Source organism: Lemur catta, chromosome 25 (assembly GCF_020740605.2).
Source record: "Lemur catta isolate mLemCat1 chromosome 25, mLemCat1.pri, whole genome shotgun sequence".
NCBI lineage: Eukaryota > Metazoa > Chordata > Mammalia > Primates > Lemuridae > Lemur > Lemur catta.
The window spans coordinates 2,213,660-2,280,011 of NC_059152.1; the positions used below are offsets into that span (position 1 = coordinate 2,213,660).

The 66,352-nt window shown below is 42.1% G+C and overlaps 2 protein-coding genes across 2 annotated transcripts; one reads left to right on the top strand and one right to left on the bottom strand.

Annotated features, from left to right (window-relative positions):
- The first annotated feature begins 2,707 nt into the window (after positions 1 to 2,707).
- MIXL1 (Mix paired-like homeobox) lies at positions 2,708 to 4,546 on the top strand. Its single transcript, XM_045536952.1, has 2 exons — positions 2,708 to 3,064; positions 4,238 to 4,546. Exons 1-2 carry the CDS (start codon positions 2,708 to 2,710, stop codon positions 4,544 to 4,546), a joined length of 666 nt encoding a protein of 221 aa, XP_045392908.1.
- Positions 4,547 to 8,771: 4,225 nt separating this feature from the next.
- On the bottom strand, positions 8,772 to 46,931 carry LIN9 (lin-9 DREAM MuvB core complex component). The gene is made up of 15 exons (XM_045537150.1): positions 46,853 to 46,931; positions 40,581 to 40,613; positions 39,038 to 39,132; positions 37,414 to 37,518; positions 31,905 to 32,038; positions 30,186 to 30,311; positions 26,492 to 26,649; positions 23,012 to 23,145; positions 21,435 to 21,554; positions 21,047 to 21,148; positions 18,639 to 18,719; positions 14,485 to 14,610; positions 10,944 to 11,123; positions 10,694 to 10,791; positions 8,772 to 10,219 (listed from the first exon to the last, which is right to left on the bottom strand). The coding sequence occupies exons 1-15, from the start codon at positions 46,929 to 46,931 to the stop codon at positions 10,114 to 10,116; spliced, it is 1,677 nt and encodes a 558-aa protein (XP_045393106.1). The 3' UTR covers positions 8,772 to 10,113.
- Positions 46,932 to 66,352: the final 19,421 nt, after the last annotated feature.

Below are 66,352 nucleotides of genomic sequence, written 5' to 3' on the forward strand. Positions count from 1 at the left end.
GTCACGGAGTAAGGAATCTAGCACTTGCATTTCGTGAAAACTACTTATAATTTTGTAAGTGTCTGTCAAGGAAAAGACAAGTAGAAAATTGTTTTCATTTCAAGTGAACGTACATAGCAGAGCCTTTGCAGAAACCCGGCAATGGCTCCCATCTCCCCAGCCCTGGTCACCGAGAAGCCCCAGTGCCCTGGGAAGCTCGTTCCAGCAGTGTAGTAGCATCTCTTTCCAGATATGTTACATTGTATCCTCTCCAGTTTTGTAAAATTAGTTTTTTTTTTAAATGGAGATTTCACCATTTTTTCCACTAGTACCTTTTTTCTTTTCCAGGGTCCAATTCAGAATACCACATTACATTTAGTCATCAGAAATCTAGGGTTTAAAAATGTATTTATAATAATAATACACGCACATGATTAAAAACTAATAATAATGCAGTCCTGAAGGGGACAGACATCTCCCTTTTTAACCCTTCACTCCAGTTCCAACCCTGAGTTTCCACCGTGTCCTCACGGAGGTTATTTTTTAAGCACATACAAGTACCCTCAACAGAAACTGCGTTTAGAGCACAAGGAGGAGAGAATGGGAGAGGCTGAAATCTTATTTTAATATAGAGGATTAAAATCCAACACAAACTCTCAGGAAAACAGTCATATGAAAATGCCTGTTTAGTCCGTTTGGAGGATTATCAAACCACAAATTGAATGCTGGAATTTCTTACCATGTGTTTAAAAGACAGAGACAGGACTGCTTGACGGGGTCAGCCGGCTTCACGAAATCACCACCGCTTTGGTGAGGAGCAGGAACTTCACCAGTCTCCCCGGGGCCATTTCTCTGGCCTATTGCCAGGCAGGCTCAGGATCCCGGAACAGGTGAGCAGATGGCAGCAGAAGAACGAGGCTTGGGCAGAGGACCCAGGGGACTTCCACGCAACAGGCTGGATAATTCCCGTGACCCCTGACCCCTGGGCAGCGTTTCTGGGTTCCGGGCGGCCCAGGCCATCTCTGGCCGTTAGTTTCAGCAAACCCCTGGTGTCCTCCTGGGGCTGGCCTCATGGTGTCTGTGGCTACAGCAACGCATCCCTCACTGCAGCCTGCGACTAGGGACCTAAGGAGCCCAGTGTGCCCGAAAGACAACAACCTCCAAGACTGGAGAGGGGCCAGGGCTTCACTCTCCTCCTGAAGGTGGCAGGGGAGCTCAGCGTGACCATGGGGTTAATGTCTCCAGGCCAACTTGGCTCACTGGCTTTGAAGTTCTACGGGCCTCTGTCTGGATTGTGGTGTGTTTCCCGATCTGTCAAACTGGGATAGGAATAACATACATACATAGCATGGCCTAGGACAGTGACGCTTCATAATTTTTTTTTTTTGAAATAATGAATTAAAGAATGAATGAGCATAGAAAAATAGAAGGTCTAACATCCCATCCCATACCTCCCCAGCCGGAAAACCTCAATGACCTGGCAAAGGAATGAGAGATGAAGGGAAGAAGGGGAAAGGAGGAGAAGGGGGAGGGGAGGGGGAGACGGAAGAACAAGTCTTGGGGATGGTCAGGCCAGGAGAGGACGAAGCCCAGAACTCCTGTTCGCAGCAGCTCCCAGAGTGCTTTCTGCTTCGACACCTGGATGTCCACCAGGGATGAAAGGATCCAAGCTTTTCTGACTGTCCCTGAGCATTCCAGAATGGAAAGAGACAGGATTGTGCCCTGAAAGACCTTCCCAATAAGGAGCCCCTGTGAATGGTCCTGGCGACATCAGGGCTCAGGTGTTGGCAGCAAGAACACCTGGGCCTCTGTGCTCCTCTCCTGGGGACCTGGCGGGGCGGCTCTCACGGCGGGTGTCTCCTCGCCAAGGTGAGCTGGGTGACAACGCAATTCGGCAGACGCGGCGCCTCACCGGGAGCAGGCGCACACAGCTGACATTCAGTGGATGACTGAGGGGCAGGAGTGGGTCCCGCTCGCCCAGACTTTGCAATCTAGTGGGGGGCAGACATGCAAAGCACAGCCACAGCGCAAGGCAGAACCCCCAGGGGCCTTACATGAGCCCCAGGGGCAGGAGAGAGAACCATGACTTGTCCCTTCCACAGACAGGTCTGGAGCACGGCTGGTACCTTCGGAAAGGCCACATCAGGTGTCTGCTAAAGGGGGCACATTGTCAACCCCGCCCTGCCTAGGATGGCCTTGTGGGGGGCGCATGCGGATACCCCGGCAGCAGCTCCCCCACCGTCTTCTCGGGAGGACTGTGCTGCCGGTCTTGAGGTCCCCTTCTCTTTGTCGCCCTGGGACTCCGGATGTGTCAGGGAGGCTCGCAGCGGACGGGGGCTGGGCTGTCTGACCAACCTGGCACAGGGTCTGGCACATAGCGGGGGTGGTAAATCAATGCCTTTGATGAGGACGGGCGGGACAGGGGCCAGGCTGGTGCCCGGCTCATGCGAGACCCCGGCCGGACCCGGAGGGGGGTTCTGCCCGCGTCGGCCCCTCCCCGGCGACCCCCTTGGCGGATGTTGATTGCGGGCGGCGGCGGGCGGATGGGCGGGGGCGGCGACGCAGGGGGCCGGGGCCAAGGTCGCGCCTCGCTCCCCGCGACCCGCGGTCCGGCCGGCGGAAGCGACGAGCCCGGCGTCTGGCGGGGCCGGGGCGGGCGGGCACCCCGAGGCGCACGGGCCTCCCCGCGGGTATAACTGCGGCCTCGGGCGGCGCGGCGAGTGGAGCGATGGCCGCTGCAGGGACCCGCCCGCGCCAGCCCGCCGGGGGCGCCGCGTGCCCGGCCTACCCCGCCGCGCCCCTGCCGGCCCCCGGCCCCGGCCCCGAGCGCGGCGCCCCGGCCCCCGTCGCGGGACTCCCGGGCAGGGGCCCCGGGCCGGCCCCGCCGCCCCCCGCCGGCCCGGGCTCGCGGGCGCCCCGCAGACGCGCGGCCGCCCCGTCGGCGTCCCAGCGCCGCAGGCGCACGGCGTTCAGCGCGGAGCAGCGGCGGCTGCTGGAGCTCGTCTTCCGCCGGACCCGGTACCCCGACATCCACCTGCGCGAGCGCCTGGCCGCGCTCACGCGGCTGCCCGAGTCCAGGATCCAGGTGAGCGCCCGGGGGGGACCCTGGGGCTCCGAGCCCGGACTCCCCGCGCCTTAGGCCGCACCTGGCGCCGCCTCCTTGGGGGACGTGGGCAGGTTGCTTCCCTTGACCCCTGTCCTAGCCTGTGAAGTAAGGATGATGTCCCCAGGCTGAAGTGAAAGAATTCAGGCACGTAGGCAACGACTTGGGTCCCCCTGCTAAGTGTAAGCGCTCCTAGGAAGGCGGCCCGGTCCCTTGAAACGGTCAGCAAGCAATTCCCAGCGGGAAGGGGAAGGCGGCAGATGCGTTTGTGCACTTTTCCTAATCGAGGAAGAAGACGCAGATGAGCTGCAGCTGAGGTTTCCCGCTGGCTCTGAGTTTGAGAACCGTGGCTGAGAGAGGGCAGGGCTGACTCACCAAGTTGCTCCCAGCCCGCTGTCTTGGCAAGTGTTGGTTCTGGTATTTTGGTTTGAAAGGATGCAGCATCTTGGGGTAAAGCCTGAAGCCTCTGGAGCTTGTTGTCACAGTTTGAAAAATCTAGTACAAGGCGTGTTGATTGTCTAAAGTAATTTGGATCAGAATCTTGGAGTAGGGAGTGAGAAGCCCGTCTTTTTCCCCCCGGCTGTAGCACCTGGCTCTGTGTCCAAGAGCCCGCGTTCAAACACGGGGAAAGGGTAGACTTGTTTTTGTCTGCATCTCTGGTGGTCACAACAGCTGTCAGTTTCAACAGTTGGCACAGAGACTTCCTAATCAGCACACAGCATTTGCGGGGAAATAGCAGAAAGATTTATTCACAGAAGTCCACTGAGCAAAATACCTCCTTGATTAGTTTGACAAGGGAGTACAGACTTCCAAAAACTGATTTTCTAAATAACTCTAACGCCTATCATCTTTAAGGAGAGTAGCATCGTTTCCCGAGAATTCTAAATGCTGCTATTTGTAACCCTATTTTTTCATGAAATTGTCCCTAAATAAAGAAGAGATAGAACCAGGCATTATTTCAATTTTGCATCTGGGAATGGTGAGGCAGGGAGAGCTAGGTGCTCTGAGCTTCTAACCGTGAGTACTTTCTCAAAACCAAAGGCTTTGGAGCAGCGAGCTCAGGGATGTTAAGCTGGAATTTATGATTGTGAACCACAGACATAACAGTAGCACAAGAACTCCAACCCAAAGCAGCTTTTTCCTCCCCTCTTGCAGGTGTGGTTCCAGAATAGGCGTGCCAAGTCACGGCGTCAGAGCGGGAAACCCTTACAAGCCCCGGCCAGCCCGGAGGAGGTTTTCCTCAACCACTCCGCTCCTGGGACTGACATGAAATGTCTGAAGCCCCCGCTGCCTCTCGGGGTGGAGGTGAACTGCTTCCCAGATCCAAGCTGGGCTGGAGGGGGCATCTCTGACTCCAGCTCCCAGGGCCAGAGTTTTGAAACCTGTTCCCCCGTCTCTGGAGACACTGCCTCCAAGCTAGACGTGTGGGAGGAACACATCTTTTCTACCTTTGGTAACTTCTGAGGATTCTGGGAGAATTCAGGACAACCTTAGAGGAGCCATGAGTGACTTCCCGGGAGACACACATCCGAATACTGTCCCTTCTGACTTGCATGTTCAGGACATGTCCTTGCTAACCTCCATGATGGTTTTGACAGTCACCTTTCACCTTCGAAGGTTCCCCTCGCAGCATTTTGCCGGCGAACGTGCCCTGCCGCCAGGGATTGCGGGTTCATTTCTACCAGTGTATCTCGGGTCTGCACGATCCACTTAGCCTGCGTCCTGTGCCTTCTTGGCAGGTCTGTGCTTGCTGTTTGGACTGGTTGTGCAGAATGCAGTAACTTCTTCATAAGAACCCCTTGGCTTGACTCAGTTTCCCCTTGTGCTTGACAGCTGCCATCTTCTCACAGTCCCTCCAAAGCTCATAGCCTTAAACTCACTCTAACCCATCTCTTCAACCCTTATTCTATCACCAAAATGTATTACCTTTTTTATTTGGCCGGTCATCTTCCCATTCAATCCTACCTCCAGTGACTCCGCATCCAGATTATTCCAAGAGCCCCCTCGGCCTCTCGCTTCTCAACTACTTTTTAAAAATTACTCTCTAGAAGTCTGTAGTGGAGTCCAATTGCTACCACAGTATAAAAATCTTTCAGTTATCCTCCCAGATAACCGACATCATTTCTGGCCTACGGGACAGCTATGCAAATCTTACGGTCACCTACCCACAACACAGTCTCTGTTTCAAAGTCACTCCTTTTGGTTTGGGACCAAACTAATACCTTTCTCTTTCAAAACACTCAAGACTCGCCGCCACTAATCTTGGTTTTTTATGTCACTTCAATCACTCCGACATTACCCTTAGTGCTTGTTAATGTACTTCCTGTGCAACTTCAGTAGATTATTAAATGTGTTTCACAAATGTTCCCATGTAATTTCTATTGAAATGAATTCTGTGCCTTAGCTCTCAGTACAGTGCTTCACTCCACAATTGCTCAGTACATATTATGTGGCCACGAAAAACATTTCTATAAGAAGTTTATAGCCGGTAATCAATATTATATCAATCAGCAGGTTACTGTGCTGAGAAATTTAATTTGGTTAAAAGCATATCTTTGCTTGTTCAAAGTTTAGTTATATTTTGGTTTTGGAGGCCAGTCGTGGTGGCTCGTGCCTATAGTCCTAGCACTCTGAGAGGCTCAGACAGGAGGATCGCTTGAACCCAGGAGTTTAAGACCAGCCTGGGCAATGGCGAGACCCCTACTCTATAAAGGAGAAAATTAGCTGGGAACCAGCTACTCGGGAGGCTTAAGCTCAGGAGTTGGAGGTTGCAGTGAGCTATGATGACACCACTGCACTGCAGCCCAGGCAAAAGAGCAAGACCCCTGCCTCCAAAAAAAAAAAAAAAAATTGGTTTCAGATTGCTCTTTCACAATTTGTAATTTTTTTTTTTTTGAGATAGGGTCTGCCACCCAGGCTAGAGTGCAGTGGCATCATCATAACTCACTGCAACCTCAAACTCTTGGGCTCGAGCAATCCTCCTGCCTCAGCCTCCCAAATAGCTAGGACTATAGGCGTGCGCCAACGTGCCCGATTAATTTTTCATTTTTTGTAGAGACAGGGGTCTCACTATTGCCCAGGCTGGTCTTGAACTCCTGGCCTCAAGTGATCTTCCTGCCTTGGCCTCCCAAAGTGCTAGGATTACAGACATGAGCCACTGCACCCAGCCCCAATTTATCATTCTTAATGTATGTAAACGACTTTCTAAGTGAGCCTAGGATTAAATATTGTATTGATATTTTGAGGGTTTTCAAACTCCTTAGGGCCAAAGGACACTGTCTGTATATGAGGTAACCCTAGGTAAGGTTTCTCTGTACACTGGGCTTTAAAGTAGGCTTATGAGAAGCCAGGGCCTGGGCCGGGACATCTGATGCAATTTGATGGTTATTAGGAGAGCTCGAACGATGCTGAATGTCTTAGAGATTGTACAAGCTGGTTGCCCATTTTCACAGAGATGTTATTCAAGTGGTTTGTACTTTTCAGAGTGGCAAATCCACTATTAAAAGTAACTAAGAGAACATGGTTCAGGCTTTAGTAGCAAACGACTTCTGAACCCTTTGAAAACTGAAACCAGATGATAAACATTAGCTATTATTATTTTCAGTGCTTACTGTGTGCCAAACATTGTGCTCAGAGCCTGTCCTGGGGGTGGTCAGGAGGTCTCACGATCACAGAGTTCACATTTTCAACTTGGGACATGGCAGAATGAGATGACACAAATACATTCACAAGACTGAAAGACATAGATCATAACACTTTAAACTTATGGTCCACTAAGAATCACACTTAAAAATAAATCTTGTAATTAGCTTTTTAATTATATTCTTGCATTTATATTCTCTTATTTTCCCCAGTGAACAATTATAAAAACCTACAAATATTTAAATCCTGTTTTTATATTTTTAGTTTTTAAAACTTGTGGGATCGTCTGTGGACAGAAGTAGTCTGCACCTCTCTCAAACTCTTAAGGCCTTAACTGCTAAATGTGTAACGGGCTTTATGTATTTAATCCGTACACCTACCATGTAAGATAGGGACCATTCCTGTTTAAAGATGAAGAAACTTAATCTCAGTAGCGGCTCATAATCACAGAGCTTGTAAATGGCACGGCCAGGACTCAAACCCAGGACTACACGGCCCACCTGTTTGCCCACCACCATGGAGTGCCGCCTCTATTGCACTGGTCCTTTTAGTCAGGGCTAATGATAAAATAATGTGACAGGTTTAAAAGCAAGCTCCAAATCAGAATTTCTACATGCCAGTGAATATTGTCTCACCTTTCAAAGAAATCGTCATGGAAGACCACACTCTTATTCCAATGACACTAACGTTGCTCAGCGCTCTTTTGAAACTCGCATTTCTTTGTTCATTATACAAATATTATGTTTACTTGGTGCCTATGAACAGGCGCTTTAGCAGGACCTGGAAATAAAATGGTGAGCAAAACTGGAAACAGTCCCTCCCCTCGTGGAGCAGAGAGGCCGGTATGAAGACAAAAGCTCTCTAAGGAGTATAAAGTTGCAAATGTGACAGGTGCTGGAAGGAGGTACGTGATCTGGAGACACTATAATAGGAGATGCGTCGTGGTTGAGGAAAACTTCCTTTAGGTTTGCTGTGAAGGTAAGATCTGTGTGATGCTCGGGGAGTCACCCAGGAGGAGAGGAGAGGAAACGGAGGCACGGCACGTGCAAAGGCCCTGTGGAGCAAGGAGCAGAATGAAGACATCGGTAGGGGAGGCTAGACCATGCACGGCTTTTGTAGATCTTGTAAAAGAGTTCTGAATTTGTGCTGAAAGCCATACAAGGACTTTAAAGGCATTTATAGACAGAGGGATACCGTGAGCAATTCTGCATTTTAAGAATACCACTCTGGCTGCGTTTGAGGTGGGCCGAGGCAATGCTGGGAGGTCAGTTAGGAGGCAGCTGCAGTTTGCAGGTTAGTGATGACGGCAGCGGGGCTCTGGGTCGTGGTGGTAACGAAGATGGAGAAAGGTGCATGGATTCAAGAGAAAAACATGTAATGGGAAAATCTCTTTGTAGCTTCTCAGTGGTAAAAAGTGAACTAGCTTAAAGTAATTCAGAACCAAATCTATGTAAGTAAAAGCCATGTATGTGCTTGCGTGCTTGCACTATCTGGTTTTAATAGCTTTCTTTATACATGTATTAAGCAGTGGTACCTCATTCAAATCGATGTATGGCTGGCCCAAAATGACTACTCTGAATTTTATAGGTCTCTTCTTCCCTAAACAGAAATAGACTTCGCCTGTATTCTTAGGCATCCCCTGCTGTCAACACAGGATAGCACTGAAAGGCAAACGGTGCTTAATTAAATATGTACAAAATGGGGTGATATTTAAGTGTTAGGTTACTGTTCAAGTAAGCCTTAAGCAATACAAAAGAAAAAGTATAAAAAATGCTTACCCAATTCTAGGCAGGATGCATGAAAATCAGCTTTCACTAGGTCAAATAACCTTCTTGCTTCATTAGTGATTCCGCAGTGTTTACTCACAGATGGAAAAAAAACCCCTCCCTACTATAATATGGGATGGCGTTGTGCTACAAATGAACCTGACTATTCATCATACTGTTTCCCCTAAAAATACAGCTTAGTAGAAATTACAGTTCTGCAAGACTTTTAAAATAGAAGGAATACTTACCAATTTGTATTAATTAAATGAAAATGTAGACTATTAATTTTCATAGATCAATTTATTTAGAATTACAAATATTAAGAATAAAAGATTTGTGCATTTCTTAATTAACATAACAGTTTAGCTAAATATAAACTCTGCACTAAAGTTTTGCAGTGGCACAATACCAACAAAGAATGCAGAAGCATTTTTAAACTATACAAAAATTTCAAATGGAAAATAATCTTGTTTGAGTTTTATTATACATTAACATATAAAAAGTCTCATTTTATGAGACATCTAAAAGAATCAAAACCACCTCTACAGCTATATTTTAAACTCCAAATCTGAAAACAATTTATTATATTTTGACTTTATAATATTCTATATTAAAACAAAGAAAATTCCAAATGCACACTTTTTACAAGATTAATATTTTAGGCAGGGTTTTCCTTAAAAAAGAAAAACAAAAAACACAACAATCAAAAACCTTTCTTCTGCATTTCACAGCACTGGTTATTATATTGGTTTTCCTTATAAAATCTTTTTTACCTTATAAATTGTGTACTGTTGGATTTTAACCAGTAATCTGGTTTAAAATTTGTGCAAATAAACAAAAATATGAAAATAGTGTGTTATCAGTCTTTTTTTTTTAAATAAATCTCATAACAATAGCAATTTTGACCTGAATCGACGGGAAAAGACATGCCAAATCCACTTGCGGAAATTTAGCATTTTGTAGTAATGTTTTTTTCCTGCTCCTTCATTTTCTTTCAACAGACAAACAACAAAGGTTTCTTTCATATAAATTATGATAAATTAAAATATTATTATAAAATGATATATAGAACCATGTCACATTGCAAGTATATATCACATATACTTGTAAAGTTCATATTTCCCATCTATATTTCAGTGGCTTCCTTAACACTAGAACTTCCCGTACCTCATGATGTTATCCTTTGAAGGCTGAGATGGTGATCAACTGAATCAACTGCAGTTGTGATTTTCCAGATGAATTTCCACATTGCCACCGATATGCACAAAAGGACCATGTTTTTTCATGTTCTCCATTGCAGTGTTGGGTTGAATTCATGCAAGTTAAAAAAAATGGTCAATGTATTCTTCCATGAAATTATATTATGTTTAGACATTTTCAGTTTAAAAATACTTGCTAATGAACATATGTAACATAAGCAATGCTACTGCATCTGGATAATACGAGAGAAATAAATATGCTGGTCAGCAATGCTGGTTTAAGAAGCAGGACGGTATATCAAAATGTCTTATTTGGAGATAAAGTTCCCTTGTTTTCCACCAGTCAGGTTATTTGGTGTTGGAAGCCTGTATAAAGGAAAAGAACTTCTCACAGACAATGTCCTGTGCCTTTGGAGTAACGACATCAGTCTCTGTTGGTGTTATTGGCTGCAAAGGCGTGTAAGTTTCCCATCTGGCTCAGGCCACTTTGAATGTGTGCAACGTGGATTTCTACATTATTCTGAAAGCAACTAAAGAAAGAAGAAACATGATTAAGTACTTTACTTCAGAAATTTAAGAAAAACAATTTTTAAAAAAGGAAGTTAGGAAATAGCTAAGATAATAACCTTAGGGAAGGAATAAATCTCCTCTTCTACATTAGCCATAATTCTACTGCAGTAGTAGCTGAACAAGGAAGGGAGCCACAGGGTGCTGGAAAGAGAGGATGAACCTCTCTTTGATTGGGGAAGCTCTACTTCTAAGCTGAACCTCCACGCTAACCCAAAACCTCAATATTATATGTCTCCTGATTCCTTTATATAAAAAAATCCATGTGAAATTTCTGTTCTGTCAACAGACTGGATATAACAGAAAAGCTCTTTCAAAATATATTTAAAGGATAAAAATATATGAATACTTCACAAATATGAATAATTCTTAAAACTTATACTGAAAATCACTATGAACTTAACATTAAAATAATTAGGGTGCACCTAATGAGTTACCTGATATTAGAAGCATCTATTGTACTCTTGATATCATTTAGTGAATCTGTAAGTGATTTGAATTCAAAGGAATTCAGGTCTCCTCCTTCTGCTAGACACTAAGGGGGAAAAAATTCCAAAATTTAATTAAATTATAGCTCAAACAGAGACACGAAATGTCTGACATAATCTATGGATTATAATTTCTTAGCAACAAATCAGCATAGTTTGTTTAGTGTCAAATTAGGAAAATATTTTCTCTAAAATTTACCTTAATTTGTAACAAAATAGCGGTAAGCCTGGAGATTAAGTCTGTGAGATTTTCATTTTCGACACAGGGCTGTCCCGTTGAGGAGTTTGCGTGCCGGACTATCTCCTGCGCTTCCTCCTCACACCTCCGCCGCATGTCTGTCGGCTGATCGGCAGGCTGGAGCCCCTGGTCTGGAGCGAGCTGCACAGGGATGATTGAAATGTGAGATGCACACTCAAAAGGCCATGATTATTTTTGTGTGTTTGTGCCGTTCTTAGACTTTGATTTTTACAAAACTAGCATTTATAACTAAGATGATACTCACTCTTACCTTAGGATCTGTTTTTTCTCCTCCAACAGTTTCTTTTCTGATTTGTTTTCTATTCTTTGTAACTTTTAATTTTGATATAATTTCAAACTTTTAAAAAAGTTAAAGAATAGAACAAAGAACTCTTGATAACGCTTTACTCAGATTCGCTGTTGATGTCTTACTACGTTTGATTTTGCCAGTTGATCTCTCTCTGTGCATATATAATAATTTTTTCCCCTTAGTCATTTGAGAATAAGTAGCAAACACTGTGGCCTCTTTACCCCTAACTACTCCTTTCTACTTCCTTGATTATTTTTGAAGGGTACCAGCTAATTATTTTGTATACTATCCCTCAATGTGGGTTTATCTGTTTCCTTATGATTAGACTATAGTTGTGCATTTTTGGCAGGAATACTACAAAGTGAGGTTGAGTTCTTCTCTGTCCATCATTAGAAGGCCCATGATGTTGATCTGTCATTACTATGTTAACTTTGATCACGTGGTTAAGTAAAGTATCTGCCGGATTTCCCCACAGTAAAGCATTTCCCCTTTGTAATTACTAAATATCTGTGAAGAGATACTTTGAGGCTTTGTAAAGACACTATTTTCATCAAACTTTTACCTACCAGTTTTAGCATGACATTCTTGTCTATATTGATTATTACTATAATGGTTGCCAAATGGTGTTGTTCTCTCTTATCATTCCTTTTACGTTGATTAGTTGACATTTTACTATAAGGAAGAACTTTCCTTTAAAATTAATTAGTATCAATATAGAGTCATGGATTCTTATTTTATTCTATGGATTACAATCTCTTACTATATTAATTTACTCTGAAGCTCAAATTGTACAATTCTCCCAGATTTGGCCAGTGGGAACCCTGTCAAGCAGGCTCCTTTTGACATGTCCCCATCATTTTGGGGGCACATTTTATTTCCCTGGATAATAGGATGGTCCAGCCTCATCTTTCTCTGCCCTAGGTCTGGAATAAGTCTCTTTTTCAGGGGCCCTGCTTCCTTTTATTGGAGAACAGTGCTTAGAACCCAAGATCTGGGTACTAGGAGTGTTCTTTGCTATTAGGGTATCGCTGCTTCTGGGCTCTCTCAGCAGACATATACACTTACTTACGTTAATACGTATGTTATAAAAATAAAATAAACAGCGAATTCATACTGATTCTTCATGTTCCACTCTACCACCACAGGATTCATTCCAATCTCCCCCTCTTTATAACTCCCTTCTGCAACAGTGAGAACCTGGCTCCTGTTATTCTCAATATATTCAGCCCTAGAATACACAGGAGTTTCAGAATTGCTCATCCATGACATCACAAGAAAAAAAATCCCATGTCTTTAAGTTTGGTTTAGACTAAGGGTATATAGTCCAAATACAAGTTGAGTGTCCTTTATCTAAAATGCTTGGGACCAGAGTGTTTCATATTTTGGATTTTTTGGAATCTTGGAATATTTGCATTATACTTACCAGTTAGCATCCCAAATCCAAAATCTGCAACGCTCCAATGAGCATCTCCTTTTAGTGTCATGTTGGTGCTCAAAAAGTTTTGGATTTTGGAGTATTTTGGATTTGAGGTGCTCAACCTATACTATGTTCAAGCTATTTGGATTAGTTTTTGTCTCCTTCAGTGACAGTAACAGTTTATGTTACTCCTTTGAAATAGACTTAGGTTTGTTTATTTCTGTTTGTATTCCATTTCAAAATTTACTTGTATTTTGGAGGGAAACACACTCAGAGAAATGTCACTCCTTCTCACTCCCCAACCCCTTCCCAAATTAGTCTCTGGTTTACCCTTTCTGTGTTTCCTTTTGAAAAATTAAGCGTGTATATATATATATATATATATATATATACACACACACACACACACACACACACACACACACACACATATATGTATAATTTCCACTTATTCACTGATTTCCTACCCCAGAGGTAACATACTATATACATTTATTTGTACTTTGCCTTTTTTTTTTTTTTAAAGACAGAGTCTCACTCTGTTGCCCCGGATAGTGTGCATCACAGCTCACCGCAACCTCAAACTCCTGGACTCAAACGATCCTCTTGCCTTGGCCTCCCAGAGTGTTAGGATTACAGGTGTGAGCCACCATGTCTGGCCTGTGCTTTTTTTTCACTTAATAATATATCCTGAAAGTCACTCCATGTCAGTAAGTAGAGAGCTTCTTTGCTTTTTCTTATAGAATAATCTACCTTATCCTTTAACACTTTTTAAAAATTTTAATTGAAGCATGCATAAATACATAAAAGTACACAAACCATAAAGTGTACAGGTTAATTAGTTTTCACCAAACATGCCTGAGAAATCAGCGACTAGATTAAGAAACAGAAGGTTACCAGCACCCCAGATGCCCCCTAATGCCATCTGCCAGTACTGCTTCCCTAAGGGTAAGCCCCGTCCTGACTTGTAACATCACATGTCAGATTTTGATGGCTTTTGAGCGTTATAGAAATGGAAGCATACATTATACATTCTTTCATGTCTGATTTTATTTGTTTGACACTGTGAGATTAATCCATGGCATCGTGTTGTTTGTTCATTCTCATTGTTGGGTAGCAATTCCATTGTGTAATTGTACCATGTTTATCGATTCTTTCAAGTATTGTTGAATATTTGTGTAGTTTCTAATTTCTGGCTATGATGAACACTGATGCTATGAACACTATAGTGTATGTCTTTTAGTAAATACCCATTCACATACGTGTTTGACGTGTATTTAGAAGTAGAATTCCTTAGTCATAGTGTTCTCTCTGATATGGTCTTATTTTAAAATCAATATTGCACTTCCACAAGAGCTTTGTGAAAATTAAATCATTTGATATCATGAGGAAAGGAGTCTACTACAGAAAGATTGATAAACAACCTACTTCTGCATGTATCACCAGCTTTGTTATGTGTCATCTTGGATGCTTGGTCTGCATCTCTTGTGGACAGGGAAGAAAATCTATTTACTAGAACAATGTATATTATTATGTAGGTGACTGACAACTATTAGGAAAATAAAAAAACCAACTCAGAATTGATAGCTTGCTGTGTGTGTATAGAGCACTCTTCAACACTGATGATTTCAGGAGTAAAAATATATATAAAATATAGTTCTGCTAAACAACCTTATAAAGATATTGGCTTAGATTGCATTTTCTAAAATGTGCACAGGTAAAAGTATTAAGCTTTCAAATAAAAAAATGGAGAGAAATTCATATATCTGACCCACCTCATAGCAATACTGTTGAACTTTATGCAAAACTTTGTTTAGGTCCTTGTTCAGCTGTTCAAGCTCTAGAACAATGGTTGCATATCTCCGCTGAAATTCAATGCCGATGGGCATGGAATATGATTTCTGAGAAGAAAAAAATAAACAGATCTTGATAAGGGTTTTTGTTTTGTTTTTGCAATGCAATTTCAATGCTCTAAAATGAAACTTGACTTATCTAAAACTAAATATTAATATAATAATTAAAAATTAAAACAACCGAATACCAAAATCTGTATTAGTCAGGGTAATGGAAAAAAAAGAAAAGAAAGAAACAAACTATGGGTTATTAAACTTGTTTATATTCATTGTCATAGTTCTTGTGTGTGAAAATGGTATTATTTAGAAGATTGTTCTTGCTATTAGGAGCATCATGATGTCTGCCATTTACTTTTTTAAAAAGGAGATCTTATATAGAGAGAAATTAAACAAAGCAAAATGTTAAATAATAAATCTGTATCCTCATATTGGTCTTTCAACTTTTTCATAGGTTTGTCATTTTTCAGAATATAAAGTTGTTAAAAATTGTATGTACTCATTTGAAACATTCTAGTTATTTAAACTCAATTGGTTCTCCACCTAGAATCAAATGAATATAACATAATGGCTAAGAGCATGGGTGCTAGAATCAGATATCTGTTCAAATTTCAACTCTATCACCTACTAGCTGTGTGACATTAAGTTCTTTAATCTCTCTGTGCCTCCATTTCCTCATCTGCCAAATGGGGATAATGCGAATATCTACCGGGCTGGGCGCGGTGGCTCACGCCTGTTATCCTACCACTCTGGGAGACCGAGGCAGGCAGGAGGATCACTTGAGCCCAGGAGTTTGAGGTTGCTGTGAGCTAGGCTGATGCCACAGCATTCTAGCCTGGGCGACAGTGTGAGACTCTGTCTCTAAAAAAAAAAAAGAGAATATCTACCTAATGGGGTTATTGCAAAGATTAAATGAGATACTTGCCACATAGAAAATGCTCAATAAATACTTTTTGTTATTACCATCATTCCATATTTGCTCCCTATCAACAAGTGTTAGTGGACTTTGATACCATTTCCTTTCCTCTCTTCACAATACCTCCAATAAATTACACTCTTCATTTCGCTCCAGGTACAAATGCCAGCAATGAAACCTCTCTACTCAAGAAAAATTTAACCACATTTTTTTTTTCAGAGGATTTCTGAGAAAGCAGATCATAATGTACTGGGGGAGCAAAACGGCTCCTTCTACTAATAGTTCGGGAAAGAAAGCATTCCTAGACAGCACAGGGAAGAATTACTTACACGAGCCCCAAATCACAGAATGATAGATTGTTTGAGCTAACAGAAACCTTAGAGATCATCTGGTTAAGCCACATCACTTTACAGATAAGAAAACTGAGGTCTAGAAAAGTTAAATGTCTTGTTCAATAGCACATGGTATTATTGGTAATAATGTGTTGATGACTTGGTGATGATAATGACAACAGCTAACGTGTATTGTATAGAGCTGGCTAATATGCCAGGCACTGTCCTAAGTGTTTTTAAGGCATTTCATTGAATCTTCACAATAGCCCCATGAGAAGGGCACTATTGTTGGTTGTCTCCATTTTACAGGAGGCCCATGTACTACAGCCAATGAGTGGCCAGGCTATGGGGTCCAAGGCCAGTTTGCATCAGTTAGAATCCCTCTGCCCCTGGGACCTGAAGCGGTGAAAGAGGAGGACGGGTCAGAACAGCCCAGAGAGAAACAGGGAAGGGACAGGTCCCTCACAGGCCTGGAAACACGCCCAGGACATCCTACTTTCAGTTCACCACTGGTGCCTCCCGCATTGCTTCCCCTGCAAAAGCCTCAGTTTTTGTGACCACTGGACCATCCAAAAGATTTTTATTTTACAAATATACAAGGATAACGCGAGACCTGTTTTCAATTACTCGTTCTCCCTTCTGCTGTTTCTGATCTGCTGTGGGTATACCCACCAACTGAGTGCTTAATTTTGGTTGCTGTGGTTTCCACTGGGTCCCTTTTATTGCTCTTTCCAGTTCTCCTAAAATTCTCAGTTTTGTCTCACCTCTCTGAACAAATTGAGCATTTAAAATCTATGTCTAAAAGCCATTATCTGGAGTCTGCCTACTGTCCATGGTTTCTCTTCTTTTTTTTTTAGGGTTATCTTGTCTCCTATTATAGCTGGGATTAAAATTGTTAGATACTGTATATAAAAATTTGTAGAAATAATTTGAGGCCTAGAAAAATGCTATATATTCCTCCAAAGAGGACTTAAGGTTTGCCAACTTCCCCCAACTCTTTGTGGGTCTCTGGACTCTAATTTTGGCCACCTGACCCCTGTAACCTTAGCAAGAAGATGCCACTCAGCTTCTCAGCTACCTTTTCTAGAACTTGCAGAAGTCTCCAAGGAAAAAGCAACCCTAAACACCAGGTTCCCTCTTCTGAGTTTTCTTCTTTTTTCAGATCCTACACCTATAATTTTTTAATGCCTTGTTAATGCTCCAGTATCTTCAAGCAGGTTATTTTAATATTTTATTCTACAGGCAATAGTTGTTCTCAGTAGGAGGGTTAATCCAAATTACCTAGTCTACCATTACCAAAAGCAGAAAGAAAGCTTAACTTTTCCCATACAGTATATTCAAATTCTTCAGAGGAATGTCTGTTTCTTTCTCTCCTTTTAATTTGAGTAAATGCCACATCTGAGTTCTGCCACTGGGATGAAGAAGCGGGATGAGTAAAAAGACTTTGAATTAATCTCCTTTGAAAACAGTCATCTCACTTCTGTACTTCATCGTATTTGCCAACTCTGGGCCTAGGGCCTCTGCAGGGTTCCAATACGCAGCCTCCTTCGAGCCACAGTTTCTGTTCCATCTAGTAAGGCAAGCCCCACAGTTTAAAGCATGAGACTTACAGACACAAGAGAAAGTCCTAGCTAGTGATATTAAAAGGAAATGATTCAATTATGCATAAAGATGGAAGATATGATAAAATTATCAGAGGAAACAGAAGTGGGGGGAGCACTGACAAGGCAGAGAATAAAGGGCAGAAGTAGAACTGATGGAAACCAAGAAGAGAACTGGCGTGCAGCAGGGACGAAGCAGCATACACGTGTTTACGTTTAAGATATGCAACAGCAACGTTATGGCTGATCTTTCTCAATCTTTGGTGGCCTGTGTATCTGACAGTAATAATTTTGTATTATGCTTAAATGAGTTAAACTGGAACCAGGAAGCTTAAATTGTAGTATGGTATCTGTACTGCTACACAGTAATATGATCTTACACTGAAATCACTTGACATCTTTGGTCTTGGATGATACAGATAGTTTCAGATTAAAAATTCTATAATCCTAAAAGGGGACTGTTCTTCATGCAGTTAGGTATCTGCTTGTGCAGCTGTTTATCCACACCTGTCCCCTCACAGCAAGTCCTTCCAGAGATGCCTGGTGCCCCTACCCCGCACTCCCACGCCCTGACAGATACCGGTGACCAGTCCGCACTTCCTCCTCTCTCCGCCCCCAGCCCAGGCACGGAGCCCTCCCTTATTTTCACACTTCTGCGTGGCCATTTTCAATTAATTGGAGATGATACTTGAGATGAAACCTTTCTGCCATCCTACAAATCCTTAAGCAAGATGTGAACTTCATTACAATTCAGACTTTCTTAGTATTTTCTACATAGTTTTAAAACACTCTGGTAATTCTCTTATGAATACATTTTTTAAACCCATTAGATTAATAAGATATAAACTGTCAAGATAACCTGAAGATGACAAGTTATGTATTTCCTGATTTACTTATTATGAAGCACTTTTCATAACCTCTGACATTATCACTTCCTTAGCCAGAGGCGCCAGGCCCAGGTTCTCCACACTCGCGCGAACTGTTCAGAGCCTAATACGCCCATTAATCCTGCTTAGCTGTACTGTCAATGCCACAATGAGGCCTGGGGTAGCGCACTGCATTGCTTTGCCAGTTTACTCAGCGTATGTTCTATATAATAAGAGACAGTAATAATAAATGAAGACTTAAAAATAACATTTACCTCCAGGTTTTCTTCCATAAGACATTTTAAAATCATTAGTTATGGAGGGCCTCACCATTTTAAAATTAGACAAGCAAACAAATCCTTACCAGTTTTTCTGCTTCTGTGTTCATTTCCCTTAATTTCTTGATATGTTCCTTTTTAATCATGAGAATTTTTGATAATTTGGTCTACAGACAAAAAAGAAGAAATGTTTTGGAATAAATAGAAGCATTTAGGCATTATCAGACATTAAATTTAAAATTTTTCACTAAGATATTTTAGCAATAGATTTTAGTGTTTCAACATAAATATAGTATAGCATTTTATTTTACATATCTGATTAGCTGACAAGAAAATACTGTTTTAAAATCCATTGCAACTAGGACATGTCAAAAGGACTCAACCTCAACAAGCTTTTGCTGGCCCAAAATAGGACAATTTGTGGACCAATAACAACTGCAAAGAACCAAAGTGCAAATGTTAAAATCCATGAGTTCACAGTGATACTTTAAAAAAACTGACCATTGTTGGAGAACACTAGTGACCAAACTCATTATTTTATAAACTGGAAAATAGAAAGAATCAAGCATTTATCCTGCCCTTTCCTATACAAACTATACCATTACGTAACCAAATAATAGATTAGGGGAAGTCTTCTTTCTGTTGGGGGTGGGGGGGGTGGGGGTGTTGTTTTGTTTTTTAAGAGACAAAGTCTTGCTCGGCTGCCCCAGCTAGAGGGCAGTGGCGTGATCACAGCTCATTGCAACCTCCAACTCCTGGGCTCAAGCGATCCTCCTGCCTCAGCCTCCCGAGTAGCTGAGACTACAGGCGTGCGCCACAATGCCTGGCTAATTTTTCTATTTTTAGTAGAGACGGGGTCTCGCTCTTGCCTAGGGTGGTCTGGAACTCCTGAGCTCAAGCAATCCTCCTGTCTCGGCCTCCCATAATGCTAGGATTATAGGCGTGAGCCACCACGCCCCACCAGGGAAGTTTTTCTTTATAGAACTATTTCAGGTAATAAAGAATGAGTGATAGAATGAAAAGGGCATCATTTTGCCAGTCTAATGAATGACTGGATGGAGGCATTGATAATCAATGACAGCTAACATTAAAAAAGAGAGAGAAAATATAAGCCTCCTATCAAAAGAACATTTTCAAAACTCTTAAATGTTCTATATCCTTAAAAATCCTAATGTCAATTATGGTCTTCAGATAATAAATGACCTAGGTCTTTGGGTGTCAGTGTAGGTTCATCGACCATTCCGGTGGGCATACTGATAATGGGTGGAGACTATGCATGTGCAGGGGCAGGGGGCATATGGGAAATATACCTTCCTCTCAATTTTGCTGCGAACCTAAAACTGCTCTAAAAAAAATAAAGTGTATTAAATTTTTAAAAATCAAGCATACAAGCATCAATAATGCTTTAGACATAATGCAGTAGTACTTAGCTTCTGGCTCCCTCTGCTTGTGGATCTCTCTCTTTCTCTCTCTCTCTCTCCCTCCCTCTCTCTCTCTGAAACACACACACACACCTGTCCAAATATAACATATTAGCTTTGTTTTCACTTTCAGTATTTGAAAGAAAGAATTAAAAACAGCAGGTGTCTTCTTTGTGAAAAGAGTAAGTCCTAACTCTTTTCATATTTTCAATCTTTCATATACAAATATCTATCAACCTTTGGAAGCCAAAAGGCCTAAGAAATTTTATATTGCAATGATAATTAACAATATGTGATTGAGGAATGCAGAATGCTATCACACACACAAATGACAAGACTTTTCCTTAAAATAATATCAACTGCGAGAGGTAAACATTGTGAGTATCTTAATGGATTATGTTATAAACATTTTTATTTATGAAGATTGTATCTATCCCAAGCCAAAGTAGTTTTTATTTTCAAAAAAGGAAAAGAAATAAAACATTATTAGACTACGATTCAAACTAAAAAACTTATCTATAGTCTAATTTTCAAAACAAACTACTCATATTTTTAAGAGCTAGGCTATTCAGGAGAATTTTTCTATATGTCTACACTTACTTCAAATTGCTAAGTATTTAGCAAGTAAATATTAATTGTTGTTTCTAGTCTCTGAAAATAAATAAAATTTCTCTTAACCATACAGCTAGCCAAGACATTATAACTGTTGAGTTAACTGATAATGGCAGGAGATGCTGAGGCTACTCAGTAAAAGCCTCCGTACTCACCCAAGTTATTAATAGACAACCATTTAGCATTTCACAGAGCATAATGCTAGAATGTCTGAGTTCTGAAAAATAGCAGAATAAGAACCAAAACCTAAGAAAAGCCCCAAAAGGAAGGCCTCTAAGGCTTTTTTGGCTTTTATAACTTTTATTTTCAAGCTTTGTTGAAAACAGTAGTTCCTAATATCTATACTATGCTAAAAGAACAATATGTAAAAATATTCGGCCTTAGAAAAATTTTCAACTTTAATAACACAAAAGATACTGAGTTTTTAAAGAAATAGCCCAGATATTCAGAGTCATACTTACCACTTGGATAAGAAATTCTACTGGAAAACCACCTAACGTTTCAGTGTCAGAGCCGGAAATTTTACTTCTCCAAGGTGACTGTCCTAATAAAGGATCATTATCCTATGGAAATAAAAGGGAACCATTTAATCACTGACTGTTCAAAAGGAAACATCTTACTTTTTGATAAAGAGAAAATTCTATTATAATTAATATTATACTAAGATCCAATAAAAAGGAAGCTACTTCTGGAGTTGAAGCAACTATGTACTTTTTTTTAAATATTTTAAAACTCACAAATAATGTGCGTACCTCCTGAAGTTGCTGGAATAGATGTGTTTTCATAGGAACAGTTTCCATCCATAATAGTCAGTTAAGTTACTGAAGACATTTCTAAAATATTACTTACTGTAATCGGTGACTGGAGAGGAGGAGCATAATGTAACCGTGGTGGGGTCATGAAAAATCGAGAAGGCCGCTGTTTTTGTCCAAAGGCAGCAATTGGCATCGTCTCATGAGGTTCATTACTCTTTGGGAAAACAGAATATCCGCAAAACTTAAAGAAATTTACCAATCGTTTAAGCTTCATAAACATTATATTTCAGCTGGAGATATATATTCACTCATATGATTTATCGTAGAATAATTTATCTTACAAAGATCAAAAGCTAGAATTTAAATCAGAATATGAAAACAGTACTTGCTGCCAAAAGGTTGAAAAGAGAAGAATTAAGGGGGAAAAAAAGGCCACAGTCTCAAACAGTTCAGATAATCACAGATTAATACAAAGTGTTCTATGGTCATCTTTGGTTATCTGCATTTAGATAATCTGAATACATCCTACTGTAATTAAAGTCAATTCTTATTTAGCCATGGAAAAAATTTGTATGATCTTATAATGAAAATTAAGTTAATTAAACAGAAAAGCAATTTTCCTTTTTTAAAAGGGGAAGCTTAAATATTTCAGCCCTTAACATAAAAACTTAAGGGTGGCGTACTTTGCCTACATTGAGTCCAAATTTTCTTTCTCCTTTATTTCTCGTCTATGTAAGAGATGTTTGATCTAAAAACCATCACAATAAACAGAGTCATAGTTTTTAAAAGGCAAATATCAGAAAAGAAAAATTCTTCTATTGTAATTTTCATTATAATAAAGTATCAAGTAACATTTTATTTTTGCACTTAAATTTTAAATTATAGATAATCCTTCCAAATCAAGTTTATAACAAAGAAATGAAAAAAAGGAGGCTAAAAGTGAACAATTTAATTTCTATAACGCTTGGAGGAAAACCATTTTGTTATAAAAGTTCATTATTCATTTTTGAAAGACTTTATCAGATTACAGTTATATTAGTTCTTAAAGTTATTTTAACTTATTAGAAAGGGGTGTAATTTCCATAACATTGCTAAATCAAGCATGATCATGAAAGGATGGTCTAACAGTTTAATGGAATCTACCAGAAATTCAAAAGATCTGGATTCTAGTCCCAGCCTGACAGGAAACCGGCTCTAGAGCCTTGAATAAATTAATTTACTTATGTCTCAGTTTCATCATCCAAAAAGTGAAGATAATTAACACTCACTCTGCATACCACTGAGGATAAAACAAGAGAACAAATCTTAAAATATAAGATGTTACTTCATACTTTTAAAATAATTTTGCAAGAGAACTACATTTTACCCTAACAGCTGGAATAAAAATGTTGTGTAGCTTCTTCCCCCAGTTTCTGCAGTCCAGAGTGATCAGTTCTGTGACACTAAAGTGCTTTGTGGGTAAGGTACAACAGAGGGATCCTAGCTTCTGAAAAATGGAAGATGTAAGTATAGTTCTGCCCCAAAGGTCTAGCAGACAGGGCTGGGAACCCCCAAGGATCTCTTCCTCTGTGAGCTAAAGTCGTGATTCTATCATAAAATAAAATTTCTTAGAAAGCTCTATGTAACATATTTAGTAGGCATAAAACACACATATTATGAAATACTACTTACGAGAACTTCATAGTCAGGGATAGTGTGGGTTCCAAGCCCTGCCCGATCAAAAGTTACTCTATAAGTAGCATTAAGAGTATCCACAGCATCTATTTGTCCAGTGAACAGACCATCATGAACACCACGTAACCGTGCTGAAAAAAGAACAAAGGCATTATGGTGTTTGAGAGACAGAATTACCAAATATAAAACTACTCCAAGCATGTAATTTGAACCATAGAAAGTACAGTATTATCATCCGTTAGAGTTTAAAATAAGCACACACTTTATTTTAGGTTTAGAGAAACAACAAAAAGATTTTTTGAAACAAAAACCAAAACTATAAACGGTGATTCCATTATATAGATCCTATTGTATTAATATATTATATTTGTGTATATATATATACATATATTTTTTTTTTAACCGAGATTGCCATAGTCTTGGATGTATTTGTATTTTACAACAATGTTCAGGAATTATGGCAGCTCTAACATTTGATGTTATCAGTTATTTCAAATCCAGCCATTCTAGGGTGTGTGTAGTGGTATTTCACTATGCTTTTAATTTTCATTTCCCTGATGATTAAATGATGTTGAGTACCTTTTCATGTGCCAGTAAGGCCATTCATAAATCTTCCTTTGGGAATTTTCTTTTATTTATTTATTTTTTGAGACAGAGTCTTGCTCTGTCACCCAAGCTAGAGTACAGTGGCATCATCATAGCTCACTGCAATCTCAAGCTCCTGGGCACCGGTGATCGTCTTGCCTCAGCCTCCCCAGCAGCTCGGACTACAGACCTGCACCACCACACTCAGCTAATTTTTCTTCCTTTTTTTTTTGTGGAGAGACTGGGTCTCACCTTTGCTCAGGTGAACTCCCGACCTCAAGCGAGCCTCCTGCCTTGGCCTCCCAAAGTGCTAGGATTACAGGTGTGAGACATCATGTCTAGCCTTGGGAAGTTTCTATTGAAGTATTTAGTCCATTTTTTTTGAATTGGATTGTCTTTTTATTACTAATTTCTAAAGTTCTGTATTCTAGATATAAGTCCTTTTTAAATACATGTTTTGGAAATACTTTTCCCCAGCATGTGGCTTGTCTATTTTTCTAATGGTGACTTTTAATGAACAGAAGTCTTTGATTTAAATTAAATCTAAGTCATCTTTTGCATTTTTTTTTTTTTTTGAGACAGAGTCTCACTCCCTTACCCCAGGTAGACTGCAGTGGCATCGTCATAGCTCACTGCAACCTTAAACTCCTGGGCTCAAGGGATCCTCCTGCCTCAGCCTCCCGAGTAGCTGGGACTACAGGTACCCCCGCCACCATGCCTGGTTAATTTTTCTATTTTTTGTAGAGACAGTTTTGCTCTTGCCCAGGCTGGTCTCAAACTCCTGGTCTCAAGCAATCTTCCGGCCTTGGCCTCCCAGAGTGTAGGATTATAGGTGTGAGTCACCGCGCCTGGCCACTCCTCTCTTTTTAGTGACTCCAATTACACACATGTTATATGGCCTAATATTATCTCAAAGGGCGCTAAGGGTCTATTAATGTTTTTTTCCTTCCTGTTTTCATACTTGATTTCTATTGACACATTCTCAAGTTCTTTTTCTGTTTCCAACCCATTCAGAACATTTTTTCTTTTCAGATATTACACTTTTCAGTTCTAAATTCATTTCTTTATCTGAATAATTTCCATTTACCCACTTATATTCCCTATCTATTCATTATGATTGTATGTAAATTTACATTTAAATTCAGGGACCTATTTTATAACAGCTATTTTGAAGTCACTGTCTACTAATCTCACCATCTGAGTCATCTCAAAGTCTTTTCCTACTGATGGCTTTTTCTATGGACTCTGGAATCGGTTTTCAGGTTTCTTCACAAGCCTACCAATTTTTGATTATATGTTGGACAAGGTGTTGTCCTTTTTTCTGGTAGGCAAAAAAGTTACTGGCAGATCTTTTTGGTCCTGTCATGCTTGCTTTTATTTTTCATAGGGGTTGGTCCACTGTAGTTATGAACTTAGTTTAGAGCACCTTTACTCCTTAAGGAGGCCCTCTGACTTTCATATAATTTCCATGAGTCATAAAATCGCATTATTCTTTTGATTTTTTTCAACCATTCAAAAATGTAAAAACCATCCTTAGCTTACGGAGTATACATAAATAGGTGACAGGCTAAATTGGGCCCTGGGGCCATAGTTTGCTGACCCTTGCACTATGACCCTTAAATGTTGCTTTAAAAGAGCTCTACTGGTTGATTCCTACAAACTTTTCTCATATTTGATATACCCAGTCCAACCTACTCCCTATTGTAACAAAAGTACCTACTTAAGGACCCTCTCAAAAATTTTCATTCTTGTCAAATAATATCATCAGAATTTAAAATTCTGGAACAACTAACTTTTAAGGATTTCCTAATTGAGTCTGAGTATCACTCTATTCATACCAGCATTTCTCTGATTAGTAGTTACGCTACAGACTTCATCTGTACTTATTCATATGGGTTTCTATAAACTAACACATTTTTTTCTAGTATGGTATCTCCCCACCTCATCCCATCTCCACCCCGACCCCAGACTGATTTTGTGAAGACACGGAGCACATCATCTCTAACTTCTGCATGTAGTAGGTTTCCATGCGACACTGCTTATGACCAAGCCTAGTCGCTCTTTTCCATTTGCATTTCACACGCATGATACAGTCTCTTCCTTACTATCTACCTTTCCTCATAATTACCCAATTTTACAATATAATGGAAATGTGTCCCACTTTTATAACTAAGAAAGATGATATAAATTCTTCCCTGATTAATCCAATCATTTTCCAAACACTTCCAGTAAAATTATTAACCTAGCTATCACTTAACATCTTATTTCTCATATTAATTATAATTTTACTTCATCAAATTAACTTAAACTTGAGGTTTTGTACCTTCCCTCCAAGTTGTAACTAAAGTGAATCATTACACAGAATCACATCTATAAAATGGACAGAATTTACACTCTCATAAAATTTTGAGCAAATTAACTACTGAATAACTTAGTTTTATTCAGTTATTAGAAATGGACTATTTCTAGACCCTAAGACCACAAGAACAATGGTGTTTGTGAACTAATTAAACCAGGCTGGTTGGGAAAGTAAAACAAATTATGTGAATGCAAAAGATAATTTAAAGTTTAAGAAATTTAAACAATACATAGCTATATTTATTCAATGAATTCTAAATTTCATCTCTGTTGGCAGTTTGTTTTACTTTATACTGTAGTATATGTTACTTTCAACTGTAGTTACTTTACAGTGTAGATGTTACTTTCAACAAGTACACTTTTTTCCAATTACTTTAAAAAACAGGTTTCATGAATGAAGAATGAATAACCTCAATAGTAAATTGCTGCAAAACTATAGTTTAAGCTTTCTAAATTTAAAAGCCATTTCTCTAACAGAGATTATCTTGGTTAAAAATTACAAGTCAAAATAGTAATAAGCTTGTCTTCACTTACCCGTGACTTTGGTACCAATAACCAGGGGCAAAGGAATTTCATCTGGGAGATCTTTAAATTGTGAAACATCTGCAACTTTCCTTTGTTGTAAGAGCCTTATTTTCTGCCGTTTCTGTTTTAATGCTGATCTCTCTTCCTCAAAAAATGCAGAAGAACATCTAGAATAAATTATAAAAATCATATAAACTGATAACTACCCTATATAAACTTAAAATCTGACCATCTATCTCACTGCTCTTTTTCCTTGTCATTCTTTTCAGATATACTAGAGGTATACTGGAGTGCAGTGGCATCATCATAGCTCACTGCAGCCTCAAACTCCTGGGCTCAAGCATTCTTCCTGTGAGCAGCTGGGATTATAGGCACGTGCCAGTGTCCTTGGCTAATTTTACTGTTTTTTGTAGACACAGGGTCTCACTATGTTGCTGAGGCTGGTCTCGAACTCCTCGCCTCAAGCGATACTCTCGCCTCAGCCTCCCAAAGTGCTAGGATTACAGGCGTAAGCCACCATGCCTGGCCTGAAATTTGTAAATTTTACAGATATTACCAAATTGCCCTCCACAGAGACTATATAAAATTAATCTTTCACCAGCAATATGTGTAAGAGTGACTATTTCACCATATCATTGCTAACCCAACATGTTAAAGCTTTATGAACTGTCAATCTGATAGTTAAAAAACAATATTTCAGCATACTTTCATTTTGCATTTCCCATTATGAGTAAAACTGAACCTTTTGCATATTTAGAAGAGGCATTTCTTTTTCCTTTCCTATGAATTATCTGTCCATAATCCTTTTTTATTACGGGTTACTTGACTTTTATTGATTTATAGGCATTATTCCCATATTAGGGAATTAGCTCTCTGTGATGTGAGTTATAGATATTCTGTCATCATCTTTGAGCTTTGTGGGCTTTTGGTTTTTGGCGACGCAAAATGTTCTTACTTATTGCACGGTGGCTCATGCCTGTAATCCTAACACTGTGGGAGGCCGAGGTGGGAGGATCGCTTGAGCTCAGGAGTTCGAGACCAGCCTGAGCAAGAGCGAGACGCCATCTCTACTAAAAATAGAAGGAAATTAGCTGGACAACTAAAAATATATAGAAAAAAATTAGCCGGGCATGGTGGCACATGCCTGTAGTCTCAGCTACTCGGGAGGCTGAGGCAGGAGGATCACTTGAGCCCGGGAGTTTGAGGTTGCTGTGAGCTAGCTAGGCTGACAGCACTCTAGCCCAGGCAACAGAGTGAGACTCTGTCTCAACAACAACAACAACAAAAGGCAGGCCTTTTCCAATTCAAGATTAAGCAAAATTTCCTATGTTTTCCTCTAGAGTTTTATTCTTTCATTTTAAGAATATTTAAATCTTTGATCTTTTTCAAATTTTTCCTGGAATGAGGCATGAGAACAACTTTTTCCTCTAGATTGCTGCACAGTCGTCTCAATCTCCACTAAACAAATAGTCCATCCTCCCTCCCCATGTACTTGAGAGGCAACCATTGCAACTATTGTACTGAAGTCCCACAGATGACTGTGATTCTATCTGGAGTTTCTCTTCTTTTTCATTTATTTTTCCATTCATGCACCACCACACTGTTTAATTGTGGTCACTTTATCATCTATTTTAATATCTGATAAATGGAGTCTTTATTACTTTGCTTTTTCAGAATTTTCCTGCTTGATCTCTCCCTTCTTAAATGTGAATTTTAGAATTCATTTATCTAGTTTAAAAAAAGGCCTATTGATATTTTTATTGGGACTGATTTTAATGCACAAATTAACTCAGAATGTTGAGTCGTCTATTCCAAGGTCAGGTTTGTCATCCCATTTGTTCATATGTACCTTGCACATTTCCTGTTAGGTTCCTTCCTGTAGTTTATCTTTTTTCGTTGTTATTATTTCTTCTTTTTTATCTTCTAATTGGATATGGTTTCACCAACTGATTTTTACAATTAGGATATTTTTTAAAGTTTATTGTACCAATAATTTGTATTATACCTTGACTTCCTCAGGGGAAAAAAAACTACAAATTTTTTCTGAAAACAGACTTCAACTATTAATCAACCTTGATGAATTAAAAGACTATAAGATTAAGTAATGTTATCATAAGAGAACAAAGGATAAATTAACCAGAGAAATATTATAATGACACTCTTACAGTAAAATAATGACTAATATCCCATTCTGATGAACAATAATCAGAAATAGTATATAACTCAATTAGCTCAAACATGGAAAATCACAGCAAAAGCCCCCCAAATGCCCTAATGTAATTACCAAAGACCATAAATGATTAGTATGAAACACACTAACACACTATAAATGGGGAAAATATTAAAAATATCATCAGCAAGGTCATCTTTTAATACATGGGATAAAATATTAGCAGTTGAATGAAAAGTTCTTGCATTTCATCATCATCTAACGAGATCATTAAAACTAAATTCCATATCTCCTTTGCCCAAGTCACTTTATATTTCTAGACCTTCCTTGCATTCTCCCAGAATGTAAAATGAAGAAGTCTCGCACATGCTTTTATTAAGCAGATGGACATAACGTGAGAACTAATGATCTAATTCTTCTTCTTGCATATTTTCAATTTTCACTCAAAAGTAATATAAGGTTTTCCAATGTGTTACCAGGATAACAATGGAAAAGGAAAAGTCATTTCACATGAAGACTAATTCTTGAACTGTAACATAATGGATAGATTAATTGATTTCCTATTTTTATAAAAAGTAAAATAGGCCCTTCTGGGAAAGCTCTTAAGGTGATAAAGCGTTTCACAAAAATAATAACAAGGAACCCAGAACTTTATAGCTTCCTTAAATACTTGTAATACATCCTTAAATTTTTTTTTTTTTTTTTTTTTGAGACAGAGTCTCACTCTGTTGCCCAGGCTAGAGTGCCGTGGCATCAGCCTAGCTCACAGCAACCTCAAACTCCTGGGCTCAAGCTCAAGCAATCTTCCTGCCTCAGCCTCCTGAGTAGCTGGGATTACAGGCATGCGCCACCATGCCCAGCTAATTCTTTTTTTATATATATATTTTTAGTTGTCCATATAATTTCTTTCTATTTTTAGTAGAGACGGGGTCTCGCTCTTGCTCAGGCTAGTCTCGAACTCTCGACCTTGAGCGATCCTCCCACCTCAGCCTCCCAGAGTGCTAGGATTACAGGCATGAGCCACCGCACCCGGCCCCCTTAAATATTTTTTAGAACATAGAGGTATATACATAATTTAAAACAATAAAATTATATATCCAAAATTATATCCAAAGCCTGTGATTTAAACAAAAATAAAATTGTACATAAAATACATAAAATACATAAAATGCACCTACATTAAACTTGGTTAATAGGATATAGTTAACACATAATCAATTATTCTGAAAGGTTATATTTTGGAACTAGTCATTTTAAAGATTAAAAAAACCAATGTATTATAGTAATGATATTTCCAACTATTTATTGATTTTATTTTTTAATTAATTAATTATTTTTTTTTAAGAAACAGGGCCTCACTATACTGCCCAGGCTAGAGTGCAGTGGCTACTCACAGGCATGATTATAGTACACTACAGTCTTGAGCTCCTGGCCTCAAGCGATCCTCCTGCCTCAGCCTCCCGAGCAGATAGATGGGATTACAGGCACCCACCACTGTGCCTGGCTGACTTTAAACAAAAATATTATTTTTACCTCCGTGGTTTTCCCATAAGCCGCCTGATTTTTCCCCATTCTACTCTTGTTAACTTCCTTGTTTTCAAATTAGGGAAAGATTCTTTCAGACATACACAGAAGTCATTATCGCCTTCAAAAAGTGGTCTGTAAGACAGAAATGGTATTTTAATGCTTACATACAATGTGTTATTTTCTTCAAAGACATAAACTAATGTGTAAAAGTCACTCAGGAAATATTGTCTGTGCTTGTGATTCCAGGAGACACTGAATTTTGTTTCATCTTTTATACAAGTATATCCTGTGGGAGGCTATACTGGCCCTAACATTGTATCTGGTGAAGATAAACAATGTTAGCTACAAAGTATCTTGGTCCCCAAGGTAATGCCATCACCAGGGAGGCCTCTTTGGAATTAAACCAGTCTTAGAACACTGGAGGACTCTAGAGCAGCGGTCCCCAACCTTACTCACACCAGGGGCCAGTTTCATGGAAGACAATTTTTCCACAGACTAGGAGGTGGGAGTGGGAAGGGGGGATGGTTTCGAGATGCTTCAAGTGCGTTACATTTATTGTACTCTCTGCTAATGACAATCTGTATTTGCAGCCACTCCCCAGTGCTGGCATCACCGCCTCAGCTCCACCTCAGACCATCAGGCATTAGATTCTCAAAAGGAGACACAACCTAGATCCCTCCCATGTGCAGTTCACAGTAGGGTTCCTGCTCCTATGAGAATCTAATGCGGCTGCTGATCTGGCAGGAGGCGGATCTCAGGCAGTGGTGCGAACCATGGGGAGAGGCTGCAAATACAGATGAAGCTTGCTCGTCTGCTGCTCCCCTCCTGCTGTACGGCCAGTTCCTAACAGGACACAGACCGGTACTGGTCTGTGGCCTGGGGTGTTGGGGACCACAGCTCTAGAGGGTTAGATCAGTTTTGGGGGCTCCCAGAAGAACTCAGATCACACCAGCACACCCTGAAAGTTCTCTTAAGCCTATGGAAAACCAGTGGACAAAAATAAAACAATTCTATTCATAAGTTTGGGAAACCAGGAACCAGTCTTAGCAATGATACGTAAGTGCCTTGGGCTCAAATATAAACATCCATGAGGTTCACAAGCTTCAGAGTAGGCCACTGGTTTGGAAAACAGAGAAGGGAGGTAAAGATAAATAGCAAAGCAGGCACCAGCGACTGTCATACGAGGATGGATTAGAAACCAGAATTTGTCCTCAGTAAATTCTATTGTTCAATAATTAGATTTTTGCCACATCTCTTACTATGTTCTTTCTACTTAAACATTTGTGTGTGTTTAATCACTATCCCCAAAATAGGAAGACTATTTTCCTAAAAATCTTATTAAGCCATTTTTACCATTAGTAATGGTTTCTCTGCTATTATACTAACACTTCACATCTCGAGATTTATAGAACAAATCTCATTCATTGCATATAACGGTGCTTTGTTTAAGGTATCTTTACTCCATCATCTTTGTAAATTATAATATGGAGATTATTCTTTCATTAATTTTTTCACAAAAATGTATAACTTCTTCCCCCAAAAGTGGAAGGAGGGAAGAAAACTATGAGAAGTAGAAATGGATCAAACTGGGATGAGGAATAAAAAAATGAATTCAGGGAAAAATAAGATCAAAATAGACATATTAAAAACATTGTAGCTTATGACATTTGAAAAACTTAAAATTTTGGTTTCAGTAATATCCATGATATGGGCCATGATACATACTTATCTATATTTGAATAGAACCACTCATATATGCACCATTTATGTGCTTTGGGAAGCTTGAGAAGATTGCGTAATCGAAAACCAATCTTCTGTGACGCTTTCTTATCTGGTGTTGACATTGTTGCTGTAAATTTCTATAAAATAAAAAAAAAAACAGAGATTAATTACAGTCCCATTAAGTAAAAATGAACATTTATAACACTGAATAAATTTGTAAAAAGGTAAATTATGTTTACATACTCAAAAGATTCAACAACATTCAACATGGAATTTTTGTTATAGAATAAAAAACATTCTAATTATTTCTTACAAAGTTAAAGTTAAAACAATTTGATACTAGTACATCGAAATATACTAGACATAGAGACAGAAAGCCTAGAAGTAATCCCAAATGAATACAGGAATCTAGCTTGTGATGAAGGCAGCACTTTAAATCAATGTATAAAAGATGGATTACCCAATAAATGTTATGAGGACAACTTAGTAGCTCACTGGAAAAAAAATTAGGTTGCAGTCTTACCTCATTCCTTACTCCAAAATAAATTCCAAATGTACTGAAGAGTTAAACAACAGAACAATGACATAAATACGAGAGAATTCTAAAACTATAAATTTTCAACTAGGAAAGGTCTTCCTGAGCATGACAAACTCAAGAAGTCATAAAAAAGGAAAGAAAGCTATATCTGACCCTTAAAAAATTTTAAAACCTGGCCAGGCGCAGTGGCTTACACCTGTAATCTTAGCACTCTGGGAGGCCAAGGTGGGAGGATCGCTTGAGCTCAGGAGTATGAGACCAGACTGAGCAAGAGCAAGATCCCATCTCTACAAGAAATAGAAAAATTAGCTGGGCATGGTGGCAAATAGAAAAAATAGCTGGCCACAGTTTCAGCTACTGGGGAGGATGAGGCAGGAGGATCGCTTGAGCCCGTAAGTTAGAGGTTGCAATGAATTATAATGACGCCACTGCACTCTACTCAGGGCAACCGAGCAAGACCCTCAAAAAAAAAAAAAATTGTTAAATCCTGCATGTTGAAAAATATAGAAACAAAGTCAAAAGATAAACTACAAACTCTGAAAAAGAAATTACAACTATGTAAATAGCCAAAGGGTTAATGTTCTTAATATATAAAAAAATTATTCTAAACTAGTAAAAAAATGACCAATAATCCAATAGAAAAATGGGGAAAAGATATAAACAGTTAACAGAAAAGGAAAGAAATAGTTTTTAAACATGTGGAAAGTATATCAACCTCACTCATAGATGAAATGCCAACTGTAACAAGTGAGAGGGCCGGGCACAGTGGCTCATGCCTGTAATTCTACCCCTTTGGGAGGCCGAGGTGGGAGGATCACTTGAGCCCCAGAAATTGGAGAACAACCTGGGCAACATAGCAAGACCTCATCTCTATAAAAAAAATTATTTTAACAATACCCTATAAAATCTTTTTTTAAAAAATTACCCAGGCATGGTGGCACACACCTGTAGTCCTAGCTACTTGGGAGGCTAAGCCAGGAGGATCATTTGAGCCCAGGAGTTTGAGGCTGCAGTGAGCTGATTGTGCCACTGCATGCCAGCCTGGGTGACAGAGCGAGACCCCATTTCTTCAAAAAACCCAAGTGAGAGGCTGTATCAGATTAGCAAAAATCTGGATGTTTAATGATGTGAAGTTGACAAGCATTTGAAAAATAGAGGCTCCGATATATTGCTGGGAGAAAATATAAACCAGTACAATTTCTTTTAAGAGTATTTAGTACCACTTTAAAAACCTTAAATGTGCATATCCTATAATCCAACAATTCCACATTTTACGTATCTGTCCTAAAAAACCACTTGTAAATTTATACCAAAAATGCTCAGGATGTTCACTGCAGCATTGTTTGTAAGAGTAAAAACTTAAAAACTATTTAACTGCCCCGAAATAGGAGGATTTATAAATAATGATATAAGATTGAAGACCTCACAACATGAAAAAGAAGTGAAATACTGAACCCTGTTTGCCTATCTATCTATCTCAATCAATCAACATAGCCAGCTCTTCAAAAAGATTTTAGAGTGAAAAAACTAAATTACAGAATGATGCATGGCATAATACTACAAAAATGATATTATAAATGTAATTTTAAAAATATATACATTTAGGCTGGGCACAGTGGCTCATGCCTGTAATCCCAGCATGTTGGGAGGCTGAGGCGAGAGGATGGCTTAAGGCCAGAAACTCAAGACCAGCCTGGGCAACATAGTGAGTCTCTGTATCTACAAAAATATTAAAAAATTAAGTGGCCATGGTGTTATGCACTTGTAGTTCCAGCTACCAGGGAGGCTGAGGTAGGAGGATCACTTGAGCCTCGGAGTTAGAGGCTGTAGCAATCTATGATCATGCCACTGCACTCCAGCGTGGGTGACAGAGCAAGACCCTGTGTCTAACAATAACAACAAAATATATGTATATTTAGAAAAAGAAAAAAACTACATATATTAAAAAATATATTTTCTATGAATACATAAAGTTTTAAAAGTGTATCTAAAAGTTCTTAAGAGGATAATCAAACTACAGTGATTACAACTGGATGAGGGAAATAGATTAGGATGGTGAGTTAAGGTCAAAATTAACTTTTTAATTTTTTATTATAAACTTTTTATTTTAGAAAAATTATAGATTTACAGAACAGTTGCAAAGACACTACAGAGTTCCACATGCCCGCCACCTAGCTTTCCCTAATGTCAGCATCTTACATAACTATGGTATATTTGTCAAAACTGATACAATGCTATCAACTAAACTACAGACTTTATTTGGATTTCGCCAGTTTTTTCACTAATGTCCTTTTTCTGTTCCAGAATCCAATTCAGGATACTATATTGTATTTAGAAAATTAATCTTCTAATGTAAAAAAAGAAAAATTGTGTAAGCGAGGAGATGTTTGGTATAAATAACCAAATTACTATAAGATACTCTTGCCATAAAAAGTGCTATGTTTCTTCCTATAGAGCTAATGACCCAGACTTTAAAATAGGGTATTGGTGGCTCAATGAATATAAAACTATATTAAAGACCACTCTGTTGGGAAAATATATTTAAATTGTTCATGAAAATATAAATTATTACAATTTTTATGAATAGATTGACAGTATCTTCCAAATTTTAGATAGAAATACTCTCGTTGCAGCAATTATACTTCTAAGGACTTATTCAACAAATGGAAAATGGGGAGTGACTACTACTGGGTACAAGGTTTCTCACTGGGGTGATAAAAATGTTCTAAAATTGATTGTGGTGATGGTTGCGTAATTATTAAAAACCATTAAATTTATTTACTTTAAATTGATGAATTATATATGTGAATTATATATCAATAAAGCTTTTTTTTTTTTAAAGTAAGATTCTGGATACAGGCTGCCTGTATTATTAGCCTTCACTTCCTAGCTTTTTGATCTTGAGCAAGATACTTAACTTCTCTGTGTCTGTCTTCTCATCTGCAAAATGGAGAATAATAAATATTAACCTATCTCATAGGGGTCACTGAAGATTAAAATCAAAGTACTACATATGAAGTGCTTGTGAGTACATACTAAGTACTCAATAAAAGTTAGTTTTCATAATTTTTCAGCTCTAGGGGGTGTTCTTTAAATATACATGGACAAAATGCAACAGATTTAGAGGCTATAACTGGAAAGGTAAGGGAACAAGCCACGTTATGTAAACAAACACTGAAAGAACGAGGGATGTCAAGACTAGTAAAGGGAAAACTCAGATATAAAAACTTTTCACATATTTGAAGAAGTCTCATATCATGTTTGTCCTATGTTATCTTTGCTCTGTATTGCTCAGAACTGCTCCACATTACTAGAAAGGACTTTGTAAAATAGCCCTGAAGGCACGATGTGCCTAGGAAGAGAGGCAGTGGGTAGAGGTGGGACAGGACGGTTTCACAGTCATAAAGACCAGTTTTCTGTTTGTAAGTCATCCAGATTATCCTAGCAACACAGTTCTTCCAAAGTCAAGCTAACAAATTGTTATTTAACTATTTCTTATATTCATTTAATCCTCTATCCAACACATAAACGAGCCAAGAAATACACATTACATTTTAGTTTCAACAAGATCAAATTTTTAAATTACATTTTAGAGGCTTACATGTGGTTATACTTGACAACTTTTTTTTTTTTTTTGGAGACATTTGAGACAGGATTTTGCTCTGTCATCCTGGGTAGAGTGCAGTGGCATCATCATAGCTCACTGCAACCTCAAACTCTTGGGCTCAAGTGGTCCTCCTGCCTCAGCCTCCCAAGCAGCTGGAACTACAGCCTTGAGCCACTATACCCGGCTAATTTTTCTACTTTTTGTAGAGATGGGGTCTCACTCTTGCTCAGGCTGGACTTGAACACCTGGCCTCAAGTGATCCTCCCACCTCAGGCTCTTGACAACTTTTTAAAAAAAGCTTGGCCAAGCATAGGTGGCTCATGCCTGTAATCCCAGCACTCTAGGAGGCTGAGGTAGAAGGATCACTTGAGCCCAGGAGTTAAAGACCAGCCTGGGCAGAATAGTGAGAACCCCATCTCTACAAAAAGAAAAAAAAATTAGCTGTGACTAGTGGCATGTGCCTGTAGTCCTAGCTAGTTGGGAGGCTGAGGCAGGAGGATGACTTGAGCCCAGGAGTTGGGGGCTACAGTGAGCCGTGATCACTCCACTGCACTCAAGCCTGGGGGACAAAGCAAGACCTTGTCTCAAATAATAACAAAATAAAAAGTTCAAGATACATTTTTGCTCATTCTACAGAACATGAACATATTTTACTGTTTGAAATTATCATCAGGTATGTAAGAACTTTTTTTCTGGTAGGGCATATTGCTGTCCTGCTTTTATTTGATGTCAAATCTTTGCTTGACAAAATCACCTCTACTATGATCCACCATATTGGAAAATCTTGTTTTATAACAGTTTTGGAAAATAATGAAAGGGAAGTAGGCACTGACTATATCAGAAGTTATAAATTTGATACAAGAAAAATTATATTATTTTTAAAGTTAATAATTCCTTATCCAATTTTTATTCCTTTTATTCTTACATGTCCACTGTGATTTAAAAAAAAAGATGTCAAAAATACAAACAGGAGGTATGATTTTAGGCTATATTTTCCTCTTTTGGATAAAGGAAGTCTTCAACATACTTTCCTCAGTGATAAAGTAAAATATTTTTTCCCCATCTTATTTCCATGCATAACTCCAAACTGTTTCCATATTGCCAAACCTATTTGCTTAACGTCCACTATCTCCATGCTTAAAACTGAGCATTTGTGGGACTGACAACTGGCTTTCTACTCTAGTTTAAAGTTGATCAACAAAACAATGACCTTTTTTAGGTAACTAAAATAGAAGCAGAGTGGCAGTACTGATTTAAAGAAAAGAACTTGTTACTCAAAATGTAACAGAATAAATACCATAAACTTTATTATGTTGGACAACTACTTACTTCCTTTCACATAAAACAAAATTTTAGCACATACATACCTGTGGAACCATTGCAACCCTTTGGTTTCTCTTAGGTGACCTTGTATTTATTTGTCTATCATCTTCATCAGAAAAGAGTCGACTTCGTTTTGAATTTCTGAAAGGCTATGACAGAAATTTTTTATTTAATGAAAAAGCTGAACACTTCCCATGTTTGTTCCAAAATTGTATACTTGGAAAACAGGGCTAACTCTGGATTATTAATATCAGCAGTATGGAAGGATGAAGTATGTGTAACACAAAGTACACAAGGCCAGATATAAGTAATCTTAGATTTAGAAAGCAGTAGGGTATATTTATGCAATTTGCTTACAAACGAAACACCTAGCTAATGACTAAAACTAGACCCCAAGTCTCCTTAGTACATTGGTAGCCTTGGATGGTGATGATAGGAAAATAAATTCTAGAAATTCCAATTCAAATTATATTGCTACTTGGGTTAATATCAGTTGGGTGTGTGACATGATATGTCTGCTGCATAGGGCTGGGCTGGGCCAAAGACACTATGTTACTCTAGAAGGGTAAGCCTAAATGTATATAATGTTATACTAGATTTCCTATCAAAAAATGTCATTTATGAATTTCCATTTGTAAATAAAAAAAACAAGATACACATGATAGATCCTCAATAATTACCTGAAGAACCAAAAAAAATTTTTTTAAGTACCAAAAGTACGCCTTATACTTAAGGGTCTGTAATATGAAAAATTTTACAGTCCACCCTATATTCAGAGGTTTCATTAACAGAAACAACAGAAATAAAATACCAGTAAGACCCACATCCTTTTTCAAAGCCTTCTCCCACCACTCAAGACAGACCTTCACACCTCTTTGCAAAGCAGACGGGTGAAGAGGGCTAACACCACATGGGTAGCATCCAGTTGGATCTACAGACCCTTAAAATTAAACCCACTCGAAGTCTCAGTACTCTATATGCCTGAGAGGAAGTGCCTTCTACTCCACCTGCCTTCCCCGACCACAGGCAGAGAGGAGGAAGGGCCTGTCGGGGATGGGAAGTCCCTCACGTAGTGGGGAAGTTGCTCACATTCACGGTGGCCAGCTGGCCAGGCTACGGTCACTGCTGCTGTCTATCCCAGCTCTGGGCTCGTTTCACGACTGACCCCTAAAACTTCCTGGCAGAGCAGGGGAGAAAGAGAGTTCCTAAAATTGCTAGTCGTGCCAATTATATGCTCATCTCTACCTTCCACCTCCAAAGGCACGTACCCTTGACCCATACAAGGATTTTTTTTTTTTTAGCTATACAAGACTTTAATACCTTACCACTTACTTATAAACCTTTTTGTAGGAACCAGAGCCATGTAAATTTTTTACATAACTAATGAAAGCATGATTTGGGGTTGTTGGAGTTTTTTTTGGTTTTGTTTTTCCTATTTAAACAAACTACAATTATTTAACAAACACTTAATGACAACCAGATTATCACTGGCTACAGATAATTTACCTAAACAAGATCAATAGTGCTCAGTGACACTTAAAGATTCAAACATTTGAGGCTGGGGAAAAAACTTGTAAATTTTTTTTACTGTGCTATAAGAACCTAAACATGCCAATAATACAATTTAGCTGTAATTATTCTAAAATGTAAGAAAAGCTCATTCCTTACCATTTCCACAGTGGGGCCTGTATTCCTGCCTTTCCAAACAGGTGTTTTCTGTAAAGAACTGTACTTTTCATTCCATGTGTTAGATAAGCTTCCCTCTGTAATAATAATTAATACTAATAAAATTTAGGTTTAGTTCAAAGGATTTCATTCTATGAACACTGCCTTTTTAATAATGGCTATATATGTGAAATGTTTACCAGCTTGGGAAAAAATATACTGACCATAATTAGTTTATTATAAATGAAAAATCTCTTCTGTATTTTTTTGTCAAATTCTATAAATAATTCAATAAAGCAATACATCTCGAAAGTATTAAATTTCCATACTGAAACGTATAGCTTCTTTTTTCTCTTTCTTTTGGCTTTTAATAATGTTGCCACTCTAATTTGCCAAAAATTACCTGATTGAAAGCAGGGCAATGGAAAAATGGAAAAAGCCCCTTCTAACCTTGAATTCTGAGCATATTTCCAAATGTTTTTTGCTTCAATATGTGAAGCCCTTGACATATGAAAATGAAATTAGTGTGGTGTTTCTGTTTTTCTTACTTGAAAGAAATGTATTCAGAGTTCTGCACAACCAGGAAAAATCCAATCAAGTAACTGATTAGATATATTATGAAAATAAAGAGGAGTTTAATTTTTTTATAAAGGATGTATTTATACATACAGAGAGAGACAGAAAACCAGGATGAATCCATACAAGATGGTTATTTTTATTTTCTTCTAGTTGCTCATTAGCATTTTCTAATTTTTTCTATAAGAAATTTACATTATTTGCATAACTTTTCTTAAAAAAAGAAATGGATTTAATACTTGGAGAAAAAGAATAATGGAATACGTTTTAAGAAGCACAAAAGAAAAGAGGTGGGATGGAATTGATCCTGCTAGGCAAAGAAATCAGGGACATTCTAGAAGATAAGGGGTCTCCTCAAGTCAGAAGGATTTAATTTGGCAAATCACCAATGCAAAGCACAACACAGTAGCTTTAAAGACTAAAAGTACTACAGAAACTTTGAGAATATTTAGCTTGGTTCCAAATTTATTTACCCAGTAGAATCTTAATCAAGCGGTAAAATTTTAAATAGACCATATTAAAAGACTAGCCTAATGTACCTACCAAAAGAAATAGCAAGACCAAGGAACATGTCTAACTTTTTCTCAGAAAGAGAAAAATACTATCATTCTTTTATTTCAGGGAACTTGCATTACAACTTAGAAGGCAAAATTCTTAAAAATAAACTATTAAGCAAATATATAGCTCAGTGCAGTTTAATAAATGCTTTAAATCTAAATAAGATATTTCTGGAATGTTTAGTTAGAAAGTTCTTAATCAATAATTTTAGGGAAAAGATTTTCTTATTTTCTAACAATTGAGAATCAATTCTCCTATACAAGCATTATGAATTTAAGGTTATCAGTGAAAACCAATACTTAAAAGCTATGATGAATCATAACTTAGAAGGAAAAGAAACACACTATACCCAAATTAATTTAATGAATTAAATTTCGAGCTATGGTACACATAAAACTGCTATAATTCTTACCTTTTAAACTGACAAGGGCTTTTGCTGAAGAGCCTGCAATTAAAAATAAATCAATAATTATTTCATAATCAAAGTGAGGAAAAAAACTTGGATTGGAAGTAACAGTGATCCCTTTAGTTTTAGCAATGTTGAGTTTGAAGTGATGGTGGGTGCGATTAGAAATAACTATTAATAGCAAGCAATTCGAGCTACAGACCAGAACTCAGACAGCCTAAGGAAGAACTGAAGAAAAACACATGGGAGTCTTGTTGAAGTTTTACCAACTGGAGACCATTCCAGCAGAGGAAAACGAAGAAAGAGAGAAAAGAGGAAGAATAGAGAAAGAAGTAATTTTGGATCCACCAGAAGTGCTCCGGTACTGGAGGAACAGAGAAAGGGAACTGACATTTATTGAGGCAAACATTAGGAGTGGTAACGTAGTGGCGAAAACAGACAATGGGAATGCTCCAGTGACTGTCAGAGCAGCAGTAAGTCCCTTGAAAGTCTAGAAGGCAAGTATGTGCGACACTTAACAGATGCAAGCTGGAAAAGGACGCTCAGAACAGCCAAGAGGGGCCAGCATAAAGTTGGAGGCGTCGCCGGGATAAAACTTGAGTGTATGTTAGAATAACCAGGAAGCTCCTCATACATGCAGAACCTGTTCTATTAATAAATAATAATTTAAGAGATTCTGTTGCAGGTAACACACTTTGAGACAGACTGGGCTACATACAGGTCCTGGTGTGAATAAAAGACAGTATCTATGAGTCAGGGAAGTGGGAGAATCAATAGGGAAAGAAGTTTTTTGAGAGAGAGAGAGAGCACTAAATTTAAAATCTCAGAATTAGATGTATTGCAAAGAAGTCCAAGTCATTTGAAAAATAATAACTAAGGATGATCTCAGGAGATGAAGTAAAAAAAAAAACCATGAACCAGGTACAAAAATTAGAGAAGACAGATTAATCCTCCTTGGTGTTTACTAAAAGCAGCAACGACTGACAACGTATATAAATGGAAAACAGAGTACAAAGGAAAAGCAACAGATAAAGTATGGCAGTTATGGCCAGGAAACATTTCATCTCAAATCCTTAAACAATATGCATCTCAGATCCCCTAAACCTCAACTGACTTTTCCTCCACAGGTCAGTATGACAGGCTTGCAGAACAGACACCTGTTAGCATTAAGGCCACTCTAGTCTTCCCGCTACTTTCTTGCCTAGATGTGGAGAATGGTTAACAAGACAGGAGGACGGAGTCTGTAGGGCGAATTGAAGCTTAAGGACTACAGGCAGTAGAGTCATGGGGGAGGGGGGAAGAATGGCATAAAACCTCCCTAAAAAGCCTCAAACAATACAACACAACAAGCAGTAACAGTAGACAATGCACATATCCATGTAGCCACCAAGAGATACACAGTTCATTTGAGAAAACGCAGTAATCATTCACGCATTCAGTGACTATGTACCAAGTGCCAGCTGCACACCAGCCCCTGCTCCAGGCAATGGGGACGCAACAGCAGCAAAACAGCCAACGTCCCTGTTCTTACGGAATTTACATTCTAGTGAAGGCAGACAAACAAATACACATGTCAGGTGATGATAAGCACCATGGGAAAAAATGAAGCAGGAAAACAGGAATAGGCGGGGTGGGGGTGGGGGAAAGGAGGACTATTTGTAGTAAGGTGCTCATGATTAGCTTCTGTGAAAGGTGATATTGAGTAGAGATCGGAAGGAAAAGGGATAAGCCACATGATACCCATTCCTGTTCCATGAAGGCAGGGACCATATCTTGGGGATTCTGACCTACCACCTTTAACCTTTTTTCCTTTGTTGGGAGGCAGTATAGCACGGTGGTTAAGAGAACTTGTTCTAGACTGAAACGACCTATGTCTGAATCTTGGCTCAGCCACTTTCCTGGGTGTTACCTTAAGCAAGTTACTTAACCTCTCTGTGCTGTTGTTTCTTCATTTGTAAAATGAAGATTAAATTAGTTAATATACGTAAAAGTGCTTAGAACAACGCACATGATACATGGCTAATTCTGATGTAGTGCTTACTGTATTATTTTGAGCAATAAAAAAAACCATTAAGAAAATGAACCTTACAGGCAGGCAGGTGAATCTGATTAGGTTAGAATCCTGCTCTAACCAGGTATGTTCATTCATCCATTCAACAAGTATTTACTGAATGCCCGCCATAAGCACTATTTTAGGGGCTAGGTTTACCCCCAGGAACAAGACAAAGCCTCTGCTCTTAGAGAGTTTACATTCTAGTAGAAAGAGATATATAACAGGTTGGGTGCGATAGCTCACGCCTGTAATCCTAGCACTCTGGGAGGCTAAGGCGGGAGGACTGCTTGAGGTCAGGATTTGGAAACCACGCTGAGCAAGAGCCAGACCCCTGTCTCTACCCAAAGTAGAAAAGATTAGTTGGGTGTGGTGGCACACGCCTATAGTCCCAGCTAGGTGAAGGACTGAGGCAGGAGGATCACTTTAGCCCAGGAGCGTAAGGTTGCAGTGAGCTATGATGACCCCATGGCGACATAGCAATACTCTGCCTCAAAAATAAAAAATTAAAAAAAGAGACATATAATAAAAAAGTACATGAAATAATAATTATACCTCATGGTAATTGCTATAAAGGAAATAAACAGGGCGATATCACTTAGGGAAGGCACCTCTGAGGAGGTAACATCTGAAAAGAATTAGCTCTGAGAAAGCAGGAAATCAAAGCAATGAATCTGGGCAGAAGAAACAGCAGGTTAAAAAGTCCTGAGAAATTATTAATAGTTCAGCATAATCAAGGAGTGGGAGCACTGTGCTTGGGGAGTAGCCAGCAAGGGAAGAGAGGGACGAGAAAAGGTCAGAGAGTCAAGCCAGGTGTCATACGTGGAACTGGGAATGCAGCCATGAAGAAAAACAGGGTCCCTGCTCTGGTGGGGCTACTCACCAAACAATCCCATAAACAAACGTAAAACTGCAACTCTGACAGCTGCCACTAAGAAGTTACAAAGTGGTATGAAAAGATTTAAAGAAGGCATAGTCTAGTCAGGGAAGATGCAAAACAGCTCCCTGACGAAGTGGAAAACGGGATATAAAAGATAAGCAGTTCACTGGAAGCGAAGGGAAGAACGAGGATTCCAGGTAGAGAGAACAGCATGTGCAAAGGCCGTGCAGAAAAGGGAGCCTGGTGAGCACAGGACATGAAAACGGTCCAGTTTAACCCAAAGGGATAGAACGAGAGGAAGAATGGCAAAAAGTAACCTGGAGAGGTGGGAAGCAGCCAGACCACAAAGCGTCTTGTAGCTACTAAAGGGTTTGGTTCTGTTTCTCACAGTCTCGCTCTGTCCACCCAGGCTAGAGTTCAGTGGCGCTCCTGGCTCACTGCAACCTCGAACTCTCCGGTTAAGGGATCCTCCCACCTTAGCCTCCTGAGTAACTAGGACTAGAAGTGGGTGCCACCACACCCAGCAAATTAAAAAAACATTTTTTAGAGACGGGGCAGGGGACTCACTATGTCGCCCAGGCTGGTCTCCAACTCTTGGCCTCAAGTGATCCTCCCACCTCAGCATCTCAAATAGCTCAGATTACAGTGTGAGCTGCCGCACCCAGCGTGCTAAAGGGTTTGAAACAGGAAGATGACATATATACATTTTGAAAGGATCCCTCTGGCTGTGTGTATGTGGGGAGGGGGTTGGATTAATGGGAGGCAGAAGTGATTAGTGTAGAGAAGAGATGGTGACAGTTTGGCCTGGGGTAATGGTAAGAAGTAGGAAGAATTAATAGACATTTAGAAGGTAAAAGTCACAAAGACTTAGCAAAGGCTTAAATATGGGAAGTGAAAGACAGGGACATGCCAAAGACAATCTCTAGGTTTCTTCCCTGCCAGCCGCATGCACAGTGGAACCATTCATTAAGGCAGGAGCCACTGGACGTCTCTCTATTCTGGGGTGGAATTATGAGGTAGATTTTGAACCTGTGAAGCTTGAGGGGCCTCGGAAGCATCTAGAAGGAGATGTGAAATATGCAAGAGGTATCAAGAGGAAAGACCTGAGTTGAAGATGGCATCACTTTTCTCATATATAAAATCGAGTACTTACATCAACTGAAACGAGGCTTAAATGAACAAATAGTTGTAATATGCTTCGCACAGCATCTGGTTCCTAGTAAGTACTCAAAAAATGGTAGCTTTTTTATTACTGATAATATTGTACTGGCTATTAGCTAATATATTAGCTAGCCTCCTTGACTAAACGTTACCAAAAACCATACTACTATTTCCAGTATCAAACTGAAATCACTGTTCCTTTTCAAGACCCTACTCCAGTTTCATTAATAATGCCTATATTACTCTACATTCAATTCCATAAAATCAAGTATTTATGTCCCTGATTTGTGGCACTATATAACAAACCAGGTAAGAAAATGCCTGGTTTCAACAAAACTGAAGTCTAGCTAAACAAAACACACCCCCCACAAACACACACACACACCAACGTACCAGAGATGTCACAAAGTAAAATAAATGATTAAGTTATATAGTTTGAGAATATGGCTGGAATTTGAACCCTAGCATAAATCCCAAGGCCCTGCAAAGAACCAAAGAACCACAGTAAGTTCTCCATAAGTGTTTGATAATGAAGCAAATATTCCTAATGACAGTAATAAGAAAGCCACTTAAAATACCTCTCATTTCAACAGAATAACCACAGTAACCAAAATAATAGCTCTAGTGATTGTGACTTCTAAAAGGTGATAAGACATCTTTATGATAAAGATAGCAAGGATAAGAAAAACTTTTTTAGATGACAAGCAGGCCCACCATTATTTGGGAGCACCCTAAATCACAATCAACTGTATTCTACAAACAAGAAACAATGAAACTCATAGATGGGCTATAGCTGGGCCCTGACCAATACAGTAGCCACTAGCTACACGTGACTATCTACATTTAAATTCATTAAAATTAAATGAAATTAAAGATTCAGTTCCTCAGTCACTCTAGCCACAGTTGAAGTGCTCCAGGCCACATATGGCTAGTGACCGCCCTAGTGGACATCACCAAAGAGAACATTTCCATCACCAAGAAAGTTCTTTTGGGACTTAGTGCTGGCCTACATCAAATTTACAAGAAAACCTTAATGCAACTTTTCACTAGCTTAGCAACGTGAACTTTTATTTTACTTTGACCTCCTGAAGAAGACAGAACTGGCAGTATCTTTCTCTCTCACTTTTTAAAGTCTATTTGCCTTGTGCACAGACTTAACAGTGACTGAGCCTTTTGTTTTTGTTATCCTAAAACTCTCACAAATGACATGTATACACACACTGCATAGTGAACGTGCATTCAAGAATCTTTTTGGCATTAACTAAAATATCTGCCGTTTTATAGAATTTATGCAGTACTCTAAATTTACAAAATTAAGTTCCACTGTCCTCCAACTACGGAGTGGGTGCTCTTCCTTACTCGACCCAAGTGAGCACCCATGTCTGGGACGTCAGGGCGAGTCAACATGGGCAAGGGAGGCACCGCGCGGGAGAAGGTGTCAGGCAGAGTGACATGTGCTGTGCCGGTCACATCCATGTGCAGAGGTGCCCCGGTGATGCTTACGACGCGGACATTCAGAGGGAAGCCCGTGGGATGGGGGCCACCTGGACGCCGCGGATCCGGTCCGGGCGACCTCCGGGAAGGGCCGCTGCCACCTGTGGTGCCAGGGGAAGGGGCCAATGCTCTGACACGGAAACACTTCCCGGGGTGGACGCACCGGTTGGGGGCGGGGGGGACGGGGACGCTCGCAGGCGCCCGCAGGGACAGGAGCTGTGACAGGGCGGGAGCAGAGGCGGGGGCAGGCGGAGGGGCTGCGACCGCCGGTGCCCAGCGCGAGCCCCGGGCCGGGACGGGCGGGTTACGTAACCCGGGCGGGCGTCCCTCGGCGCCGGGGCAGCGGTGCGGGCGGCGGCGGCAGCCCCGCGGCCGGGGGCCGCTCTTCCCCCACCGCGGCCGGGCGCCGGAGTCGGGCCCGGGGGGCGGCCAGCGCCCGCGCCCGGCCCCGCGGGACCCCCGGGCTCTCGGCTTCCGGCCCGGGCGCTCGCACCAGCCCAGAAACCAGCCCGCAGACACCATAACAAAGGCGGCGACGCGGCGGCAAGCCCGGAGAGGGAGGACCGGGGGGCCGCGGTGGGGCTGGCAGTCCGCCCGCCCGCCCGGCAGGGGGCTCGGCCGCCCGTCCCGGCCGGGGCGGCGGCGGGGCGGGCGGCGGGCGGGCGGCGGGGGCTGCTTCGAGGCGCTACTCACTCTCGTCAGGCAACTGGTCGAGCTCCGCCATCTTGAACGAGCCGCGCCGCTTTTTCAAAGGCTGCCCGCCGCGGTGCATTGTGGGGCGGAGACTGTCTTTGCGAGGGAGGTTCGAACGCGCCGCGCCGCGCCCGCCGCTCCCGCCGCCGCCGGCCGAGGGGCCCCGCCGGGCCGGCCGCAGGGAGGGAGGGGCGGGCGGCGAGGCCGCGCGGACGGGCCCGGCGCTGGGGCGCGGGGCAGCGGCGCCGGCTCCCGAGTCCCGCCCGGGCTCCGCTCCCGGCGCGCGGCTCGCGCTGCAGCTGCGGGAACTGCGGGCGGTTCGTGCCGAGTGCGGACCGGGAGGGAGGCCCCGGCTGGGGGGAGAAGCCCTCGGTTCTCGGTGGCGTTACCGGAGGGGACGCTACGCGGAGCAAAATGTCCCCGGGTCCCCAAAACCGCGTTTCCCGCACGCCTCCATCCCCGCTCCTCTCCCAGAGCTCGGGCCGCAGCCGCCCCCTGCGCGCCGGCCGGGGACTCGGGACTCGGGTCCCAGCCGCCCCCCGCGAGCCGGGGACGCCGCCCCGCCGGTGCTGGGGCCTAGGCTGCGAGCGGCCGGGAAGCGAGACCTTGAGAGGTCGTGAGGTTGGCCATCTAGGCCGACAGCCGAAGGACTGTCCTGCCCGGCCCCGTCGGCCATGCCACGCTGGACCGTGCAGTGCGCCGGGAGAGAATGACAGCAGGAATAGCAGGAGGCTTCGCGAGGACGCGGACGGAAAGGGACGGTGACGCTCCAAGGTGATGAAGTCCCCTGATCCAAACAGGGAGAACACCGAAGGAGAATTCGTTCTGTTTTGAAAGAAGCCCAAGGAAAGATTTCGCAATTCCTGTCCGTAACATTTTCCAGTAATAAACTGCTGTTGCTTTTCAGCAATTCATTTAACACATGTTACCGAGCTCCGGTCCTTTTTCTCCAGGAAAGGCTGGGGTAGGGGTGGGGAGATGGGACAGCTGAGCGAGGAGAGAGACAACCTGGATGAATTCCAGGAACTACAAAGTTAAAAAGTGGTAGACTAAGATGACAGCCGTCACAGCCCAGGCTAAGGGGTCAGACTTGCTTAGCGCCCTGGAAAGGTCAGGTTTTAGATAAAGGGGGCGGTATGTTTCCATCTGTGTTTGGTTGTGGACAAAATGAGAACCTGGAAACCAATCAGGAGGAAGCTTGTTGGGGCAGGGAAAGGACGGGAGAGAGATACCTGTGCTGGTGGCTGTAGAGGTTCAGAGGGTGGGCTCTGGAGCCCCAAGGCCTGGGGGGCATTCTGGCTGTCCATTGGATAATCTCAGGCAGGTTTGTTTCTTCTCTGTGCCTCAGTTTCTTATCTGTAAATTGCAGATAACAGGGTTGTTTTGGGGATTGTATGAGTTGATAGATGAAAAGACTTTATGATAGCTCCTGGCAGGCAGCAGAAGCGGTATCAAAGGGGACAGAGGGGCAGGATGCGTTCCACCTCTCGAGAGGTGTGGAGAAAGACAGGACTGGGTGAGTCACTGGGTGTGAGGAAGGAGTATTGTTGCTGATGCCAGCTTTGTGCCTTGGGTAACTGGGTGCTGCCATGCTGAGGTAGCAGCGGGAGCAGGGAGTGAGCAGGGAGGGTGAAAGTTCAATGTAATCCTTCCTTCGGAGCTAGCTGAACCTCTCCCTGCCTTCTGAACACATCCTGATGTGCATTCCAAGAATATGAAAACACTGGCCCCTGGTGTCAGCACCCGGGGGGCTTCAGCGGCTTGCACTTCGCTATCCATTTGGAGACGAAATCAAGAAAAGATCAACCCTTTGAGAATGAAAAAATGGAAATAAACAAACGTGAAGGTTAGCCAGGTGGGAAAAGCGAAAGTTTTGTTCCTGTCATGATGGTCAAGCTATCGTTAGACCAAAGGACACCGGGTTTTATTCTGAGCCAATTTTCACATACACATAACAGCAGGACTGTTGTTTAAATCAAGATGTTTAGGCCCTTCCCCTGGTAATCTGTGTTTTAAACAAAAACCCTAAACGATTCTTCTCATAGTCTGAAGGCTGAAGCTGTATCCCAGCTGCAGATCTATTAGCTGTGTGACAGAAGCCAAGGCACTTTGTTATTTTCAGTGAGGTTGTTGATTGGATATTTGTGAGAGGTTTTACAGTCATTGGCGTACTTGATTCTCTCAATAACCCGGTAATTAGTCCAAGGACAATGGCAAGCAGGTGGTAGAATCAGGAATCTGGCCCACTCTCAGTGCCTGTTTCTCCCTCTGATATGAGGATAACATGTATGTTTTAGTCCATTTGTGCTGCTATAAATATAACTGGGACTGGGTAATTTATAGACAACAGAAATTTATTTCTCATGGTTCTGAAAACTGGGAAGACCAAGATCAAGGTGCCATATTGGTATCTGGGGAGCAGTGCCTTGCTGCGTCCTCACAGGGCAGAAGGGACAAAAGGGCAAGAGAATGCTCCCTTCAATCTTGAGCCCTCTAAGAAGGTGTAATCCCATTCATGACAGCAGAGCCCTGGTGACTTAATCACCTCCCAAAGGCCACACCTCTTAATACTATTACACTGGGGATTAAGTTTCAACTGCATTTTGGAGGGAACACCATCATTCAAACCACAGCAACACACAGCATAGGGGTGTTACATTTCCTGTGATCATTTATTCCACTTTAAAATAACATTGTTTAAGTGTTGTTTGCTTTAAAAAAAAAAACCAACCAAAATGTGAATAAGGTAATAAGTCATGAAAAAGCTAGATAAAAATACACCACAAGAAAAAAAATGACATTTTAGGCATGTCAGGTTTGATCATTTCCAGTCCCATGGCCCATTTATCAATTATTGAGTTATTTCTGTGTGAATAGTCAGTTGCAATGACTAAAGATAAAATTTGTGTGTGTGTGTGTGTGTGTATTACATATGTATGGTGTGTGTGTAAATATTTTTATAAATACCTTTGATAAGGTCCTGAGAATTTGAGTTGGTAAGGAAAAAATAAAGACTATACAGTTTCTTTGCTTGACAATCTCAACCATAGTTAGGTAAAAAAAAAAAAAAGCTCTTCATTTTATATCTACATAAATGTTATAATTGCTGGTAGGACCCCAGACTCATCACTTCTATTCCTAGCATCCAAATGTGCCAGGAGTAGCGACGGGGTCAGGATCTGGGTTCAAACTGCAGTTCCCCTGCTTCCTTTCCGTGTAGCCTTGAACCAACTACTTACTTTCAGTAGCAGTTTTTAGTTTCTTCTTCCCTTCCTTGAAGGATTATTATGAAGATTAAATGATACAATGTAAATTAAGTACCTATCAGGGTCTCCAGTGGGTATTGGTATCCTTCTTTTATTAGAACCTCTTTTTGGTAATAGTATCAAGTATGATATTTGTATAAAATATTTTATATAATTATAAATATTTTGATAATAAATATTATTAAAATGTGCTCAATGGCCACCTTGGTAATGCCCTTCAGAATCCTCTCCCTGGACATCTTCCAAGGGTGGAAATGGAACCAGGAGTGAGAGCAGAAGACGTGGGTTCTAACCCTTGCTTTACCACTGAGGAGCACCATGATCTTGCACAAGTCATTGAACCTTCCTGCCTCGGTTTTCCCATTTGAGGAGTGAAAATAACTACACTGTCCTACCTAGATCACAATGTGAGGATAGAAATGGATAAAATTGAGATAATGAAAGGTAAAATTCTCCATATGCTAGATATTATGGATGAAACATCCAAGTTTAGTGGACTTTAGTATATGACACTACTCTGTAATGAAAACCATTAATACTTAAAGTTTTTATTAAAATCTTATTTTCACACACTATATAAACATTAAACTCAAAATGGATCAAAGACCTAAATGTAAGGGCTACACTATAAAAATTCTTAGAAGAAAACAGAGGTGTAAATCTTTGTGACCTTAGCTTAGGCAACAGCTTCTCAGATAGGACACAAAAGTATAATCAACCAAAGAAATTACAAATCGGACTTTATTGAAATTAAAAACTCATGTGCTTCAAAGGACACTATCAAGAAAGTGAAAACACAATCCTCAGAATGGGAGAGAATATTTGCAAATCATATATCTGATAAGGTACTCGTATCCAAAATATATCTAAAAACTCCTATAATTTGATAATAAGAAGATAACCCAAGTCAAAAAATAGGCAAAGGCTCTGAATAGACATTTATCCAAAGGAGATATAATAAGCCAATAAACCAATGAAAGGATGCTCAAGATCATTATCATTAGGGAGATACAAATCAAAACTACAATGAGATACCAATTCACACCCACTGGGATAGCTATAATCAAAAAGACAGATAATAGCAAGCGTTGACAAGGATGTGGAGAAATTGGAACACTTGTGCACAGCTGATGAGAATGCAAAACGGTGCAGCTGCCATGGAAAACAGTACGGTGGTTCCTAAAAAACTTAAACATATGATCCAGCAATTCCACTCTGGAGATAAAAGAATTGAAAGCAGGGACTCAAACAAATATTTGTACACCCATGTTCTTAGCAGCATTCTTCTACAATAGCCAAATGTGGAAGCAACCCAGACTAAACTCAGAACAAAAGATATGCAACGTTAATGGTGGCTATCTCTGAGTGGTGTGATTTTTCTTTCCTTTATATCTGTATTTATAAATTTTCTACAGTAAATTTTCTTCATTATTTTTATAATAAAAACAGCCATTGGAAAAAAGTGGCGGTATGTCCCTACAATGAAATATTATTCAGCCATAAAAAGGAATGAAGTATTGATGAATGCTACAATGTAGATGAACCTTGAAAACCTCATGCTAAGGGAAAGAAGCCAGTCACAAAAGACCACATGTTGTAAGATTCCATTTATATGAAATGCACAGAATAGGCAAATGCACAGGGACAGAAAGCAGATTAGTGGCTGCTTAGGGCTGATGGGGGTGGGAGATGGGGATTGACTGCTAAAAGGCACAGGGTTGCTTTTGGCGGTGATGAAAATGTTCTAAAATCAACTGTGGTGACGGCCCCACAACTGTGCATACAGTAGCTCTCTCTCATCCACAGTTTCAGTCATCCGCAGTCAGCCAAAGTCTGAAAATAAGTGAGTCTAGTTCAACATGATACTGTGAGAGAGTTACAATATACTGTAACTTTTATTACAGTGTATTGCTGTCATTGTTCTATTTTATTATTAATTATTGATAATCTCTTACTGTGCCTGATTTATAAATTAAACTTTATCATAGGTATGTATTTATAGGAAAAAACAGTACATAAAGGGCCTGGTACTTACTATCCATGGTTTCAGGCATCCACTGGGGGTCTTAGAATGTATCCCCCAAAGATAAGGGTGGACTACAGTACACTAAAAACCAGTGAAGTGTACATTTTAAATGGGTGAATTGTGGTATGTGATTCATGTCTCCATAAAGCAGTTACAAGAAAAATCTTGCTTTCAGATTTTAGGTTTTGTCTCAATCTAAAACTTTTGGTAGTCACCTTGCACCAGATCACTTTCTAAGCCACTTCATGAAGATGTGACGTCCAAGAAGCCCTCTGCTGGACAATTTTACATGATAGCTGCAAGCAAAAGACTGACATCAAACTGCTTTCCTTCCCACTCTGTCTTTTCCTGCCAAACATTTTACATATCAGTCTGCAAACTATGCTAGAAAGAGAAGCTCCTTTTCCTGTTGGACCCAAGTGGCTAGAGGAAGATGCAAACTGAATTCCTAATAAATCCTGTTTCTTTACAATGACTCCTAGGAGGGTCATAAAATGCCTATTTCTCCTGAGGCCCAGGTAAAAGTATCATTTGCTTAAAAGAGAGAGAGAAAGCGAGAGAGAGAGAGATCATTAAACCTGTTTCCCAGGGCTGTAGTGAGAATTAAACGAGATCGCTTATGTAAAACACCTGGCCCACATCCCAGCACACAAACACCAGCTCCCTGTCACTCTCTGCTATGTCCTCTTTCCCAAAATGCACCCAGAAGGAATGTCGTTAGTTGTATTTCTGAGATACTACTTCTAAAGACATCATGTTCCGCGAAATTTATTGGTATATCCCAGGTTATTTGCGGAATCTCTTTGTTTTCCAATCTGCATAATGGAGCCAAGATAAGGGGTGAAAGAACGCCTCCTTGAAGGAATAATATTATAGCAACCTCTTTTACCAGATCTGCTCCATAACAAACTGTGAAAAAGTTATGTACATTATCCCTTGGGAGGGAAACTGGAGAGACATACCCCCCCACCGACACACACAGACACACTAAATCATTGTCCAGAATTTCTTAAATGAATTTACAGATAAAATATTAACTAGGGGAGCACACCAGCCCAAGCTACAAGCAGCACTTTGTCATCAGAACTGCCCAAACTAGAAAGATTGGATGGCTCAACATAGAGCAGAATTATAGACTCTAACCCTGGAAGATTGGCCCCTTTAGGACGTGTATGTGTTCATGAGATGTGAAGAAACAGCAAGAGTTTGACGGTTTCTAATTTTGCTGTTTTCATATCTTACAACAGTAGCTTCAGATTGTCACCTCTCAGAAAAATCTTGTCCCAAAGGATAACTTGATTCAGAGCTTTAACTACAAATTATCTCCAGGCTACACTAATGACAAACATAAAGATAACTCAGGTAAAAACAACATATACGCACATTTTTATTCCATTAATTTCTTTTTCATATTTTAAGTCTATCACATTATACCTTCAGTATCAATGGTAAAATAGAACCTAAGATTTCTATTTGAGCAATATTCTATATAAATATCTCAATCCGTACTCTACCTGCCACAAAAGCTCTAAATCTGACTAGACTAATAGATTTTGATCATAAATAGTTTTAATAGGTTTTAATCGAATAGTTTAATAGCTTTGAATTTTAAAACTTGTTATAAACTATGATTTATCCTCAAAAAGACTAGTTCATAAGGCCAGGGGTGTTTGGTGGCTCACACCTGTAATCCCAGCACTTTGGGAGGCTGAGGTGGGAGGATTGCTTGAGGACAGGAATTGGAGGTCAGCCTGGGCAATATAATGAGATCCCATCTCTAAAAAAAAAAAATTTTAAATAAAAAATTAGCCAGGCATGGTGAGGTGCACCTGTACTCCCACTTACTTGGGAGGCTAAGCTGGGAGGATCGCTTGAGCCCAGGAGTTGGAGGCTACACTGAGCTATGATGACACCACTCTGCTCCAGACCGGGTGACAGAATGAGACCCTATCTCCAAAACAAAAAAAAGACTAGTTCACATACTCACGATGGATGCATCCCATACAGCTCCAAAGCAAAGGAAAATTGTTCTCAATAGGCAGACATACTAATTCAGTGCAGATATATAGTTTAATAAAACTATCAACCCCTGATTGTCTAGTGGTTAGAAAAAAAGAAATAAGAAAAAAAAAAAAAATAAGACTACCAAAACAGCTCATGCCATATATTAAAATATATATATATATATATATATGGTACTGAAATGGATTTTAAAATAATCTCAGAAGATTAAAAAATTTTTAAATAATCTTTACGGCTTTTGATTACATATCTCCATAATGAGAATTCTAATCACAGGTCTCAAACATGTTGCCATTAGCTCTCTAACCGTAGATCATTTTTTGTTGCGCATTCTGCTGATAAAGAAAGAAACAACTGCTTAACATTCCAATCAAATACATTCCCGGAATTAACTACGAGGCGGTGCTACTACTGGGAAGTGAGCTGAGCTAATCAGCAGTTGCATCAAATGTAACGAATCCCAAATCACTGTCTTCTCTAGTCCAGTAGCACCGTCCACACTTCTTGGCGTGACCCGTGAGACGTGCAGCCTCCCCGGGACAGTCCTGTCTTTGAAGACGGTGGAGATGAAGCAGTGGAAGATGGGGAGTGATGCCGTCACACTCAACAAGGAGGCAAACAGCGAGTCACCTGCAACAGCACCGTGCTCATGGCGAACGTCTCCCACGCATGCCACGAGCCGTCACATATGTTTAATATAAGAACGTCTGAATAGTAGACCTCCATTCCCCCCTTGCAAACTTTGTGCTGTTGTTTTAATAGACTTCATTGCCATATATGTTATAAAGCCCAAAATATATTTTTATGTTTGCTTCAAGTGGTCAATTAACTTAAAAAATTTTTAAACAAAAAAAATGTTATATTTATCCATGCATTTACCATTTCAGGTACTCTTCATTTCTTTGTATAGCTCTCATTTTTCTATCTGCTCTCCTTTTCCTTCAGCCTGAGGAACTTCAAAAAACAAAACATTTCTTCTAAAGCAGTTCTGCTGGAAATGACCTCTCAGCCTGGTATTTATTTGAAAATGTCTTTATTTCTTTAGACTGGTGTCTTAGTCAGTTCAGGCTGCTGTAGCAGAATATGATAAACAGGTGGCTTAAATGAAAGAAATTTATTGGCCGGGCGCGGTGGCTCACACCTGTAATCCTAGCACTCTGGAAGGCCGAAGCGGCAGGATCGCTTGAGTTCAAGACCAGCCTGAGCAAGAGCGAGACCCCGTCTCTAACAAAAATAGAAAACTTAGCCAGGTGTGGTGGCACACGCCTGTAGTCTCAGCTACTTGGGAGGCTGAGGCAGGAGGATCGCTTGGGCCCGGGGGGGTGGAGGTTGCAGTGAGCTATGAAGTCCAAGGTTAAGGTGGCAGCAGATCCCATGTGTTTAAGTTAGGCCTCTTGCTGGTTTTCAGATGGCTGTTTTCTCGTTGTAGAAAGAGACAGATGAATCAAGCTGTCCCCTTGTCCTTTCACATAAAAGCACCAATCCTCTTGATGAGGGCCCCATTCTTATGATCTAACTACCTCCTAAAGTTCTCACCTCCTAATACATTGGGTGTTAGAATTTCAACATATGAATTTTGGGGAAACACCAACATTCGGTCCATAAAACCTGGTGACTTTTCTCTTTCAGTACTTTAAAGACGGCATTCCTCTTTCTTCTGGCTTGCGTTGTTCTGATGAAAACGCAGCAGTCATTTTTATCTTTATTCTCCATATGTCATGGTCTTTTTATTCTTCTTGTCTGTTTTTAAGAATTTCCTCTTTATCACTAGTTTTCAGCAATCTGATTATAATGTACTTTGGTGTGACGTTATTTTTCCTGCCCTGAGTTTGTTGAACCTCTTGGATATGTGGGTTTATGGTTCATTAAAGTTGGAAAGGTTTTGGCTATTATTTCTTTAAATATTTTTCCTCCTTCCCCTCCACCTCGGATTCCAATTGTACAAATGTTAAATTGCTTGATATTGTGCTACAGGCCATGAAGTTTCTGCTCGTTTACAGACATTCCTTTCTGTGCTTTAATTTGGGTATATTTATTGTTTGTCTTTAAGTTAACTGACGTTCAGCAGATATTGTGTTTTTCAACTCTAGAAATTCCATTCGGGTGTTTTTTTATATTTTCCATTTTTCTCTGTATTATGTCTATGTTTTCCTTTATCTTGCATCTATTTGTAATAGCCCTTGAAATATTCTTGTTTAACGCATTTTTCTCTGTCATTTCTGGGTTTGTTTCTACTGACTGATTTTCCTTCCACAACCCACTTCTTTGCGGGTTTTATTTCATTGTAGATATTACATGGTTGCATGTATGATTTTTATATTCCTTTAAAGAGTATTGAATTTTGCTTGATAAGCAGTTATGTTACTTACAGGTTGGTTTGAGCCGTTCAAGTGTTGTTTTTAAATTTTGTTAGGATGGGTCTAGAGAAACCTTTACTCTAGAGCAGGATTTCTCAACCTTGTCACTTTTCACATTTGGATTGGCAAATTCTTGGCACTTTTGACACTTCTTTGTTGTGTGGGGAGGTTGTCCTGTGCATTATAGGATGTTTAACTGCGCCCCTGGTGTTGCAGTCTGAATGTTTGTGTCCCCCCTCAAATTTATATGTTGAAATCTCACACCAGTGTGATGGTGTTAGGAGGTGGGGGGCCTCTCAGTTAGTGTCCTTATAAAAGAGGCCCCAGAGAGCCACCTTGTCCCCTTCCACCCTCTGAGGAAGTAGCAGGGAGACAGCTTCTGTGAACCAGGAAGTAAGCTCTCATCAGACACCAAATCTGCCAGTGCCTTGATCTTGGATTTCCCAGCGTCCAGAACTCTGAGAAATAAATTTCTGTTGTTTAAAGCTACCCAGCTTATAGTATTTGGTTATAGTAGCCCACATGGACGAAGACACCTGGCCTCTACCTTCTAGATACCAGTAGCATCTGCCCAGTCGTGACAACAGAATTGTCTCCAGACGTAGCGGAGTATCCTCTGGGGAAGTAAAATCACTCTTGGTAGAGAACCACTGCTCTAGGGCTATTTCAGCTCTGCTCCTAAGGTGTGAGCCTTTTGGGGTGTCTACTGCATACCCTGAGGGTTTACTCAGGCCTCCTCACTCTGATTGGTTGGGAACTCAAAGATATCCCAGTAGGATGCAGGCTCTGGAAATTGTCCAACTTACATTTCCCCATGGTTATTTTTTTGCTTAGCTTTGTAGAGTTCCATGTTAGATACACAGCTTAATATTCAGCGCAAGACTCCAGGGGACTGTAATGCAGATGTCTTGGGCTCTTTCTCTGGACTCTTCTCTCTGTGTTAACTCTACCTTGCAAATTCCCGCCACCTTAGCCTCCTGAAACCAATCTCTGTCCTTCGACTCAGCGAAAGCGCCGCACTCTGCTTGGATTCTCTCTCCTTGCACCACAGCAGTCCGGCGAGTATTAATGTCTCCAGGAAGACAGCCTAGGTGGTTCCTGGACTCGTTTCGCTTCTTTCCCTTCTCGGGGTCTTGCATTGCCTCTTGTACAATGTCTATGAACATTCGTTTCCTACGTTTTTCCCAGTTTCCTTATAGCAGGAGAGCAACTATGGTACTTGTTACTCTGCCGGGGCTGGAAACAGAAGTTCCCTTCAATAACTGATTTCTTAAACATTTCATCTGCTAACATGCCCTGTTGGTGTTGGTCTTCCAAAGGTTCCCTTTCAGTGAAGCTTCGACATGGTACGGTGTCCATTTATTGATTTAAAAATGTAAACATTGCTAACACTGAAATGAGTGACCGAAGGATATTAGTCACTCTTAAGCTTTCTCATACTTTTGTTTGAATGGAGTACTTTGCATTTTTTGAATTAAAAACAATTAATCACACATCAGATTCTGCTGCCTTGATAATACACTTGTCTCTCGAGCATAATGACAGCAATTATTTGAGCCACTGTGACTACCAGGGATTCATGATTGAGACTTCACCCACCATGTTGTCATTAAGTCTGTCTGCACTTTCTATGGCCAAATAAATCCTTAGTTGATTCAACAAATATTTATTTCATGCATCTAATGTGCAGGATAAGTGCTCCAGTTGTTTTTTTGGAAGCCAGTCTTGTACTTTGGTTGCGAGAGTTCTTAAATTTATTATGTCATCTGCATGAGTGGACATGGAGTAGGTATTTAATAGCTATCTGTGCATTCACCGACTCCCATCCCTAGTCGTGGAACCTGATCATTGTCCTACTACCTTCGTTTTTTCGCTCTTTAATTCTAATCCTTCCTCTGGGCCTCTGTGTTGAGAAAGGCTTGTTACTTTTCCATTAATCATCAGCGTGCTTAAATTCTCAAAGTTATTTAGTACCTCCTCTAATTTCTTCCTGTGTCATTGTCATTCCACTTCGAAAGCATAATTTCCTCTCAAACTATGTGTGTGGCTTTTTCTCTATATTTAGCTCTTGGTTTTTTATTCCTCTTCTTTCCTTCCCCTCATGTTCTGTTTCATTTTCTTCTCACACGTTGCTGTTCCTTTAGGGGGAAAACTCACATACGTGCATTCAACTGATCTCTCCCTCCAGTAGGAAAATCTTTTTAAAGTCTGTTATGCATTGAGAATTCTCAACTATATCAGTTACATCTTCTGCTGTAAATAACAGAACACCTTCCCTCGAATGACTTTGCCCCCTAAAGCAATGGTACCGTTTCCAGTAACGAGAACCCTGCAGGAAGGCAGCTTAGGCTGGGGGGGGGGTGCAGTTTGGGGAGGTTCCCAGGGACCTGGGTCCGTTCTCCCTCCTCACTCTGCCTTCCCCAGTCCCCCAGCTTGTCCTGGGGACAGCGCTTCCCAGGGTGACTGACGGTTACGGTACATCTATCCAGGCAACCAGACATCCAAATGCCCTTACCTGCCTCTCATCATGAGTCCCTTTTCCAAAAGCCCTTGGCAGACTTCCATCACGTCTCATTGGCGAGAACTGGGCACGTGCTCTTTCCTAACCAATCCCCTAGCAAGCGGGGGGCAGGACCACCATGACTTAGACCCGTGATGTCAGGTTGTCAACCAGGTGCCAGGTGTATGTGGCACCACCTGGGGAGCTGTACAAGCCACGGATGCCTGCGTGCCCCCTCCCTCCCCGTCCACCTTTATTGGTTTGGGATGTGCCTGGGAAGGTCAAAACTCCCCCCCACCTGATTCTAATGTGCAGCTAAATTGGGAATCACTGGTTTAGATTCCTCAGGATTACCTGAGCCCAGAGGAGTGGGAGGAAAATAACAGGGAAAAAAAAAGTGGAGGGAGCCAGGAAGGAGGGGAGTGATTGTTGGGCTGCTGAAAAATAGTGTGTGCCTCTCCCGCCCAGCTCCACTGAAAGTACAGGAGGCCCAAGCATTGTTTCCACTGATTCCTTTCCTCTTTCAACAAACAGTTTTTGGGCTCCCACCATGTTGAGGAGATGAAAAATCAAAGGGCACTGCTAGGGACTGAGAAAAAGTTACAGGGCGGGTAAAATAGAAAGTGAACACCTCCTCCAGGGAGACACAACCCTGAGGAACAGGGCGTGGCTAGGGGAGAGCTGATCTCAGGCCTGGCTCACCCCCTTGGCTGGGCAGCCTTGGGTGGCGCGCAAGCTCATTAAATATAGATGAAGGCCATAAGAATACAAAGGTGTCTGAGTCTGTTTCAGGTTGCCACAAAGGGATACCTGAAGCTGGTAATTTATAATTCTGCGGGCTGTACAAGAAGCATGGTGCTGGCATCTGCTTGGTTTTTGGTGAGGGCCTCAGGCTTCCACTCATGGCTGGCGTGTGCAGAGATCACATGGCAAGGGAGGAAGCAAGAGACAGAGTAAGGGGTGCCGGCTCTTTTTAACAACCAGCTCTCCAGGAACTAACAGAGGGAGAGCTCACTCACGATCCTGAGGACAGCACCAAGCCATTCATGCGGGGTCTGCTTCCATGACCTCCCATCAGCGCCCCCCGCCACCACCAAAGTGGAGATCACATTTCAACATGAGGTTTGGAGGGGACAAACATCCAAGCCATGGCATTCCACCCTGGCCCCCTAAAACTCATGTCCTTCTCACATGCGACGTACAATCATTCCATCCCTAAGTCTTGTGTCAGCACCAAAAGTCCAAAGTCTCATCTGAGACTCAAGGCAAGTTCTTTCTAGCTATGAGCCTATAACAACAAAAATAAGTTATTTACTTCCAAGATACAAGGGTTGTAGAGGTATTGGGGAAACATTCCCATTCCCAAAGGGAGGACTAGGCTCAAAGAAAGGGGTAACACTGCCCTGTCTAAGAAGAAAGAAAAGAAAGAAAAAGATAAAGGAAAGAAGGAAGGGGTAATGGGTTCCATGCAAGTCCCAAACCCAGCAGGGCAGACATTAAACCTTAAAGCTCCTCTGACTCCACGTCTCACGCCCGGGGAGTACTGGCGTGAAGCTGGGGCTGGAGGACCCTTTCTGAGATGGGTCACTCACGCGGCTGGTGAGGGCAGCTGCCCCCCCCTCCCCCACCCCAAGCAAGCTCTCTGGGACAGAGGGCCGGGCCGAAGCCTTCTGTGACATGTGTGCTAGAAGCAGGTGGCCGAGTACAGCCTGCACGGAGGGGAAGAGGAATTAGCTTCCAGCCTTTGAGGAGGGGGCTATTAGGGACACCATGGGCATATTTTAAAACCACCAAACCTACGTGCAATGACATTTTACACGTCAAAGTTGTGACATCACAGATTCCAGAGCCCACCCGTGGACTCCCCCCCATTAAATACTCCTAAGCTTCCTCGCAGCTCCCAAAGACAGAATCTAGTCACTTCTGACCAAGGAATCTTCACGGACAGGTAAAAACTAACAACACAAAACAGCAGAAACCTCAGGATTCTGTGCCCGGCCCCCGCGGTCACCTTATCCGTTTCCTTCCTCCTTCCTTCTAGGTTTTCAATCCCAGATTCTTGCCGTTTTCTGCGTTACTGTATCTCATTCTGAAGCAGAGCCGAGGACGAGCCGCTGGCATTTATTTACACGCTGCAGACTGAGGCTCATTTCGAGAGGGACGGGCTGAGGTTTCGAGACCCCGTCCCCTCCCCTTGAGACATAGGACAAGTAGCAGCGATGACAATACCGCAGTCCCCATCGTCTAGGCAGCACAGCCAGGCTCCGCGATGCGCCCAGACGCGTGTCTGTCACCGGCTGGTTCCCTGATGCCGCGTTTCATCTCAGTCCATTAATTTATTTGCTCTCCATTAAACACAATTTCCCTGCAGACAGCGGTCCCAGGAGGGTTCCTTGGAAAAAACCAAACGTACGGTACTTAGATATTTTTCAAGATTTTCGCCAGAGTCCCGTTTTGGTCATGATTTCCCGTTTTCCCAATGGAGAGGGAGGTGGCACCGGATTCTGGGTGGGAAATGGCTCTCTCGATCCGGTGCTTCAATGGATCAAGGGGTGGGGGACTAACACACGTGGTCAGTTACCTGCCCTCGAAACGCCCCGAGGTCTGGGTGGAGACTGGGGCACAATACAGCAGAGCGAAGGGTTTTTTAAAACAGGGTCCAGGTGTTTTCCTGGCCTGGAGGTGCGGCCAGTTTCACTCCCTGCGGCGCCTTTGATCACCTCTGGAACAAGCAAGGGCTGCGAGAGGTCAGGCTGAGGCATCGGCGTCCCTTTCCTCAAATGTCTGACTTTTTCCGGGAGGTGCCGGCCAAACGGTGTCTGGCTGTCGGGGACCTCCCTTCGTGGGGGCCTCTCTGGGCAAGCCCACTCCCCAGGAAGCAGATGCCACCGTGGATCACTCGCACAAGGGAGATCGAGTCTCTCACGTGCTGGGAGCCCTGCCCATCCCCCGAGGGACAGGAAAGGAAGGGACAGCACAGCAGGGCCAGGAGGGTTACCTGGACACACAGCACCCGGAAGTGGGGAGATCCTGGGTTCTCACCCAGCCTTCTGGAGGGCGTGGGATTTGCGGGGTGTGTGGGGCTGTGTCGGGGACTCTGTCCTGGACTTTGCCCTGCTCGGGCCCACCCTGCACCTGTCCCCTCTGTGGGTGGCCCTGACCGTGGCCACCACCCGAGCTGTCCCTCCCGCGCTGAGGAGGGGGGCCCAGGCCCCCCGCTTCCCCCGTTCTTGCTGCTATTAAGGGCAAATAAACAGAACTCTTGAGAATTTTCCTGCTAATCCTTAAAGGGAGCAGGCAGCTGGCGACAATCTGCAAATTCGGGCAAGTTCCCAAGATCCCAGAACTCTGCAAAGTTCTTACGTGGTGGCGGGGACCCCTGATCCCCGGTCCCCTCTCCCTTAAACCAGCTGGGATCCCTTCCGGGTGGAGTCCACCTCTGGCCAAGTGACCTTTTCCTCTCTAAAACCCAACCTCCCCGTCAGGAATGACAGCCAGTGCCCTTGGAAGTGATTCAAGCAGAAAAATGAGCGCACTTCTGTGTCGCTCCAGCGGGTGATCGTGCCCTGCCTGCCAGGAAGAGGCCCGCGAGGAGGGAAGTTTCCTTAGGAACAGAAGCCAGCCGCGGCCTTTCTGCGAGTGTTCTGGGAGCAAAGGCAGGGAGCCTCCTGGGGGTGACGGGCACCGGGCCCTGGGCTTGGTGGCCTCCGTCTGGCCACACGGAGGTGCCCGTCTGGGAGAGGAGACACCACAGAAAGCCACTCCCAGGTGCCACGTCCCCAGCCATGGCGCCTTCAGTCCTGGCTGAGGGCACCCAGGCTTGGACAGGGGGAAAACCATCGATAAGAAGAGACTTGGCAAACCCAAGATCAGCGTATCTGTAGAAAACAGCAGGGACAACGAGAGAGTGACGGCAAAATAGAGACTTCGCAGCCATATTTAAAAGATTTACGGTTTTTATTACCCGATCATATAGGCTTATCGTGGAAAACTGTGAAAAACCCCAGAGAGAAAAATTACTCCGTAAGTCGACCACCTGGAGACTGCCCCTTTTACATTTTGGGGTTTTCTTCTTAATCCTCTTTTCTATGTATGTGTTTTAATTTTTTTTCTCACAGGATTGCATCGTGCTGTGTGACACAGATTTAAAACAGTAAACCTCGCTGGGCAGATTTAAAATCTTCAGTGTTAATCGAACGAATCTATGTGCATACAGCGCGGTTAGCAAGTGCAATAGTCGAAAGGTTTAAAGTAGACTGAGGCAGCTGAGACGGGGACTGTCTGGGGTGGTGGCAGGTGAAGCTGGGTGTGGGGGAGGGGAAGAGTGACAGGAGGCGGAGTTTGGGCACAGGCAGTGCTTGCTCCACTCAGACGGGTCAGCGGCTCCGTCCCTCCCTCTCGTCCCCCTGTCCAGGGAGCAGGCTGAGACATCCCCATAGCTCACCTGGGACTACACGCCCCGCTTCACTGCTCCAAGCAGCAGTCGGACCCTCAGAGGTTGGCTGTGTGGCCTCAGACAGCCGTCACAAATTGTCACAAATTTCAGCCTTCGTTGCCCCTTTCCCCAGACAGGCCCTGGCGGCAGCGTGCGGAGAGGTGGGGAGCACTTGTCAGACGTCAGGGTCCCTGGGTGGGCACGCAGCCCCCGGCAAGACGGCCGGCCTCACGCCTGCTCTCCAGCCCAGCAGAGACATGTCAGGAGCGCAGGCAGGGAACCGGGTCCCCGCGTGCTGTCAGGGCTCTCGGATGGAGGAACAGACCCCCAGCTGGACTGGCCCAAGTAAAGAGGGAGTTTTACCATAAAGTGACAGAGAGCTTGGGAATCCAAAGGAAAGAAAAAGAGGGGATCAGGTCCCGTGGGGACACGGGAACAGGACGCGGCAAGCAGAAAGTCCAGAGCTGCCAGTCCTCTGTCCCCCGGAAGTTGGGGTGGGGGGACGGCCTCTCTGGAAATCTGCGGGGCTCCTCTGTGCCCTTCGATGGCTTCTGCTAACATATAGTGCAGAGTCCAACTTGGTCTACGTGACGCCAGCTCAGCTCTCGTTTTTACCATTGAGAGGCGAGTTTTTTTTTTTAAATGGCCTTTAAAATCAACTTTATTGAGACATAATTTACCTTCTGTAAACTACATCTATTTAAAGAGTGCAACTCAGTGAGTTTGACCTCACAATCCATGCACACATACCCATCGACCCCCCACAGATTCCTTGCAGCTGCGACCAGTTTTTCTTTGTGCAAATTGCTGGACACGTTGGTTGCTGGCCGTGGGTTAGGTGAGGGGGGTTGTCACTTGGTCCACTCAGGATCTGTGCAGGGGTCAGGCAATGAAAGGCACGTCTCCAACAGTCATCCACTAACTGTATGACCTTGGGCAAGTCGTTTAGTCTCACTGTGCCTCAGTTTCCCATACGTAGACTATGAATCATAATATCCTTCGTGGGCGTGGTGTGAGGATAGAGTTAAATAATGTGCAATAGGATGTTAAAATCGAAGTTTTGATGGAGACTTCGAAATACAGTGCATATGAAAAGTTAGCAGTCTGAAGAGTTCTCTGATTCTTGGGCCCTGCAGCTCAGTGGGGGACGTGAAAAGGGGTCAGAGCATGGAGAGGGACAGAGCGTTTAAGGCGATCTCAGAAGAAAGCCGGCCAAGAGCCTACCCTTCCCCCGACTAAGAGGAAGGGGGTGGCTTGTCTCCCTGCAGGGTTTATCGGTCACCCCTGGGCGGGGGGTGCGGTGGACCAGGGTCAGCCCCTCCTCTGGGACAGTCACGGGACCAACTGCTCTGTGGGCAGAGGCTGGCGAGCGCAGCTGCGTGGGGCCTGGCCACACTCCCAGAGACGGGCCGGGCAGGGGACGTGTGAGCGAGTCCCGTAGACCAGGTGTGGCAACTAGGCGGACAGAGCGGCGAGGGGCCCATTGGGTCCTGCCTGACAGGGAGCCGGGCCCCAGGGGGCTGGAGGGGGGTGACCGATGACCAGGAACTGCACACGGGGCCACAACAGCTACGCACCTGCCAGGTTGGAGGGACCCCCTGCAAAGCTGATCAAACACACGACGAGTGGAGTGAGCCAGAGTCACGTGCCCGCCAGAGCCAGATCAACCTGGGGCCAGGGCAGGGAAGTCCTTCCCACCTCCCAGCACCTGCCCCCCACGGCTCCCCCGAAACTGCCCGGGAAGCAGGGTGGGAAGAGGGGGGGCTCAGAAACGAAGGGAGCAACCTCTTCCCTTTCCCGCCGCGGGCCTCCAGCCCGGGGAGGGAGAAATGTCAACGCTAAGTCAAGCTCAGAGATGTGATTGATATCTCGGACTGGACATTCCGATTACTAGTTGAAACCGTGTTTGAGTCTTAGAGTCACCCTAAGCCACCATCTCTCGTAGCAGAGCCACATGGGCTGCAGAATCTCCTCCCAGCGGCGGGGGAAGGTTCCCGTCTCAACGGTGTTAAAGAGCCAGTGGAGAAAAACAAACAGCTTCGATCACGAGTGGTGCTTGTCCAGCCTAACATGGACGAGACGTGTTTTGCCGAGTGTCTGCTAGTTGGGCAGGGGTGTCACACCCCATTTCCACGGTGTTGTCACGAGCCAGAGCCTGCCTGGAGACAGTCCCTGCACTGGTGACAAAGCAGGAGGTGCCCAAGGAGACCGGCTCTTGTCCTTAAGGCGTTGCTGACCCTGCCCCGGGAGATCCGCTCGCCCAGAGGGCATCACAGCCAGTGAGGGCTAGTCCTGGGGTCCTGGGCGTGGCCGCCCATCCTGGGAGGGAGTGAACGGCCACCAGTACGGCGCAGCCCCGTGACAGCTCAGGCAAAGGGTTTCCACCCCAGACAAGCAGGGCAGGACCGTCCTCTGGGCAAGGACACTGGTGTTCGCAGCAAAAAGACCAGCTAAGGGGGAAAAGAAGAGCGTGGCTGTCCTGGGCGTGTCTGACGGTGACATCCAGTGTCATCAAAGCCTCATTGAGCCCGTGAGATTAGCTCTAAGTGCCACCATTTAAACTACTCTGGGTAACTTTCTATTTCTGGGACGGGTTACATCTTCTCAAAATCTAAGAGCGTTCGAGCAGCTGAGGGAGCCGTGGGGACGATCTGTCACTGGCCCTGGGGTCCCTGGGCTCCTGGCCCCACCGCCCAGCGGCGCACGTGCCTGAGCCTCTGCCCACCTCCCTGGGCGCGACAGCACGCAGCCCACAGGCTTCGCCCCTGGCCCTCGCCGACACAGCCCCTCCCGAACAGGCTGAAAATGCCGGCATGCGCCCGACCCCTGGCCGTGAGGTGAGAGAGGGCCGTTGGGAGCAATGGAGGAAAGTTTCTCTCTCCGGTAAAAAGAAA

What these genes read in the sequence shown, in the direction of transcription:
- MIXL1 (XM_045536952.1), top strand. Translation starts at nt 2,708, where the DNA reads ATGGCCGCTGCAGGGACCCGCCCGCGCCAGCCCGCCGGGGGCGCCGCG. An exon ending in TGCCCGAGTCCAGGATCCAG is followed by an intron (nt 3,065 to 4,237) that starts GTGAGCGCCCGG and finishes CCCCTCTTGCAG; the next exon opens with GTGTGGTTCCAGAATAGGCG.
- LIN9 (XM_045537150.1), bottom strand. Translation starts at nt 46,931, where the DNA reads ATGCACCGCGGCGGGCAGCCTTTGAAAAAGCGGCGCGGCTCGTTCAAG. An exon ending in GGGTTGCAATGGTTCCACAG is followed by an intron (nt 32,039 to 37,413) that starts GTATGTATGTGC and finishes TTTATTTTATAG; the next exon opens with AAATTTACAGCAACAATGTC. An exon ending in CTTATGGGAAAACCACGGAG is followed by an intron (nt 26,650 to 30,185) that starts GTAAAAATAATA and finishes AATTTATTCTAG; the next exon opens with ATGTTCTTCTGCATTTTTTG.